Consider the following 54897-nt stretch of genomic DNA (forward strand, 5'->3'; position numbering starts at 1 on the left):
GGAATAGTTAATCAAATTATTTTCCAAAGTTTAAATTATGATGAAATAAATTTTTTTCCTCAGTTTATTAAAACAATGGTTTTATCACGTAGCAAAAAGCTACAGACTCTCCGAATACTTAACATTCAGCATTGTAAGCTCAATAGGCTGGAGAGAAAGAGAGAAGTTCTTCCAACCATACCAGATATGGTTGCTAACAGAAATGGAAGACCATCAAGTTAGTCAAGCTATAGTCCCAAATGAAGAAGTCAACATGCAGGGTAATCAGTACCCTAAATATAGAACAATACACAATCAAGTGCGGAGTTCAACTAAAGCAAGTTCGGAAGAAGTCAGACAAAGTAATTTGCTTAAGCTGACAGATGGAAGAAGAATCTTTGCCACACATATGGCAAGGAGTTATCAGCCAACTCCTGAACAACAGAAGGAGGCAAAAGAGTTGTTGGCTACCATGGCCACAGATGTTACTCAACTAGACATCCCAATAATGACGACACATGAAATTGAAGAATTAGCTTATTTACAGTGCCCAGAAGAAGCCAATTCCAGCTCAAATCAGAGTTTGGGATTAGATGACGTAGGCTATCACAATCTGGAAAACGCTATGGAAGCATAGTGGGCCCACACAGCACTACCGGCAGAAACTACAATGGATAAAAAATCTACAGTCGTTTCGAAGGCGGTAGAGTTTGTAGATATTTATCAAGAAGTTTGTAGAGTGTATTATGTGTCACTTTAACCTAACCATGGTTGGTGACCTGATAAATTGTAACCCTAGTTAGGATACTTTTTGTAACCATAGTTAGTTAATTAGAGTTACTTTTGTAAACTAGAGTTAGTTTTCAAGTGTATTTATAGACCTCACTTTGTAAGATGTGGATCATCGATCCCTTACCATTCTCAGCTTCCCTTTAATGATTGGACATGATTGATTACAAAAGCACATGTGATAAAATTAAGTCTAAATCTACAATTGATTTAAGATGTAAGAGTCATGGAGGTAAATTGAAATAAGCCCAAAATCATAATTATACGGAACAAAAAAAGAGAGAGAATAATAGAGGAGGGACTATGACAACATGAAAAACGAACAGAGCAAAGTAAATTGGCAAAGCTATATCAAGAAAATAAAAGAAGTTCAAAATCCAGTTTTGTGAGTGGCTTCGCCAATGGATAATAGTCATCATCCCCATCGACTCCACCAAATTCAAATGTTTTGCACTTATGTGTCATCTTTTTCCTATTGGCCTATTCCATACCACCACTACCTAGCATTTTGCCCTCATTGTCTTCGAAAAAAGATGTAATACATGTTCTTTGCCCATTGCATAATTCAATGCATTCATTCTCTCCTAACACCATCTCTATTATATCTTCTCCTTCTATCTTTTCTCTAAAAACTCGACCTCGCAAAATTCATAATCAAACCCCATCTCCTTTGTTACCTAGGCCTCGAGCAGGTCCCAAAAAAAGTAAGAACCGAGATCGAACCTGATAAGTTTGGTTTAGCTCGAGTCGGGCATTTTTAGAACTTGAAGAAGATCACAAGTGAACCATTCGGTTCAGTTCGGGTTTCCATTTCTCACCCCAGAGTGACTTTGTATATCAAGCCATAGTTTTTAAGTAAGGACCCATGTAAAATTTATTTCACTATCTTATTTCAAAATAAAAATAAATAAATGAAGTAGCAATTTTGCCATAACTTTTCCACTGTAAGAGTGCCAAGCCTACCTCACGTAGACAAATTGTAGATATAACTACCACTTTTGACGGTTAAAACAACCGTTTACCAAAATTATTAAAAAATTAATTAATATTAAAAATTATGCCAAACGATGATTTAAGTATCCAATAAATTTTCATCCCTTTTCGTTTTCTTTACCGTGTAGTCCGGTAATTATTTTAGACGTGTAGTGTAGTGAGTCATTGATTGGAGAGTGTGGTAGCACATTACAATGTATGGTACACAATGTGACCCTTGGATTCGACTCAACCCTAGTTGGGTCCGCAGTGAAAGCAAAGTAAAAGACTAAAAAGTCGACGTCCGGAGAGCCTAAATCACCTTTCTCCATTATGCAAGTTTTGGAATACCCATCATTGCGGTCTCCCCTCCTTAAATTTGCCAGAAAAGGCAAAAAAACCACCTCAGATTTTCACACCAAAGAAAATCTACCGCTCTTTTACCCGCTTCCCACGCGCCAATGCACGCCACCCCGCACTCCAATCCACGCGTCCACCCCACGCGCCACTCCTCGTCTCGGGCTGGCTGCCCTTTCTTCGCATTGAAGACACCGTACGTGAGCCCAGTAAACGATGACGTTGTGACGCTCCAGCCCTGAACCGTCCCGGCCTTACATGTTACCCTCGCTTATCGTGCACGTCACAGTTGCTTAATCACCGTAGAGAGCCTTTACTTTAGCTTTTCGTGACCATCAACGGCGGAGAATGAAGGTACAGATGAGGCCGCAGAGGCAGGGAATCAGGTCCCGGATTTCCTTGATTTGGCGCAACATAGCTCAGACAGGAGAACAAAAGATCAGAGTAATAAACCATCTGATTCATCAAAAATTTATTGTCTGCCCCTCAAACCCAACACTGTTTACTACTGAAGTCTCTCTGTCTCTGCTTCTTGGGTTTGGTTTTTTTCTTCTAGCTCCTTCTCTCTTCTACACTTGAAGCGAAAATCTTCGTGCAAATCAACGAGGAAAACTCGCAGGTGGCCGGCGGGGACGAGGCAGATGCAACCGGCACCTGGCGAAAGTGGAGGAGAAGTGACTCGCGGAGGTGGAGGACTCGGCCGGTTCTGCTCGGCCCCGGCGTCATGGTTGGAAGCGCTGCTTGAGGACGAAGAAGAGGACCCCTTGAAGCCCACCCAGTGCCTCACCGACCTTCTTGCCGATAACTGCGAGGGGCCCAGTTCGACGGCAGTGGGGTTCGGTTCGGATACGACGGCGGATCCAGCTGCGGCGTTTCTCAGACAGAACAGCTCTCCGGCCGACTTTGTCGGGAATTCGAGTGATGGGTCCGAAGGGTATTTCTCCGGGTTCGGGATTCCGACCAGCCTCGACTATGTCGCGAACCCGAATTTCAGTAATGTTTCTTCTTCTTCGGCTAATAAGCGGGTTAGGGATGTGGTGAGTAAATTTTGAATCTTCATTTTTTGAAATGATTTTTTTTTTTTTTTTGGGTTAATTTAATATTTAATGGTCAATTTTTTCGGTGTAGAAAATGGAGGAAGGTGGATTCGAGGAGTCAGGGACTCTGAGGGTTAGGGCAAAGCGAGGTTGTGCTACTCATCCAAGGAGTATTGCTGAAAGGGTGTGATTCCTAGTCTTCCTTGTACACATTGTACTGATTGCTATAGAAAATAAGAAAAACATGGAATGTTTCTGTTTTTAGTCATAAACAACTACCTAGTTGAGTTAATATATTGGTTTATTCTGTTCTAGACTTTAATTTCATGGGTTAACTATAGGTCAGGAGGACTCGAATTAGTGACCGGATAAGGAAGCTTCAGGAGCTTGTACCCAACATGGATAAGGTTAGAGCTTCCAACTGGTGCACTTTCTGAACTGCAATTTCTATACATATCAATACCATATAATAGGACCAGTAAGGTAATTTATTTTGAAATACCATTTGCTGTAGCACTATTGTTTGAAAAATCAAGTTTGGCTAGTAATATATGTGGAGCTGCTGTATGATCAAACTAATATTATGCATAGGAATATCCTACTTTCTGTTGGACAAATGATGATGGCAATCCTATGATGACTTTAAGTTCTTCAGCACCTGTATATCAGTCGGCAACATCATATTTTCATGGATAGTTTAGATTAATCTGTAGTGAGTGAGATAATGAGCAGTTCATATATAATCTAGCTAACAGCATATGTCGAACTTCTTCACCTTTTTAACTTGTAAGAAATGAGCTAGGGAAGGCATAATGTAAAAGGAAGAAGGAAATTTAGGGAATTCACATCTAAACCTTTGTTCTAAACTCTCGATCAGCAAGGTCAAAAAGCTTTGATGCACTGAACTAGTAAGTGATTATTTAGTTTCAACAATTGGAGTAGTGATTATTTACATCTTTCAAGCTTTATAGGCGGTTTAATACTGCAAGTAATTATACTTTCTACAATCAATCTTTATCCATATGGTAAGATGCTGGGACTTCAATATTACTTATAAAACACTACTTTATCAAGATCTTAATTCATTTTTACATCCATCTCCCAATAGATAGGTGGACCACTTCTTTACTGTTCTTGTATTCGGTTCTACTTCATGTACATAAATTGTTATTGTGAACATGAACTCCCTATTTTTTTTTTTTATTAATCAGTCTTGAAATTTCTTGCCATATTTTGACTCTAGCATTTGTAAACTATCTTGAGAGTCTGTAAAAGAAGAAACTAGCGGATTGTTGGAATAATATTAAACTTTCTAAATTTGTAGTAAACTTTCATGAGCCTGATTAAGCAGACGATAGCTTACATTGTTTGGTATGGGGCTTTTATTTTTGTTCCTTGCAGCAAACTAATACCGCAGATATGTTAGATGAGGCAGTGGAGTATGTGAAGTTTCTTCAGAAGCAGATTCAGGTATAATACACATTGACCTTCTTCAAGAAACCTCCCAATATGTCTGTTTCTTGAGGAAACTGGAAGGAATTGAAAGTAAAGACTACATAAACTATGTGAAGTTGGCTTTCTTGAAAGTACAACACCTGTCTCATTCATATGCACCTCACCTCACCTACGTACTGACATATTTATAATGTTGCAGGAACTCTCAGAGCATCAACGCAGGTGCAAATGCATCGCTAAAGAATAACTAGAGGTACCTCAGAATGCCACCTACTGTTTAGTGTAATTATTAGATTTTTTTTAAAATTTCAGCCAAGGTTTGTCATGATGGTGCTATGTTGATTAGAATTACCCTGTATTTTTGAGATACTCTATATTCTAAGTTGCATTCTTCTCCAATATATAGATGTAAGAATGCCATACCTAGAATCAATGATTACGCACTTAGCCGCTTCCTTTTGAAAAATTCTATTAGTATTTATTTTGTTCCATCAAAAAGGAACTGGAGTATTGTTATAGCTGTAAAATTATGCAACAGTTCTCATATTTTAACATGCCTTCAATCAATTTTCCCAATATCTTATTTCCACATCGATATCTCATATGTGAATATATAGATTGACAAGTTTCAGTGCGCATAGTAAGCTACATATTAAATAAAAGATTTTGTGAAATTTTCAGACATTTCAGTTACCGTCTAGCATGATGATATTGTTTTCGATGTCTGTGTTGTCATGGCAATTGAGGAGGATTTCAAGTGAGAGAATCAACTTTATGTGCTTGATGATTGTTTTGAATAAAAATAAAAGACAATCTGCTGGGTTTCACTGTTATGCACCAAATTTTATAAGCAAGAAATATTAGAATGAAATTTTTTTTATTGGTACACCTTGTAGCAGTGATATGTGTGAGGCTAGCAATTAATAGCAGTAAATCCCAAGTTCAAATCCTTGCATTTTCAACCTCTTAAAGTCTTAATTTATGTTGATTGTGATCGCTCTAGTCGGCAATGGCGACCACACGACGGAGAGGTAGAATATAGGCTATTGGATAATCAGGAAAGGTGGTGAGCTAAATAATTTTATCATTTTTATACAATTTTGCTGTGGCATGTCCACTACAGTATAATTTGAGCCAATTGTGCTGGGAAGTTAAAACTACATGTATAAATGGATTGCGGTATTGTTCTCTATAAGCAAGTGTTTAAGTAACATGTCTATCTAAGTCAATGTTTCTTATCCTACACCATACTAGTAATGGGCATTATCTACATAAGTGATAACATTGCAACACGAGAAGAAAAAGGAAGTTAAATATGGATGCTGCTTGTTCATGTTTGGAGTTTGAGGGTTTTCAGCATCTTCTGTCAAATTGTTGGTGATATGAGTTTTGTCAAGTTGTTGGTGATATGAGTTTGACTATATCTAATGTGAAAACTTTGTTCGGTTATCCAGATTCCTTTTCAAAAGATTTTGAGCTTAATTAATTCGAAGTGAGAGAAGCCTTTTTTTGTATCTGATTCTATAATTTCAGAGGAACTCTATATGAAAGCCTATCATATGTGAAGTTAATTTGGAATGCAGTAAGTTATTTGATAATTCTCTCTTGTTGAGGTATATTAAATTACATAAAGTTAATTTGGAGTGCATTAATATGATTTGGAGATTTTTTGTGGTAACTCTATTAATTTGATTTAACATATGCCTGATATGTGCTACCCAATGGTGTCAGAAAGGTGAGCTTTTGTGCCATTTGAAGGTTCTCTGATGCATAATTTGTTGCATTGCTGATTTTAGATGATTTTGCTTTATTTAGTCCTAGAAGTTGCTGACACCTTATATATACATATATAGATCTTGGGTAGAGAGCATCGGTAGTATTTTTCATAGAATTTTGGTATTGTCTGGGTAGCGGAACACAAGGTCATTCCTTGCTTGCCAAATTTGTCGGCATGAGAGAAAAGCTGTAGACAGAATATCTGAGGGGAAGACGTTGAGATTCCCTTGGTGGTAGCTATTGTTGCAGCATCATTAAGCTAGAATTGATGGCAGATGAGCGGTTTTCAGTGCATCTTCATACTTTTATGGCAAAGAGGAAAAGTTTGAACATGACAGTGCTCCTAGTATGTCAGTTTCTTAATCAAAGCCTTCCTTCCGTTGCTTGACATTATATGGTTCAAGTTGGAGGTTTTGTAAGAACAAAATAGAACATATTAACTGAAGAATGACTGGACAAATTGTTTTTGTGATGTAAATTTGGCCTCACCTAAGCTAAATTAGGTTGGCTTTTTGTTTAGGCTTCTAGGGTGAGCCTCAAAACATAGGATTGGGGTTTGATGGCAAACCTATACCTTGTTGTTGGTGTTGAAACACGAAGTACATTAAATAGAATGGTAAGAGGTTCTCTATTGCTTATGGTTGAAAATTTAAGGAACCAGATGAAAAACGCGGACCTAAAAGGCTCAAAATGGTGACAATCAAACACTCTTCACACGCAACAATGATGCTTCTGTTTTGCAGTGACTGTTCGAGTTTATTGTTTCGGAGTTTATTGTTAGAGTTGAAGTCTTCCTGCAACTAGGGCCTAGGAGGTACTGAAATTTCATTGATGAAGGATTAGGTGCCTATCCATTATGCTCTACTTTGTAGAAAAGACTTTTTGAGTTTCCCGATCAGTGTCTCGGTAACCATCAATGGCATCATCACCTCACTGAATTTCCTTTTGAAACGACTGTTTGAAGTGCATAGCAGCATAATGCCAAAATGTGTTCTGCCGAATACACGCAAACCAATCTTTGGTGTATAGCATTGATTGGCATGCTGGGATAACGCCGATAACCTATGGTAAATTCGAGCCTTTGTTTTAGTTCTTGTATCTCGTAGCTGTTACTATAAACTTTTCCCTGCATTTTTATGCATCTATTGATTCTATTCCATATTTCTGCATCTGAAAGTACATCAAACCGCAGATTGCTCCATCCAATGCTCACAAAGAAACCACCAGTCACTATTACCCTGTCAGAACACTAGTAGTCCACACCTAAAGCTAGATTGGGGTTTTAAGCTTCAAAATCTAGAATTGGGGTTTGGGGGTAAACTTATACCATTAAAGTTTGGCATGTAGTAGGTTGTGGTTGAAAACGCTGTACTCGTTAGAGGAAATGGATGCTTTGTTTGTTGAGTAATGCGATGTCGTGATTGTAATCTATCCTCCAATTTTATATTTATGCGTGTGGATGTGGGTTCGATCCTCAGCAAAGCCAATTAATAGAAGGAACTTTCTTATTAAAATTTAAATGGAGGTGAGACTCACCCAACCCAACCTTTCCAAGTAGAGTTTAATGAGTCCACCAAGTGTCAACACCTAAATTGATTGGGGTGACATGTTATCGCCACATCAAAAATGTATTCCATGTCAGCAGGTTAACAATCTCTTTGGACGGTAGATTGACGTTGGACCTATTGGATCAGTCTACGAGAATATAATACCAAAAGATCGAGTTCAATGAATTTTAGGTCTTCTTAGAGCAAGTTCACCCGTTGGGTCACCGGGTCACCTACTATTCATTGCTTTTTAGTGTATATTTTCATTCTCTAGGTCACGAAATACACTGTGCCCGTGACCCAGGGCACGAAATACACTGTGCTCGTGACCCAGAGGGTGAAATTAACACTAAAAAGCAGTGAATAGTGGGTGACTTGGTGACCCAACAGGTGAACTTGCTCTTATAAGGTAATTGGTAATCCGCCCTTATGAAACATCAGTGGGCCGTGTTTGGCACACACGATTAGATTGGAGAGGATGTATGACTGGAATAGATTAGATTGGGAATGGATTGGCTAAATCTCATCTTGTGTTTAGCACTTCAGCACAAGATTGGACAGGAGACGTGATTTATCTGATATATATCCTAGGGCTGGCTTTGGCACGGTTACCATGTTTTTTGGGCTGAGCCGTCTACCGACCGAAACCTGTCGGTATGCTCAAACTCAATACCACTACCGTGCCAAAACAAGTCGGTACCGAAGCTTTCGGTTACCGACTTTTCGGTCGGTTTAGTTTCGGTTCAGGCCCAACCGAAATAGATGAATGGGCCCAATACTAATTGATATTTTTCAGCCCAATTATTCATTCTAGCCTGTTTTAAGCCCATTTTTTCTGGGCAGTTTTTACCAAATACTTAATACTCAACTCTCTGCAATTTTCTGAATAAATACCTCTTCATCAAAGTCTATTCCTCACTTTCTTATGAAGATGTGAGTTCTAGACTTGATGTTTTTCTCTTAGCTTTTCTCCTATAGTTAATAATGTTCCAGTTCTACATTACAATTTACAAGTTCACAAATCATATGTCACTGATTTCTAAGTCTAAACTATTTAAATATTTACCTATTTGAAGTTAGGAACTATAAATATTCAAAGGAACAAAAATCTGCTAGTGATTTGATGATTCTTATCACTTAACAAAAAAAACACAGCAGCTATATCTTTGAATTGGAGGTCTGCAGCATCCAAATCTTCAAGTAGCGGTTGTTGTAGAAGAGTTTGCACCTCCCAAACTCAGTGCAGCAGTTCCTTCAAAGTAAAAACCACAAAAAGAATAAAAACAGCAAAGTCAATATAGTAACAAGTTGATGAAAATATAAAAATATGCAAAGTTAATATTTTCAAATTATTAACTTTCTGCAAGCAAGTCATTTACACATAATCACAGTTCAAATAATCAAAACACAACCAAGCACATACAAGTTTGCTTACCTAATCAAAGATCTCGATCTTCTCTATGCTTGTACACAAACTGATTTGCAATGACCAGCGATAATCGTTGACAGTAAGTTACATTCGTGTTGGCAGCACATGGTATACAAGTTAGATTCAGGTAAAAAGCACAAATGATACAGATCCCAGTTGAACTAAATAAGCAAGCTGGAAGTGATTGTTTGATTATATACACAGAACAATAAGCAAGCATATAATCAAGTCATAGTAAATGTTGAAGATTTATATCTCAGTGTCTAATGAGACACATGAACGACCCAGAAAGCATCAAAATTCTAGTAAGTGAACTAGTACTCCACAACAACAATTCACGAAAAATGAAACAGACTAATTGAGACATCGGAGAAGATTACTTACTTCACTCTATCAAAGTTCAGACCCATTTGTTTCCCACCATCTTGGCCTGTACAAAATCACTTAGTAGATTACCTTTTTATCATACAAATTAGACAAGACTAAAAGTAGATAGATAATAGATTTTACCTAATTCGTTGTGCTCTGAACCACCAGCTGAACACCATATAAGCCTCTGAACAACCGCTTCAACCAAGCAACTAACCTAGGTTTTCGAAAGATTTGGGGATTTCGAAAATCAAAGGATATCTAGGCTGAAATCTATGTTGTTGAGCTTCGCATCTTGCTTAGATTGTGTTTTTGGGACTGGATTTGCAAAGATCTTTGTATAATTGGGGCTAGAATCAAAAAATTGGGGCTGGGTTCTGAGCGAAAGAGTATGGAGTCCAGAGAGAGAGAGGGAGAGAGAGAGAGAGAGAGAGCGCGCGGCTGTTTCTTTCGGGAATGAGGTCTGAGCCTCTCAACCCCTTAGGTTTTCCCACTCTCCACTCAGATCCAACGATTGTGATTAATTGCTGCTAGAGATGAACGGCTCATATCATCCTATTAATAACAATTATTAAAAAATTATAAGAACCTATTTCGGTCGGTTCGGTAATACCGAACCTCTCTAATTTGCAGTACCACTACCGAGCCGTGAACATATGTTCGGTACGGCAGTACCGTACCATAGCTTCGGTAACCAAATCTCTCGGCGCCGACTGCAACGGTTCGGCTGGTTTGCTGCTGGTTTCGGCAGGTTTGGTATTTCAAGCCAGCCCTAATATTATATCCAATAAAATCTAATTAAATAAAATTTCAAAATTTAAATATTAAACTTTCCCTTACCCTGGAACTGACTCCCAAATCAGGGGAAAAAAAAACAAAAAAAATGAAAAAGAAGAAGAAGAGAGAGACAGATCAGTTGTAGATGAAATTTGTTGACATCTGAATGCAAATTTTGTCAAAATCAAATTTGGATGTGAAACGAGTAATCTACGTTGCAAGGTAGATTGATTGATTCAGGAGACTGGAGCAAGTTGCAGTGGCGGTGATCGGAAATCTCAGCAATTGAGAAGTCTATGGAAAACATACCAGAAAAAGAATAGAATAGAATAGAAGAAGATAGAGGATGAGGAATTGATGACTGCGATGAGGTAGAAGATGGAGGTTTGGAAGTTGAAGACAACGATGGTGGCTGAGGTTGAGGATGATGACGAGCTCTTCTACGGTGGTTGCAGTTCTTAGGAAATAAAAAAGAGAAGAGACAAAGAGAGGGAAAAAAAAAAGAGAGAAGGTTTGTTGCTCTTACCAGATATATTTTATCTTACCATTTTAACCAGATTGGATATCCCAACCTGACAAGATTAATTTAATCAGGTTACATGTTATCTGGGTCGCCAAACATACTAATATACCAGATAGTATATAAATATTACAATCCAATACCTATACCCTGTTAAACAAACGCGGCCCAGGTTTCCATCGCTTTAGATTGTAATCATTGAGGTTAGAACTATGGAGTCTGAACAAATGAAAAAATAATTGAAAAATTTATTATCATTCGAAACATGAGATTTGAAGTGTTCACAAAATTGATCAATATAAGAATCTAATAGATAGACACAAAATAGTTAGTCGGTGTAATATATGTAAAATATGAGGTTCCAAGAAATTTACATATTCGAAATTGCAAGCTCGAGTCTTGATTATTGGAACATGCAGTTCTTAAAATTGCATATTAATTATTAAACATGAGGCTGACAAATTGTATAAAATTACACATAGAAATATATGTAAATTGGATCCACTATATATAGGCGACGTTGATTTGGCTTAAAGGATGTTGCACAATTAACATGGTCCTAAGGTTTGTGCATAGTAACACAACAAAGGTTCTCGATATGATTATATATCTCTAATAAATGATTGGGTCGGAACTATAGAACTCTGAAATCACTATGGTGTTAGAAGGAAGAAGGAAAAAAAAATAGTAAAAGATGTTATATGTATAACTAAAGAGAGACAAAAGAAAGAGAACAAAGGATGGTGGGAAAGAAACAAGGTTAATCTATATTAGAGAAAAATTTCTCTGTACTTATACCCTAGCTGTCTCCGTCTGTGGCTCTAGGAACTTTGATACTTTCTGTCGACAATATTGTTGAAACCTTTGTTCTCCCTTAACCTACCTCTTCTTTCTCTCATCCCATTTCCTTCTCCCCATCTGTTTGATTTTGGTCGAGGAGTTTTTCTTTGTTTCATGACTATATAGGCTTCTTAGGCCTTTGCCATAGTTTCTACTTGGTGTTCTAATTCTCACAAATATGATCAGTCAAATAGAACAAGGTTGAGAGAATGAATTTTCTGATAATCTATTCATCTCACAGTGGAGGTATATAAAAAGGTTTACAGGAATACAATTGACTTACGTCTCTATTATCTACCACACACAGAAAAGGTAAGTACTAACTATGATATAATTACAATATACTCTATTCCTAATGTTAAGCTATGACTCACGCTAACACTCCCCCTCAAGTTGGCGCATACACATCAACCATGCCCAACTTGCTTAGTGAGTCATAAAACACTTTCCTGGAAACTCCTTTAGTAAGTATATCTGCAAGTTGCTCTTCAGTTGGAACAAAAGGAAAGCTAATAATTTTGGCATCTAGCTTCTCCTTTATAAAGTGACGATCAACCTCCACATGCTTAGTACGATCATGTTGTACTGGATTCTGTGATATGTCAATGGCTGCCTTGTTGTCACAATACAACTGCATAGTACTTTTGAGTTTGAAACCCAGATCACGTAACAGATTCCTCAGCCATAACAATTCACACACTCCGTGAGCCATACCTCTATACTTAGCCTCAGCACTAGATCGTGCCACAACTTTCTGTTTCTTACTCTTCCATGTAACCAAATTACCTCCCACAAAGGTAAAGTAACCTGATGTCGACCTTCTGTCGGTAATATTTCCAGCCCAATCTGCATCTGTAAAGCCACAAATCTCAAGGATGTTGTTGTGTTTAGAAAACAATACTCCCCTTCCTGGAGCTGACTTCAGATACTTTAAAATTCTCATAACAGCATCCATGTGACTCTCACTCGGGTTATGCATGAACTGACTCACCACACTCACTGCATATGCAACATCTGGTCTAGTATGAGCCAAATAAATCAAGCGCCCAACTAACCTCTGATAGCGAGCTCGATCAGTAGGTACCTGATCTGGATACTCAGCCAAACAATGATTCTGCTCAATAGGAGTATCAATAGGTCTGCAATCCAACAAACCTGTCTCTGTTAGCAAGTCAAGAACATACTTCCTCTGGCACAAGTAGATCCCTTCTCTCCCCCTGGCTACCTCAATTCCTAAGAAGTACTTAAGTTCACCCAAGTCCTTCATCTCAAATTCAGAGGCTAGCTGTCTCTGTAGTCTATCCATCTCAACAGTATCATTGCCTGTGATTACCATATCATCCACATAAATAATTAGAGCTGTTACCTTCCCTTGTTGATGCTTGAGGAACAAGGTATGATCTGAGTTGCTCTGTTTGTAACCAACCTTCCGCATGAACTGTGAAAATCTCCCAAACCAAGCACGAGGCGACTGTTTGAGACCATACAAAGACTTTCTCAATTTGCATACAAAATCACCAGGAGAAGAAACTACATACCCAGGTGGAAGGCTCATGTAAACTTCCTCAGTTAACTCACCATGAAGAAATGCATTCTTGACATCAAACTGTCGGAGCGGCCAGTTTAAACTAGCAGCAAACGAGAGCAGAACCGGAATAGTGTTCATCTTGGCAACAGGAGCAAACGTTTCATCGTAGTCTATACCATACGTCTGAGTAAACCCCTTTGCTACAAGGCGTGCTTTGTACCGATTCACTGATCCATCTGCATTATGTTTCACGGTAAACACCCAACGACAACCTACAGCCTTCCTGCCTTGTGGTGGAGGCACAAGTTGCCAAGTATTGTTCTTCTGCAACGCCTCCATCTCTTCCTCCATTGCCTTCCTCCACTTTGGATCCCCCAATGCATCCTGCACTCTGTTAGGTACTGATACAGCAGATATTTGATTCACAAATGATTCATATGACTTAGACAACCTCCTAGTGGACATATAATTGGCTACTGGGTACTTTGATTTGGCAGTAAGAGTAGGTTCATATGTTTTAGCTGATTGACCTCGAGTGGTCCTATTTGGTAACACATATTGCTCAACATTAGACTCACTACTGCTAGTACCAGTGGGTGGACATACCTCAAATGGGTGATCTTCAGTACCAGGAAGTTGTGGGTTAGGGGTAGAAGTGATGGCAGGAGGGGCAGTTGCGTCTTCAACTTCATTTTCAGTAGTTTCAGTGATTGAAACTGGTGTTTGGATGTCTGCAACTTCTGCTTCTGGAGGTGACGAGCTGATGGTCTCAACTGGATCCGTCAAAATACCTTCTGCCTGTATGACTTCTTCTCCTTCTTCTGATTCCTCCCCCTCTCCATGATACAGCTCTTCAAAAAATGAATTCTCCCCCTGAAGAGCTGTATCTGAAGAGGAAAAATAACTCATGTCTTCAAAGAAAGTAACATCCATAGTGACATAGTACTTTCTGGTAGGTGGATGATAGCACTTGTACCCTTTCTGATAACCTCCGTAGCCAACAAACACACACTTTAGTGCCCGAGCATCCAACTTAGACCTCTGGTTTTTAGGAACATGGACAAAAGCAACACAACCAAAGACACGAGCTGGAAGATTATGAAATGAAGGTAAGGAGACATGAGATGCAAGAACCTCAAAGGGAATTTTTCCCTGAAGGACACTAGATGGAAGACGATTGATAAGATGGGAGGAAGCATATACAGCATCACCCCAAAGATACTTAGGCATATGAGCACTGAAAAGAAGGGCACGAGCCATATTAAGTAAATGACGGTTTTTCCGTTCGGACACTCCATTTTGTTCTGGTGTTTGTGGACATGTAGTTTGGTGAACAATCCCATGGGTTTTAAAAAACTCTTGGAAAACATGATTAACATATTCTCCCCCATTGTCCGAACGAAGAACTTTAATGGTGCTATGATATTGGGTTTGAACAAGGGTGCGAAATGTTTGAAAAGCTGGAAATACTTTATCTTTGGTTTTAAGAAGAGCAACCCATGACAATCTCGTACAATCATCAATAAACAACACAAAATATCTCATACCCGATACAGTAGGCTCTCTAGAAGGTCCCCAAACATCAGAATGAATCAATTCAAAAGGAATAACACTCTTAGTAGAAATACTAGGAGAATAAGTAGCACGATGACTTTTGGCCAAAACACATGTTTCACAATGTAAGACAGACTCATCCACACCAATAAACAAAGTAGGCATGGTTTTTCGCATGAGACTAAAAGAGGGATGCCCTAAACGGCGATGCCATAACCAAATTTCACTTAGCTTATTAGAACTCGAAGTCAAAGCAGCGCGGGACTGTGCACCTGGTTTCTCCCCTGCGTATGTCTGATCCAGATGGAACAACCTGCCCCTCAGATACCCCCGACCAATTACCTCCCTGGTGAGAAGATCCTGAAAAATCACATACATAGGATAAAAAGTTACGGAGCACTAAGACTCAGTATTCAACTGAGGAACTGATATCAGATGATGAGACAAGTCAGGCACATATAAGACATTATGAAGTTCTAAAGTAGGAGTAATACGAACTGACCCAGACCCTAACACAGGAAAAGCCTCACCATTGGCATTGGTTACATAGGACATTGGTGGGGAAGACAATTCAGTAAAATATGATTTATCATAAGTCATATGATCGGAGGCACCAGAATCAATAATCCATGTATCAGAACCAACAAAGTGAGAAACCTTTAAAACCATACCAATCTTACCACGACCAGCTATAGAGGCTGTAGGATGATAACCTTTCGTTTTAGGGTATCCGTTCAGTTTCCAGCCTTGTGGGACAGAAACCTCAACCTTCTGGACCTCATGGATCTTGGAACTCTGACCGTCATTGTCACCACCACCCATTGCAATAATACAATTGCAAAAAACACACAAATCCCAAAGTATGCAGCGGAAATAAAAAGAACAGAAGGCTCCAAAAATAATAACATATATTTTTTTTTTTTTGGTTTTTTTTTTTGGAGACCTATGGGAGTTGACTGGGCTGATGGGTTGACCGAGTTAGGCTGACTCAGTTGACCAAATTGACTGTGGACGGCGAACTGAAGGGACGGCGAAGCAACACGAGATGGAGCGACGCGATCCGAAGGATGAGGACGGCGATCTTCACAGATGAAGCCGACGATCTGGGTGCTTTGCGGTGTCGCCGGGAACTGACGAACCTTGTTCTGAAAAGATGACGGCGATCGGACGGGACCTCGAACTGGTGCGGCGCACCTTGTGTATGCCTCGCCTTGTAGCACGGGTCGGGTCGCCTTGACTGCAGAAGATGTCGACGCCGATCTGGACCAAGAGAGGGACGATTCTGGGCTGGTAACCAAGAACGACGCCGGGCCGGTGATCCAGAGAGGATGGGGCCGATCTGGATTGATGAGCGGAGCGGCAGCGGTCTCGAGCAGAAGACGAAGCCGACTCAGTAAGAGGAGCGACGGCGGTCTTGAAGACGAGGCCGACTGGATTAGAGGAGGAACGGCGGCCTTGGGCTGAAGGCGAAGCCAATCGTCACTGTGAGATGATGCAGTTGACGGAGAAGAAGGATGACGTCTTCCAACAGTTGGAGAACAACGTCGTCTAACCCACAGAAGGTTCCAAGTCAACTGTCTTCCTTGTATTGAGAGAAGACTGAAGAAAAAGACAAAGTCCTTTGCGGATCTTTGCTCTGATACCAAGTCAAATAGAACAAGGTTGAGAGAATGAATTTTCTGATAATCTATTCATCTCATAGTGGAGGTATATAAAAAGGTTTACAGGAATACAATTGACTTACGTCTCTATTATCTACCACACACAGAAAAGGTAAGTACTAACTATGATATAATTACAATATACTCTATTCCTAATGTTAAGCTATGACTCACGCTAACATGATCATCTTCATCGATGTTTTTGGCCTCACTCTCCTCCAAAGTCTTACTTCTTGCACCAAGGATGAATCTGATGGTTTTATTGGTTGCGTTGCTGACATTGATGCTCTTCTGTTGTGATGTTGTGGGTTGATGTTGTTAGCTTTCATTCCTTTCAACGCTTGGCACACACTTTTTGGGGTGAGTTGGTTAAGGGAGGCAGTGCACGTCCTCTTGGGCCGCAAGAGGTAGATTGTTGGCAGCGACTCTTTGAAAGTGGCTACAGGTTCTGAATGGTAGCGATTGTTAGGGTTTCTTTTTGGGCCTAGGTCAGGTTTGGGTTGTGGACTGGTTTTTGGTATAGTGCTTTCGATGCTGAGCCTACAATTTTTTTCTTCTATTTAAATACCGCATCCCATGCAGGATAACACTAATCCCTTATTGAATCAACAATTCGGATGTTCAGTGCTACCCTACGGAGTGCTTTATTGGATAGCCTGGATGAGGAAACTCATCAGAAGTTTTGATGTAGTTATGGTATAGGGTTGGTTATTTTTATTTTGCTACTATGTTAATTTTTTCTATGTTTATAAGCGGTTAGGCATATGTAAGTGTAGTAATGTGGGGAATTTCTTTTTATAATAAATTACATATAAGTTATTGACAAAAAATGACTTAACAAATAGATCCATTAAAGATTGAATTAAATATATAAGAACTAAATCTTACAAATAAGGACAATGTGCTCTCCACTTGCCACATGTCATGATTTAATTTACTTTTTTACCCTTAACTACATCTTTTGACTTCTAATTCCTTTACAAGGATTAAATCTTACAAATAAAGACAATCTGCTCTCCACTTGCCACATGTCATGGGTTAATTTACTTTTTTACCCTTAACTACTTCTTTTGACTTCTAATTCCTTTACCCCATTTTTTTTAGAATAATCCTTTTATCCTACTTTTTTTTTTCTTGAGAATAATCCTTTTACGTTACTTTTTTTTTTTTTAGAACAATCCGTTTATGTTACTTTTTTTTTTTGGAATAATCTGTTTATATTATTATTATTATTTTTTTCTTTTAGAACAATCCGTTTATGTTTTTTTTTTTTTAGAATAATCCCTTTATGTTACTTCAAAAAACCTCATTCTCCTACTACTCTCATCTCATTGCCTAATTCTGCTACTGCACTCGTCCAATCGTGCAACTGCAGTCGCTGCACTCATACTCGTCCAGTTCTGCTCCTGCACTTGTACTCGTGTTGTGCTACTGCACTCGTGATCGCCTAATCCTGCTACTGCACTCATACTTGTCCAGTTCTGCTACTGCACTCATCATCGCCTAACCCTGCTACTGCACTCATACTTGTCCAGTTCTGCTACTGCACTCGTCATCGCCTAATCCTGATACTGCACTCGTTGTACTCATACTCATCAAGTTCTTGCTGCACTCATACTCGTCCAATTATGCTAGTGCACTTCTACTCGTGTTCTGCTACTGCACTCATCATCGCCTAATCCTGCTACTGCAGTCGTCCAATCTAGCTACTGCTACTGCACTCGTCCAATCCTGCTACTGCATTCGCTGCACTCATAATCATATTGCACTTGTATTGGCAATATGATTGTTTCTGGTCTTTGCCTTTGTTTCTTGCTCCATTGTTCTCTTCTTCTTCCTCCTCCTCTACTTTATTGTCCTCTTCTCCCTTGTCTTGTTCCTTCTCATCTTCTTCCTCCTCTTCTTCATCCTCCTCTTCTTCCCTTTCTTGTTCCACTTTTTTCTGCTTTTGTCTCTTTACTGTTGTGCTTGGAAACTTTTTCCTACGTGCCGAAGCTTTTCTTCTCACCGATTTTGTTGTGCCATCTCCCTTTTACACCTATACATAGTAGCAGATAAAATCATTAACATAAACAATAAACTATAAAGTTGCAGATCATTTCAATTTGAACAGTAGCAGATCAAATCATATTATGTATGCAATGCACCTTAGATATATAGTACCTATGGTTCTTATTTAAACACATCTGCTTGTTTGAACTTTATTTACCTACCTTGATCACATTCACATGGTTTCACCTTCTATATATACCATATCCTAGCTTCTCTGGAAAAATCACCGCATCAATTGATAACCAAAGACGTACAGAAAGTAATGAAATTTTATAGAAACTGAGATAGAAGCTCACATAGCTTACGTGGTATACTTGGAGCCATGTAAGAACTATATTGCGTTTGTAACAATCTTCCCATAACAACATTAATGTCAATCGGTCATTCAAATATTGAAAGCACAAGATCATGATGTTCTAGATGTAATGCAGAAATAAGCACCAAAACAGAGTCGAACTGAGACTAGCTCATATAAAAAATTATCTCTGTTACTATAAAATATATTTTTCCAATCTGTCTCATACAATGTACTAACCCAAGCCATGTAAAATCATGTGCTACTCAAACTCTCAGTACCAGACAAAGTTTTGAATTGCAAAGGAAACAATAGACTCAGTGGTAACAGCTCCAAATAAGCACAAACACACAGCATCATCAAAATTCCTCCAACTCTTTCACGTCGTTAATGCGGTAATGTATATAACAAACTAATCCAAACCAAGCATTTACTCCAATTTTTCCAAGCTAGTGACTGTGAAGTTGCTTCGAAAATGACAGACAGAATTCTAAATCTCCCTACTCACTATCAACTATGATATTCCGATATTCAAGCTCAATAATCCACAATACCAGATGTTGAGAAACAAATCAAATTTGAAGATTAAAGCCAAAGGATGACGAACCTGAGCAAGATCTAGTTTGGGCAAATTGGTGCCCTGAAAGGAAGCGACGGCCTCAGCTCCGCTGATCCTGCCATCTCCGTCCAAATCCGCTCTCCTAAGGTAAGCCATTTGTCTCCGATTTCACACGGATCACATCCAAAACCCCAAACCGAATCAAATATGGTTTGAATCTCAAGCGACAATGGTGAATCGAATTGTGCCTGTGAGGGATCGAGGGAGAGAGGGATCCGTCAAAATTGAAGAAAACCTTACGTTGCTACTGCGTTGGATCTGTCGGTGGAGATTTTAGGGTTTCTGATTGCGTTTTGCATTTTGGGATTTTTTGGTTGTTGTGTATTATGTCAATGGCATGCGCGTAAATTGTGATGAAAACTGAGCAATTTGGTCATTTTCCATTAACATTTGGAGCCAGGCCTGTTTTATTAGGTTTTGGGCCTGGGCTTGTGTCCTTATTTGTATAAAACTATTTGAAGGTGGGTTTTCTGTGTTTATATCTTTGGTCTGGTGCTACTGTGTAATTTTCTATTCTTTTTATGAGCCATTATAAGGCAGGTTTCTTTATAATGCTACCACATTATTAATGAAATTATCGGTTCTACTAAAAAAGGGTAAATTTCATTTTTTCTCTCTAATCTTTACACCTTAAATCACTTGTGCCCTTACACTTTCAATTTCATCAAGGTAAAACAAAAGAACATTACTGAAGTAATTTCAATATGTAGGCGATTAAGCATTATATGAACTCTTAGTCTTGTTAAGAAAAAAAAATGTTTGAACTTAGGTATCACATTGCCTTAGGTCCTCAAGTATTTATTCCTTACGTTTCAGAAGGAAGGGTCATTTTGGTTTAATTTTCACACCTGGCTGGATGATGATCACTACATTTGCCTTTAGTAAGTAGAGTTGGAGGATCCATAAGTTGTATAATCCTACAATTGTTGGATCATAATTCATATATATATATATATATATGCCCTAAAACATATAAATTACTTGTTCTAAAAGTCCAATTTAGTATTGACTAATCTAATTCCATGTTTTGTAGAAAATCTTAACGAGGAGAAAAACGTGAAATCCAGGCGAATTTTTCATGCACCACCACTTTTGGCGGCATAAGTACTTCGTGAAGCATTCTCAGAAAAATAGGAGTTTAAATGGAGCAACGAAGGCATTAACCATAAAGTACATATGCTAAGGATGCAGTGTGATCATTCCTTTAGCCAGAAATTACAAGGGAAGTCCACAAAAATCGTTGTGCAAAACAGTTGCTGCAAAGCAGAAAACTGTAGTTTAGAATCAGCTTTTCGAGAACAGTTTTGGAGAGCTTTTCTTGCAACCTTCCAAGTAAACTCTTGTAGAAAGGTCTAGCATTCCTTAGAGACATGATGTTTTAGTACAACATGAGCCCAAGAGCTGGTCAGAAACGTCATCAAGGCAGGGGGAATTGATGCTCAAATTAGGTTTCACGAGAAGGCAGAAACTATCAACTTTTCATTAAGCTTTTTGGTGACTTACTTGGAGTTTTTCTCAAAGGGTGTTGATCATTCTAGAAGACATTATTTTGTAGAGTAATGTAGGAGTCGAGAACCATCCAGAAGCATGGCAATAGCAAGTCAAACCTAGTCCAAGAAGGAAACGTCAGGAGCAGAGAATGAATCATAGTCAAATAAGGGTAACTTGGGCGAAAATCCTTTTTGGATGGCTTGGCTGTGCCTTTTTGGAAGGTTTATGATGCTGAAATTATCAAGGAGAGTCCTAGAAGAATCCTACAAGATTATGACAAGATTAATCCATCATATTATCTTTTGGATAATAGGCACCCCTATGCATACTTTCTCTCCCATGCTTGTCACCTTGACTTTGGTGACCCAAAACTACTCCAACACTCTTCATTTTATGCTTCTCATGCACAATAAAGAGAGCTAGCTGCTTCTCTCTTCTCCCTTAGCCATAATTTTCTACTCTACTATCTTTAATAGCTCATTATTACTTTCCTCTTTTTACTCCATCTCTTCCACACCCTTTTTCCTTGTTTTTGGGATCTATTACCACTCTCATACTCCACCTCCATGCTTCTTATAATGCTTGTGCTTCTCCATTTTGCTTCCATTCACCATTTTCACACCTCTACCTCCATTTATTTAAGTATATCTTCTCACAAGGAAGAAAAAAATCACCCATACCACCCATTACATCTCTTTTCTTCACCATCTTCACCACAAAATCTCCATGTCCACCTCCCAAAATCCAAACTCATACTATCCATACTATTCTATCTCCTCCATCACCACCACCACTACTACATCATTTCTTCATTCTCTTTTCTATCACCATCTACTCCACCGATGCACACAATACATAATACAAGATTCACTATATTTTATCATCAAATCTTCAAGAGTAAGAAGAAGAGGGAATCACCACCACCACCACCACCACCAAGACGTGAGCTTGGGGACCATCTGACATAGCACTAAGCCAACTTTGTCCCTTTTACTCTAGATTATATTTTGGTGTTTAATTTGATTATGAAGTTAGTATATGTAGTTATGAGTGAGTAGTACTTTTTTGGGGCTAGGGTTGAAAGCCCTAGCCAATCTTGTATGGATTGGTGTTATAATATGATGTGATGCAATTTTCTTTAACATGTCTTCATGCTAGCTCAAGAGTTGAATGCATATGCTTAGACTTTACCACTTTGAGTATGTGTGTTTGCCATGATATAATGTTTAGAAATTAGTAACCTTTGAATGTTAACGCATGAAAGCACACTAAGTGTGCATGTGGGGGTTGTTGATAGGAGCATTTTAATGCGATGTTTTAATGGTTATTTCCTCATATTTTACTTAGTTATTTCCTTAAATAAATCAATTTTACTAAAGTTTCTATTTTTAGGTACCAATGAGCAAATGGAGAAGAAATGAGTTTAAAGGCAAATGAGAAGCAAGGGAACGTTGAGAATGACAAAGGTAAGGCATAAGAGATGCAGAAATGAGCTGAAATGAAGAAATGGAGTATTCCTGGTCCAACCAGGAATTCTTGGTCCAACTAGGAATCCCAGGTAAACCAGGAATCCTGGATCAACTAGGAAACATGTTCGGAGAAATGAAGAAAAATGCCGAAAAATACAGAGTCCTAGTTGGACTAGGAAACCTATTCCTGCCAAGAAAATGAATCCTAATGACACAAGCAGTCCTAGTTGAACTAGAAAAGTAAAAGAAGATTCCGGAAGGTTCAAGAACATTTCATGTGAAGAGTCCTTGTTTGACTGGGAGTCCTGAAGACATAAGGAATCCTGATGGGGCTAGGAAACCTGAAAAGACGCATGAAAGATTTCTGATTTGATTTGCATGTGCAACACAGTCAACTTCGACAGAGCATTGAGAGAAGCTCAGAAAGAACTAGATGATGATCTTTATATTGATGGAAAGCCTCAAATGTCTGGTTTCCAGATATTTTTACGGCTTATCAATATCATTTTTCTAGAAGAAGTTATGGCCGATTTAGTACAGGAAGGTCAAGCTGGGCGTGAATCGGACTTTTGATGGGAATTTCTGTTTTGAGGTCCAAATCACATCGGGAATCCCTGGCCAAATTATGCTTCATATTTCAGATAATATTGCATATGTGACGTCCTAGAGGCTTCCAGAAGGGTTTGGCATCATCCTTGGAGAGTTTTAAGGGATTACAACATGCAGAAAAGATGGAAACAAGTTCAGATACGTTGCTTGTTGCTCACACCTCTATTTGGACAAATTTTAGGAGATAAAATCAGAAAATATTCATTTCAATTCGGTAAAGATTATCTTCCTAGAATCAAGGTGCAATTTTGAAGGCTTCTTATTGGTTGGATGACACAAGAACGCTGACGTGGATTTATCTGATTGGTTGGAGCTGTGTGGATCAATCAGATAATTCCTAGAAATTAAAAGAAGGATCCAGAAGGCTTGAACATCCCATATATATATAGATGCATCATTGGGATGTTTTCATTCACCAATTCTTTCATTCTTTTCACACACCAAAAATCAATTCCATTATCTAGTCTTCATAGTCTGCGTTATCAACCAAGGAGGAGGAGAAGCCATGCAATACATCAAACCATCCACCCTTGTGTCATCCCTAGAAGATTGCTTGCTTTCAAAGATCTTCAAGTTCTTCGTCTAAAGGCTTTGTCATTCATCTTTCATGGTGTATTTCATCTTTTTCTTTTGTTTTCATTGTTTGATTTCGTAAACTATGAATTCTAGTTAACATGACGTTAAGGGCAAAATTTAAAGCCCGTCTCTATGCTTTGAAATAAAGTTGCAATTTGTTTGTGCTAATTTCTATGTTGCTTATGTGAGATTGCTTGATTGATTTTGGATTACAGAAAACTTTTGCATGTTTATGTTCTTTGGTGGCCAGCTTAGGATATATGCATGTAATTAGAGCTAGATTTAGGTAAAGAATTCACCTAATAGTTTTGTAAACCTATTTCATAAGTAGTAAAGGCTTTGGACAAAAGTCGAAATCAATTAAGGAGGATTGCAAATAGATGAACTTTTTCATACCAGGTTGTGCACTTTGGTTGACATCATTTCTTTATTCTTCATGCGTTGAATGTGTTCTTGATTAGCTAGCTTTTTAGACTATGATTGCATGTTCAATAGGATTAATTTAGGTACTTTCACTTAGATTAAATATTCAAAGAAAGTAAAATATGGGAAATCGTTTGCTTATTAACGTTTCACATGGTCAACTTCTTTCTCATGACATAGAAGATCAACTATAGGATTTGTGATTGGATTTCATTCATATGATTGTGGTTTTGATCTTTGTTCCTTGCGTTCCACCCCTTGTATATGTATTTTATATTTTTATTTTTGTTTCATTTATTTTTTTTATTACAAAATCCTAAAATCCCCTCTCTTTACGTTAACTTGTATATATCTTCATTCTTTGTTTTATTTTTGTAAATAATATTTTATACTTATATTAATTCTTTATTTGTTTATGCAATTATAGGTGTACCCTTAATCTCCGACTAGAACGATCCCTACTTATTCTATACTGACGACTACATTTTACAAGGTTAAATTACGCGCTTGCTTATAGAGTAAGTTCACCCGTAGTCAAGAAATGTCGAGAATTCGACCAGTCAAGTTACTGTTCACTGCCACTGGACATGGGTTTGCACCCGATTTTTTTCTTGACCAGCCATGACTGTTCATTGATTTTTACTGTTCACTTTTTTTTTCTTTCTTTCTTTCTTTCTCCTTTTTAAAATTAAAATATATTTGATGCTAATAATGGAGATTTATGAATAATTAATGTCATAATTATGTAATTTTCTTTTTTCTCTAATATTTTTGGTGGACAAATTATGAGCCACTAACAATTTATCTTGAAATGAGTGAAGGCACCACCGACAATTTTTCATGAAATGAGTTAAGGCACCACCGACAATTTTCCTTGAAATGAGTGAAAGCACCACTGACAATTTTTCATGAAATGAGTTAAGGCACCACCGACAATTTTCCTTAAAATGAGTGAAGGCATCACTGACAATTTTTCATGAAATGAGTGAAGGCACCACCGACAATTTTCATAAATATGAGTGAAAGCACCACCGACAATTTTTTTGAAACGCTTGAAATAACCACCGACATCTTTGAACGGACCAGATCATTTGTATACTATTCAATCTAACGGTTATTGTTGATGTAATCTTATCTAAGATTTCAGATCAGATTACGTCGAACCAAGAGTGGACACGTGTCCTCAAAGTCTGATAACGTTTTATGTGATAATTGTAAATAAATAGAGCAAGAGGTAGCACACCATTCACACACAAGCTGATATTCACAAATCTCCTTTTTCATATCTCCAGATCCAACACATTTCCTCTCCTTCCCTCATTTCAATGAAGAGATTGTTCGCTAAGTATCGACAATCTTTAGATGAAGATCATGAAGAGATGTGTACAACTAATGCTATTGTGGTAGCAGCAGTCGCTGAAGCTGAAGCTTCCTCCGGATCACGACGACGGGGTTCTCAACCGGGACGTGCACCGAATAAGGAGCGATTTAGAGAATCAAGAGGGAAAAACATGATGGAAGATTACTTTGTGGAGCGTCCAGTTTTCAGTGAAGAGGTATTCCGGACACGGTACAGGATGAGTCACAATGTTTTCAACCGCATCTCTAGTGACCTTTGTTGCTATAACCAGTACTTTGTCCAGAAATCAGATGCTACTAAGAAAGTCGGACTGCTTCCCCAGCAGAAGTTGACATGTTCCTTAAGAATGCTTGCTTATGGTGCCGGGGCAGATCAATGCGCTGAGTATTGTCGGTTGGCGAAATCTACCTCCATTGAGGCTCTGAAACGATTTACAAGAGGAATCGTTAATCTGTACTCGGCAGAATACCTCCAGGCTCCTATGCCGGCAGACCTCAGAAGACTTCTCGCCAAAGCTGAGAGAAAAGGCTTTCTTGGGATGATTGGAAGCATCGACTGCATGCACTGGCAATGGAAGAATTGCCCAACAGGTTGGGCTGGAGAATACATTGGTCGAAAACGTGTGCCCACTATCATCCTCGAAGCAGTCGCTTCTTATGACACATGGATATGGCATGCCTTTTTTGGAATGCCTAGATCATGCAACGACCTCAACGTGCTTGCTAAGTCCCCGTTGTTTGAAGAGCTGACTGCTGGTCGAGCCCCTCAAATCCAAATTCAAGTGAATAACAGGATTCACAATTTAGGCTACTATCTCGCTGATGGTATCTATCCGCAATGGGCGACTTTCGTGAAATCAATTCCAAGGCCTACACGACCCAAGGATCTGAAGTTTTCTGAGGCTCAAGAGGGGTACAGGAAGGATGTGGAAAGATGTTTCGGCATTTTACAGTCGCGCTTTAGTATTGTTCGAGGAGTGGATCGTGGCTGGGATAAAGAAGACCTTCGATACATCATGCTGACTTGTATTATATTACACAACATGATAATCGAGGATGAAAGACCAGATGACAGCGATGACGATTTAGAGTCCGATGAAGAAGAGGATAACAATATGAGGCCCAGGTTGGCCCAAGTTTGGGAAGGACCGACCGGTGATGACTTTGATCCTGTTGGTAGAGATGGTTATTACTTCAATGGATTCATGGATTGATATTATGCCATTAGAAGTACAAACAGTCACTCAAACCTTCAAGAAGATCTGATAGAGCATTTCTGGAACTTTCAAGGCAACATGGAGATCTAGATCATAATATAGGTTTTTTGGAATAATTGGCTAATATCTATGTTTTGTTATGTTTGTGTGCTTTGAATTTGGCTTGTATTATGTTTTGGAGAGTTGGTGTGCTTTTAATTTGGCTAATGTCTATGTTTTTTATGTCAATGTGAAAGGTGAATTTGGCTTGTATTATGTTTATTATGTGCTATGATTTTGAATATAAGGTGTGTGCTTTAATAAGGGGAATTTTCAAATACAACTTTTATTTCATAAAATTTATGCTTACATAAATGAAAAACTAGGAATAAAAACAATACAATTACACAAATTGCATAATCACCTAATTATTAAAATCATGATCCTCATCCTCTCTAGGAATCCAATTTGTGTTTGAAGCATCATTAGGGTTAGGGTTGGTGGAATCACCCGTAGAGAAAGGTGAAAATTGTAGTTGTGTAGGATATCCCCCGGGGTAAGGTGGTTGCGGATAATATCCACCGGGGTAAGGGGTTGTGGGAATCCACCGGTGAAGGGAGGTGGTGGGAATCCACAGGTGAAGGGAGGTTGTGGAAATCCATCGGGGCAAGGTGGTTGTGGGTATGCACCGGGTTAAGGTGGTTGTGGGTATGCACCGGGGTAAGGAGGTTGTGGGTATGCACCACCAAAATTTGGTTGTGGGAATGCACCACCAAAATTGGGTTGCGGATAGTATCCACCCATAGAAGCCACCCATAGAAGGTGACGTCTGCTCGCCAAGATCTTCTTTCTCTGCTATCTTCTTTTGCTTTCTTGACCAATAACGCTTTTTATTTGGTGTCATTTGACTTGTATCAATCTCCATAATACGCTTTTCCCTCTTTTTATTTCGCTCTTCCCTCTCTTTAATTCGCTCTTCCCTCTCTTGTAATAGGAGTTGCTCTTTTTGAATTTCGATTTGCAAGAGGATACATGCTCGTTGATTTTCCTCTTGGAGACTTCGAGCGAATTCCTCATCGAGTTTTTTCTTGCCCACGGTTGCCTCTATTTGGTTGTTCGCTATACTCTCGAGTGTGGTTGACAAAGGACTTTGATCTTTCGTTGCCTTCTTTCCTTTTCGAATTGCTTCTTTCGCAGCCTTCCTTCCTTGAGGCCTCACATTAGGATTTGCAGTTTCACCTGCAATTACCTCATCTACATCCATGTCCAAGTTGATGGGGGAATTTTCAGCAATTGGTTGTGTGTGCATATGTTGACTTCCTACATTTGATGTTCCTCCGGATGTATGGCTAGGGATTTCTTTAAATTGTTCAAAGCCCTCCACAACAACGTAACTATCAAAACTCTGAAAATTGTGTCTTCTTTTCTTCCCTTTTCTCTTCATCCCGGCATGCCACAATTTATGTGCTTCATCTTGCTACGTAATTAAAAAATAAAATAAAAAATGCAATTAGTACAAATATAAACGCTATTATGAAGGGTCATCTATTATAAAGGTCATAATTTTAGTAAAAAAGTATCTAGCCGTTTTACAATAAAAATCAATAGGGGAAATTACTAGGCCCCCCATGTACTTTGGGTGCGTCGATAGTTTAGTCCCTAACATTTTAATTTTAACAGATAACTCCCCAAACATTCAAATTTCACACAATTTGATCCAAATGACCATTTTACCCCTCAGTTCCTTTTTTTTTTTATATAATTCTTCTCTCTCTTTTTTATTTTTCTGCTTCTCTCTCACTCTCTCTCTCGGCTCAGAAAGACGGCTCTGCTCTCTCTCCTCGGAACTTGATCGCCTCTATGTCATAAGCCCTGGCTGCCTCCTCCTCCGTCTAGAACGTCCCGAGCCAAACCCGAACCACGCGACGCTGGTCACAAATCTCCGCCGCCCATTTTCTCCCTGGTCTCTGCTGCACTCCCCTGTACTTCCAGTTTCAACTACATTCATTGAGATCAAAATCACAGGTTCACCTTCAAGCTAACATAGCATGCATCATTCAGCACTAGCCAAATAAGATAATATTGCAACAATTTCAACACCACCAACTCGCACTACATGTCACCCCTTTCACTTCCCCCATTCCTTCAGCAACTGAAAGCCAGTCACAAAAATTAAATCCCACAACCAAAATCAAATGCAAAAACAACAACCCACGATCAAACAATCCCAAAATCCCTAAATTACTAAACCCAGAGGGAAAAAAAATCACAAATTAAGACAGATAGAGCAAGAAATCAAAAACAGCATATACCATTTTCTCCATAACCACAGGATTGGGCGACCCATCAAGAAATTTCTGCTAGGACTGAGCCAAGACCTCTTCGCTTGTTGAACTTCGCGCTTGTTCTTCCTGACCCGGATTCATCGGGCCAACCCTCAAATCCCCAATTCCACATAATCAACTTCCCTTCTCGCTCCAAATCTAATTCAGTTGATAATTCATCCATGAATTCATAAATCAAAATCGAAATCGAAATCAAGTCTTACCTGCAAAACCAAACAGATCAAACTGAATCCTCTTTTCTCTCTGTTTGCAGAAGCCAGATGTCTGTCTCTCATCTCTCTCTCTGCATGCTCTCCTTTATCTTCAAGGACCACGTCGCCGCCGCCAAGGCTTCCGCGGCTCCATCCTTGCCGCCCAAGACCGCGTTGCAGTGCCGTCATAAGATGAAGAAGCTCCGCAAGCGGTACCGTGCTGAGAAGCAGCGGGCTTCTAGGTACCCGGGTCGGTCTTCCTCCTCGTCGTGGGCTTTGTTTCATCTCATGGATGACATGGAGTCCGACCCGGATCGGGGATTAGATATATAATGGTGGTGAGTTTGGAGGTGGGTTTTCGTTAAAGGCTCTTAATTTGATGAAATTCGATGGAAATGGAGGGTGGAATGGTCGGATTGGCGGCGAGACGACGAGGGAGGCTCAGGTGAGTTGGCGAGAAGAGAGAGAGAGAGAGAGAGAGAGAGGGGAGAGCAGAGCTCTCGTTTTGAGCCGAGAGAAAAGCAAAAAAAATAACAAAAAGAGAGAGAGAAGAAATATATATATATAAAAAAAAAAAAAGTGAGGGATAAAATGGTCATTTTGGACCAAATTGTGTGAAATTTGAATGTTTGGGGAGTTATCTGTTAAAATTAAAATGTTAGGGACTAAACTGTCGACACACCCAGAGTATAGGGTGTGAATAGTAATTTCCCCAAATCAATAAGTACAAATATAAACATTGTTGTAATTACATCATTATTTATCAACTAATTATTTTAATTATAACGAAAAAAAATTACGACAATTAAAATGATATTATAATTACATTATTTATCAAGACATATTTTACTATAATGTATTAACATTAAATGATTTCTCAACAAATATAAAGGTCATAATTTTAATAAGAAAGTATCTCACCGTTTTACAATAAAAATCAATAAGTACAAATATAAACATTGTTGTAATTACATCATTATTTATCAACTAATTATTTTAATTATAACGAAAAACAATTACTACAATTAAAACGATATTATAATTACTACATTATTTATCAAGACATATTTTACTATAATGTATCAACAAATTAAATGATTTATCAACAAATACATACCTCATCAACCACATTCGAACCGCTCTTGTACCAATTTTTCGCTTGCCTTAATGCACAATGCCACTCAAAGAATTCAACCTTCAAAATTTTCCACCTTCCCTGCAAAGAAGAAGCTGTTCGGCTCTGGGGCCAATTTGCGTCAAAGTGTCACTTCACGCGCATCCATAGGTCGTTTTTTTTTTTTTTTTTTTTCTGATTTGTGCCCACAGCCGGATCTTGGCTTACAATTTTCCAAGACTTGCACAATTGAACATCTTCCTCATCCGTCCATCTCCTTTTGTCTTGGATATTATCATCTTCACTTTGATCTCCCACGCATATGGCCACTGGACGTGTGTTTCCCCTTTGTTCAGCCATATTGGATATAAATAAATTTGGAATATGAGAGCTATATGAAGAGGAGGAAGCACAAAATTGGGTTACTATGAAAGATAATTTTTTTGGTGTGAGATGTAAAATAAATGGTAGGTATTTATAGAGAAATGTTTAGAATATTTTTAAATTTTTTTTGTTACTGTTTATTAACGTTACAAACATATATATACATGTTAATTGTAAGCCGTAGGATTGGCCATTTAATTGAAATGAAGGGGTGGGATTAATTGACCGTTAGGCCCAGATTTCAAATAGGACCAACGGCTATCTTCCACGTGGCAGGCCTGCCCACTCTCTCTGTCACTACGCGACAAGCGACTGGCTTCACGCCTAGAGACTTTGCGGCGCCACGCGTCGTCAAGCTGTTGTTCACTTTCCTTCCTCGGCGCGTCATCGTTTGCTGAGATAGTGATCACGTCAGCCACGATCAGGCCTGGGCCGAGCTGGCATGTGGGCTTGGTCGGTCATGGAAATAGTCATGGACTTGACTATTTTCTTGGCTATAGTCAAGAAGGGGAAGGAGTTTCCCGGTCAAGCTTCCACCACTGGAGCTGCATAAATCCCACAGTCGGTCACCACATCAGCTTTGTCTTGACTATGACCAGTCAAGTTCACACCGGTGGACTTGCTCTTAGCGTATCAGTTGTGAATTACAATAACTTAGAGATAAGCTTGGTTAGTTTGCATAATTTCTTCATTTCCAAACTTTATGCACTTAGGGTAATGCACTAGATACCTAACCGGATTGAAATGCAAGACTTAAGTAGTTAAGTACTACACTCGAGAGGGGTTGCTTGATATCACAAAAGGAGCATGTCCCTTGTCATACCCGAGAGGGATGTAAGGAGAGAAATTGGTTAATTAATTTAGCATCATTCATATTTAAATGCATCAATACTTGCAAGGGAGGTTAGTGGTAGACAATCTCAATCCTATCTTTCATCCATTTGATCACTAGTTTAGTTTAGAGTAATTTAGTTTACATTTGAGTATCTAGTTGTTTTCAATTCAAAACTATATTCAAAAAATCGAAATCAAATTACTACTCCATCTTGCACATACTCACCATGAGCTTAGATTTTCTTGTGATTCTAGGTTCGTGATTGAACATTTGCATATTCTAGCTCTCCTTAGGTTCACACCCTAGTTAGTGAAAGGAATCCAATCCTCGTGTCGACAACATTTCTTAAATCCCTATACCATTAATTGTACCCCTTATACTTGAAGGTGGCTATTTGACTAACAACAGTGAGTCATAGAATCAGAGGCAACCTTATTATCCTAGGAGTCTAAAATCTCTAGGGAATACATAGTAGATTCGAACTAGGTTATGATATTGAGGGTAGAGCCCCGTTGCCAAATCCTAGGGTAAAGATTGAGACTGGAAGGGTATGTCTCATGCTCGTCACCATTGGCAGCTCCGCCACCATAAGAAGCATTAATAAGTTTAGGTAGCTAAGTTTGAAGAATAAAGAGGAGGTTTGCTTCAGCCCTAAGCCATCAATAATCCAAGCAAATCTCTTCACCTATTTGATAGGAGCATATTTATGTGACATTATTATTATTTAACCCTATGCTTTTCTTTGTTAGTTTATATTATTTTTAGATAATTTATTTGTTTTTGTGTTTATTGGGTTTTCGAAGCAAATTAGGGAAAGAAGGCTTAAAGAAGGAAAGTGCGTGGCAGGATTTTCAATAGATTATGACTTTTCTTTGAAGAAAAGAGTTAGAGGTCTACAAGGGAACAAAGTAGAAGAGTTTTAAGACAAAATAAAAGGTTTTAGAAGTCACAATCAGGGTCTACAACGCACAAGAGAAGGAAGAAACCATTCAAGCAACTCGAGGAGAAGAAGTAAAGTTTGGAGCCTAGAAACGATCGATCGCTGGAATCTGGAGATCAATCGTTTGCTTGTTTTCCATCTTTTTGATTCTTTCTTCTTTCCAAAACTCATGTATTTCTTTCGTGTGTTTTCTAAGATGATGAGTAGCTAATTTTCTTTTAGTTAGGGGCTGCTTTTAGCCCTAGACATGGTGTAAAAATGATATTGGTGTTTATTTAATATGTGGAAAGAAGCCATGGGTGGGATTGTACGTGGAACTTGGTGCTAGAATCTGTGGTCCCTAGGGTGCCTATGGTTGCATGGCCGGGTTACTCAACAGTGTTTTTTTGTTCTTTGGTAATAGCTTGAATTCCTCGAAAATTCCTGTAGAATAGAGTAGCTTAACGAGGATCCTAAAACTATAAGATAGGATGGACGGATTGTTTTTGGGATTCGGTCTCAGCAAAGCTGAATTATGTTGGCTTTCACTTGTTTAGGCTTCTGGGGTGAGCCTTAAACATGGTTTGGGCATTGTTGGCAAACATATATACCACTAAACCATGGCATGTATTAGGTACTGAAACATTAAATAAAAATGGTAGATCAGCATTGTTTGTGGTTGAAAATTTATGGAAGCAAATGAAAAACGGGGACCTAAAAGTTGGCCCAGAATGGTGACAGTCAAACACTCTTCCACGCAAAATTGATGCTTCAGTTTTTCATTGATCGACTGAATGAGTTCATGTTTTTTTTTTTTTTAAAATTAACCTTTTACTTTGTGAAAGCCGACACTGTTCCTAAGAGAAAAGGGAGAAGAAAATAGTGGCCGGGAATCCGGGATAACATTTGCAGCACTGTGGTCTGAGCCCAAGGAGTAAATTTTGTGAGCATTTGTTCAGTTCTTGTATCCTTGCTCTTAACTATAAACTTTCCCGAGAAATCTTCAGTGTTTGATTCTACTTTGTTTATCTGAAAGTAAATCAATCCCTATCACTCTCCAGACCTGGCCCTCACCTTAGCTAGATTATATTGGGGCTTGTTTCCCTTGTTTAGGCTACTCTCTTGATCGAGTTCTAAAATCTTAGATCAGGATTTGGCGGAACAAAACTAACTTTTCTTAGAATTTTTTATTTTGATTATGTTGGTTTCAGTCATCAGGGTGTCAGTTTATCAAACTTAAAATTTCAATTAGTCTTTGATCGGTTCATTAATCATCAAAATTAAATGGTCGCTCTATCATTAAATATTAACATATAGTAAGTTGTAATTATGGTTGAAAACACGACATAATTACAATTTACTATGTGGACATGTGGTTGTGGTTGAAAACACGACATATAAAGAAATTAGAGGGCTTAAAGAAATTAGAGGGCTTATTTTTGTTGAGTAATGCCAAGTCCAACTTCTTTTGAGAGTTTGAATTGTTGGTGAGGAACCTCCTCTAGTGTTGGAAAGTTGTTGATGGAAAATAGTGGCAAACTGTGAAGGCTCTGTTTTGCTCTTGAATTGAAACTAGTTGTGTTTGTGCCTTACATGATGGCTCTGCTTGATGCATCCCTTTCACTGCTGATGGAAGCTTATACCCATCACCAGAATCATCACTGCCACTGAAATTCTCATCCGATGGCGTCGCCCTGTTCCAACTAAACTTAATTTTCCCAGCAATCTATTTGGTTTCAATGTCTTTTTTTCATTTAAAATTGGAACCAGACTCCAGATTGCTCCAACCAATATGTAAACCAACTCTGAGGTTCACAAAGTCACCATGTATCCAATCACTATTACCACCTTTATTCAGTAACAGCCAGTTTTGGCACAATGACTAATCCTAAATTCCATTTGCAACGGAACTTGCAACCTAAAATGTTATGTATTGCACAACCAATTCATATTCTTTCTATTCATGCTCATCATCTAGAATTACATATACATTACGTTCAAAAACAGAAAATCTAAAATCACATTGACATTCCTATTCATACACACAATTAGAGAAAGAGAGACAAATCATTCAATGGCGTTAACAAAGTTGGCCAGAGCTCTTCTGGAGGAACCAAGCTCTCCCACAGCACCCAAAGCCATCTCCCCAATTTTCAAACTCCTCTCTCTGAGCTCTCTTCCCTTTTCCGACTCCATCAACTCTCTAACTCTTCTCTCCACTTCATCCCCAGTCACGAACCCATCTTCCTTTCTCTGCTCCACATCAATAGCCATTTTCATGTCATTCACCAGAACACTCCTGTTCAGATGCTGCTCTGCATAGAGCGGCCACGCCACCATTGGCACCCCGGCTATCACCGATTCTAGCACCGAGTTCCACCCACAGTGAGTCACGAACCCGCCCACGGCTACCTTCTTCAGTACCAGCACCTGCGGCGCCCACGACTTCACCACCAGGCCCCTGTCTTTAGTCCTCTCCACGAAGCCTTCCGGCAAAAGAGCTTCCAAACTGAAATCATCCACGCCATGACTCTGTTTGGTGTTGTCAACAGGTGGCTTTTTCACCACCCATAAGAACCTCTGACCGCTCCTCTCCAACCCACTGGCAATTTCTCTCACTTGGGCTTCCGAGAATGACCCCATGCTTCCGAAACAGAGATACACCACGCTCCTACTCGGCTGCTTATCGAGCCATAACAGACATTCCTCCTCCGAATGTGCAGAGCCGGATGCCTTTTCTTCATCGATCAAAGGTCCGATATAATAGACAGGAGGAGTGGGCGCATCAGGAACACATCGACCTTCAGAAATGGCCTTAATCGCCGCTGGAGTCTCGAGCTCTTCAAAAGTGTTGGCTATGATTCCATCTGATAGAGCAAGATGAGAGCAGAAGTAGACCATGTCCAAATAAGCCGGATCATTCCGATCGAGCATCGGCTCAGGCATGTGGACAGCACGCAACGGAGCCCCCAATCCCGGAAACTCAAACACAGTGTCGGTCATATCCTTGAAACTTTCGTTCACTCGTGCATGGATCGTCGGTAAATATAAGAAAGCCCCGAGAGCCGCCGCGCCCGAAGTGAAAAAATAGAAAGTTGGGATGTTGAGCTCCTTGGCTATGGCCATCGCGGAGGCGCAGAACAGGTCGATGATAAACGCCCGAACTCGAAACGTTTTGGAGAGTTCTTGTAGCGCACGGCGGACGTTGGGGTCGTTCTGACGAACGAAATCGAACAACACGGCGGGCAGGCTACGAGTTTGGCCATGGTGGTTAGTTGGGGCGGCGCGTGGGAAGCGGAGGAAGGAAATGGATGGATGGGACTGGGTGATGCGGTCGATGTAGGCGGGGATGCTCGGTGTGTCGATAATGCTTCCGGTGGCGTAGAGCACGGTGACCGAGAATTTGTGGGAGTAGTGCTTGAGGATCAGCTTGCCTAGCTCCACCATGGAGATGAGGTGCCCCATTCCTGGAGCAGCATAGAAGACTATGGTGTCTGCCATTTTACTGTGTCTCAACTCTGAAGGTTCGAGGATTGTTTAGTTATAGATCAGGTAGGACAAGTTACGTGGAGGACTTTGGTACCGCTTTGTTTAGTTATAGATCATGGACGACGAGTTAGGTGGAGGACTTTGGTATTTAAGTTAGGACAAGTTATGATAATGGAATTTATGGAGCACTTATACTGGATTTCATTATCTTCTGAAAATGGAGGAAAGAGACAAGGGAGATCATTAAAGATAATCACCGATTAATAATAAGGTATCAGAATTTCTTACAAGTGACTTGGCTAATATGAAATTATTACGATTTTTTAGTGTAGTTTTTGACATTTTGTTTTTGTTAAACAACAATTAGCGTGGCTCGTGGCGCATAGCGCATTATTGTATCGATATTGTCCTAACTTATTCACTCGTAGGTGTTAGATTTTAACACAAAATACTTCAGTATAATTGAGTGTAAGTCACCCACTTATAAGTCATATTATCTGTTTTTACGATGATCAATCAGAATCTTTCCGATGATCAATTTAAGGAAAACAAATCGGGCCCATGATAATTGGAGACGTGATTGAAGAGAGACCCGCTCTGATACCATGTTAAACAGTGACAAGCGTGGCCCGTGATCCACCATTGTACTAATATTGACCCAATTTAACCACCCAATAAGCAATAGATGTTTGGTTTTAACACAAAATGCCTTTGTACAACTGGGTGTGAGCCACCCACTTATAAATTATATTATCTTTTATAACTTTTTTAATGTGGGATCTTTTCTTTCCAACATTTTTAGGTCATGGGAGGAAATCTCCTGTCTCCGATATTCTATCTTCTTTTATGTCTCTCATATAACTGAATCCGAACACAACCAAAATCACCAATATAGAACAAAATAGAAAATCGACTCACCTCATAAATAGTTGAATCGAAAAGAAGGTCAAAACTCTTTTGGACAAAACTATAACGGTGAGCAGATTGAATCGAATCCAAAGCCAAAATCGTCCTAATTTTGTTTTCTCAACGAGTATGGCTCTGTGTTTTTGAGCTGGGAAGAAGTCTTTCATCCTACTTCTTCTTTTTCTTTTTCTTTTTTTTATTAGATTTTTATTGTAGAAATTATAGATTTATGTAGAGTTAACAAAGTTAGAGGGTTGTTAGCTTAGTGGGAACGGAATGACAGATGTCAGCATACTAATGGAGGGATAGGGAAGAAGATAGGATATTGAGGACAGAGGATTTGGTCATTGAGCCTATTTTTAGAAATTATAGATTTATGTAGAATTAACAAAGTTAAAGGGCTGTTAGCTTAGTTGGAGCAGAATGATAGATGTAAGCATAGTAATGGAGGGATAGGGAAGGAGACAAGATATTGAGGACAGAGGATTTGAAAGCCTTGGGCCATTGACCCTCTTTTGTTAAAAAAAAAAAAAAAAAATGGTTTACCAACTAATGGAATGCTTGAAATAACATGCAAACAAAAAAAATAGTGGATTAGAGAATTGATAGATCAAGTAAACGTACTTCGATACAGAGGTAGACTAATTCGTTACAGAGGTAAAGTACAATCTCAAATAACCCTACGAGTGCATGGTGTTGAAACCTAGTTGATTATAGCACCAGAAACATACACAGACTGGGAGATAAAAGCACACCTTATTGAATTGAGACTTTGGCTTATAAATACGCCAATTACAACTTGAATCAAGGAAGAAACAACCCACGTTATACACTCCTAAGAACGTGGTTACTTGGAAAGACTAAATCAAACTAAAACACCTAGTCCCTAAAGACTAGGACTTATTAACAGAAATCAGTAAAACAGTCAAACATTAAATCTTAAGCTCCAATATTTCCTCCCTTAAACTGCATTGCGTCAAGCAATCAGTTTACTCTCCAGGCATTCTGCACAGTCCAAGCAAGCTTCTGAATTTTCCAAAGTCATCGAACTTCAACGGCTTCGTCATGACATCAGCTACTTGATTCTTCGAGCTGCAATAAACTAACTTCACCACACCATCTTTGCAAAGGTCACGAAGGAAGTGATATCTGACATCTATGTGTTTGCACCTTCGATGCATGACCGGATTTTTTGACAACTTTATGGAAGAACTGTTGTCGCAAAAAATCATTGTGGACTTACTCTGATTGCAGTCAAGTCTTTCAAGAACTCGTCTCATCCATATACATTGACATGCACAGTAAGCTGCCGAAATGAATTCAGCTTCCATAGTGGATAATGTGACCACTAGTTGCTTCTTAGATGACCACGCCACTGCACCATTGCTCATCATGAAAACATAACCAGATGTACTCTTGCAATCATAAAAGTCACCGGCATAATCGCTATCCGAAAAAGCTACCAACTCTTCACCATTAACAGCATCACAACTATAGCAAATGCCTAATTCCACAGTGCCTTTTATGTACCTCAGAACCCTTTTAATGGCTTGCATATGCGACTCCTTTGGATTCTCCATAAATCTGCTTACTAGGCTCACAACAAACATGAGATCTGGTCTCGTCACAGTCAAGTACAACAAACTACCAACCATCTGTTTGTATCGTGTAGCATCCGCACGCACCCCTCCTTCATCCTTCGAAAGTTTAGAGCCTGGAACAATAGGATTTAGCACAGAGTTAGAGTTGCTCATACCAAACTTTTCTATGACTTCCTGCGCATACTTTCTTTGACTCAAATAGATTCCCTTGCTGTTTTGCACGACCTCCACACCTAGGAAGTACTTCATCTTCCCTAAATCTGTCATCTCGAACTTCGACATCATCGATGCTTTAAATTCTTCAAACATCTTAGTATCACTTCCTGTAAATATCAAGTCATCGACATATACGCTTACTATCAACATCTTACCCTCTCCTTGTGACTTCACGAACAGTGTATGCTCATTTGGGCACCGTTCAAAACCTTCCCTGATAAAATATGCCTCGATCCTGCTAAACTAAGCTCTAGGGGCTTGTTTTAGCCCGTAGAGTGCTTTCTTCAGTTTATAGACTCTATGCTCCTTCCCTTTCTTCTCGTACCCTTGAGGCTGCTCAACAAATATGTCTTCTTCTAACTCACCGTGCAAGAATGCACTCTTCACGTCAAGCTGATACACACACCACTTTCTTTGAGCTGCCAAGGCCAAGATCATCCTTATTGTGTCCCATCTCGCCACAGGAGCAAAAACTTCACCATAATCCACACCATGCTGCTGCGCGTAGCCTTTTGCTACTAAGCGAGCTTTGAATTTGTCCACTTCTCCTCGTTCATTCAGCTTCGTTTTGAAAATCCATTTCACCCCTATCTTTCTTGCTCCCTGAGGTAGGTCTGCAAGCTCCCAAGTGCCATTCTTTTCGATAGCTCTAATCTCATTATCCATGGCCTATCTCCACTTCAAGCTCTTGCTTGCCTCTTCAAATGTGGTTGGATCTTCACCTGATGCATAGAGAACCATGTTGAGAGCTTCCTCATTCTCAGACAATCCCTCACCTGTGACATAGTCCTCCATCCAAACAGGGAATCTTCTGTTTCTAGCTTGAGTTAACTCAAGTGAGGCCGCTTGAGGAGGTGAGCTTGCCGGAGTTGCTGCACTGCTTGAACTCGTACTTGGTACCTCATATGCATTCCCTTCATGTGTCGGCACCATAGCTTCTTCTTCTTGTTCATTTTGTTCTTCATCCAGCTCCTCTTCCTCATTGTCAATTACTATATCTTCGTCACCCCACTCTAATGGCACACATTTTGTCTCTTCTGCACTTTCACTCCAATTCCATCCCTCAGTTTCTTCAAAGACTACATCACGGCTCACCACTATCTTCTTTGTAACTGGATTGTACAATCTGTAGCCCTTGGTCTCTTCACTCACACCAAGCAAAACACACTTGAAACTCTTCGGATCCAGCTTCGTTCTCTTCTCATCCGAGATATGCACATTTGCAATGCATCCAAACACTCGAAAGTACTCCACAGATGGTTTAACACCGCACCAAGCCTCTTGAGGTGTGCAATCTTTTACTGCTGCAGCTGGGCTTCTGTTGAGAATATGTACACACCAATTAATAGCTTCTGGCCAAAACTCATTAGGAACTTTCTTCTCCGATAACATGCTTCTTACTAAATTCATGATGCTCCTGTTTTTCCTTTCAGCAACTCCGTTTTGCTGAGGAGTGTAGGCAGCAGTAAGTTGCCTCTTGATACCATTTGCAATGCAAAAATCATTGAATTCTTTGGAAGTAAACTCTCCCCCTCTATCTGTTCTTAAACAACATATCAAAGCACCGGACTCCCTTTCCACAATACTCTTAAATCTTTTAAACATGCTAAAAGCCTCTGATTTCTTGGACAAGAAATAAACCCAACACTTCCTACTGAGGTCATCAATAAAAGTAATCAAGTACCTCTTTCCACTGTTTGATTCCGGATTCACAGGGCCACATAAGTCTGCGTGAACTAGCTGTAGCTGCTTAGTTGCTCTCCAATGACTCTTCTTAGGAATGGTATCCCTGTGTTGCTTCCCTATTAAGCAATCGGAGCACACTTTTGTAGGAGCTTTGAGGAATGGTAACCCTTTCACCATCTTTTTGTAGTGCAAAGTTCTCAGACCTTTGTAGTTGAGGTGACCAAATCTGTGATGCCACAACTGAGTCTCATTCTCACAGGTTGCCTGGAAACAGGTTGACTCTTTCGGTGACACAGCTGCTAGCATTACAAACATGCGGTTTGCAGTCATTGAAGACTCCACAATCAGCCCTCTTGAAGGATGAAATATCTTACACATGTTGTTTTGGATGAGAATTGCAAGACCCTTTTCTTGTAGCTGCCCCACACTCAACAAATTATTCTTTAATTCCGGAATATAGAACACCCCACTGACTACTTGAACAATGCCTTCAACACTCAATCTGACAGTACCCTTCTCCATCACATTCATTCTAGTATTGTTTCCTAGTTTCACAGTTTGCCTAAAACCTTCATCCAAATCAGAAAACCAAACCCTATCTCCAGTCATATGATTACTACAACCAGAATCTAAAAACCATACCTCCTCTCTTCTTGCGTCTTGCATCTCAACATAGGCCATGAGAAGCATCTCCTCGCTCTCATCCAATTCAGCATAGTTAGCAGCTTTCTCCCATTCCGGACATTCATACTGAAAATGTCCCAACTTATGGCATTTATAACATTCGACAATAGCTTTGTTGAGTCTCCCTCGACCTCTTCCTCTACCTCGAAAGCCTCCACTTGTTCTACCTCTGCCTCCGAGTCTATCATCCTCCCTTGCTCCAAATCTTCGTCTACTGGTGACTTTCAGAGCGTGTTCTTCTTCGTTGTGACCTCTCATCCTTTGCTCATGGACTAGGAGGCTGCTTTGTAATTCATCAAGAGTCAGTGTTTCAAGATTATTAGACTCCTCGATGGAACATACCACGTAATCGAATTTTGAGACCATTGATCTCAAAATCTTCTCAGTGATAGTGTTCTCTTGCATCGTCTCACCGCAGGCCTTCATCTTGTTTGCTATGGCTAGTGTGCGTGCAAAGTAGGCATTGACTGTCTCTCCTTCCTTCATGTGAAGGACCTCAAAATCTCTGCATAACGCTTGCAGTTGCGCTCTCTTCACTCTTGTTGAACCTTGGAACTTCTGTCTCATTGAGTCCCAAATTTGTTTCCCTGTATCCGTATTCAGAATGGTGTCAAGGACTTCTCGATCAATTGCTTGATATAAGAAGTTTTTGATTTTCAGATCCTTCAAGGTTTGCTCTTCGATCGTTTTGCGCTGTTCTGCTGTTGGTACTGCTCCAGCTGCCACCATCAAAATCCCATTCTCAATGAGATCCCAATATTCCTTTGAACGAAGGAAATTCTTCATCAGCTTTGCCCAATGGTCATAGTGACCATCAAACTTTGGAATGGAAGGGGTTACAAACCTTCCATTACTGCTCTCTGCCATCTCTCTACTTCTTTCTCTTCTCACACTGTTTCTCCCTCACTCTAACTCTCACGATCAGGCCCCTGAGATGGGGCTCTGATACCACTGTTGAAACCTAGTTGATTATAGCACCAGAAACATACACAGACTGGGAGATAAAAGCACACCTTATTGAATTGAGACTTTGGCTTATAAATACGCCAATTACAACTTGAATCAAGGAAGAAACAACCCACGTTATACACTCCTAAGAACGTGGTTACTTGGAAAGACTAAATCAAACTAAAACACCTAGTCCCTAAAGACTAGGACTTATTAATAGAAATCAGTAAAACAGTCAAACATTAAATCTTAAGCTCCAATACATGGAACATGTCTACCTGTGAATCAAATAATTATATTTGATGTATCGATATATTAATGTACTGTGGACAAATCCAAATAGAGATATACTAGTTTGATACAGAGGAACATTGATGCAAAAACTACTTTCGACGTTTAATACCCCTTGTTTCTAGTGGGAATATTGGCCCATAAAAATTAGCGGTTTCTATCTTCCACTTACTCACTTTGGTATACTAATACAAAAAAAGAAAAAAATAAAAAAAAAACAACTTCTAACTATTCGGTATTGATCGATTATTTATGTTTCTTGTTTTATTAAAATTAATCATTCTATCATCGAGCGATGATGCATTTTTTCTTCCATCCGATTGTATTGCAACATTATTATTGGAGCATATGCCAAGAGTTCACAAAAGAGAAATTTTATACATACACCCCTATATACTTAATACACACCTCTTAAATTTTTTGTTCAAATTTTTTCCCCAAACTTCCTCTTATGCCCTCTTTATTTTACTTAATACACACTCCTTAAATCCATCATCTTCTTCCTTCTGCCAAATCGAACCCAAGCAAGCTGCTCCTTAATCTTGCACCCTATTTCTCACGGTCTCACCTCTATGACCCATACACCATCCTCCAAATGAAATCAAATCGAAGGAAATTGGCAAGCAAACGAAACTTAGCAAACAATCAATGGAGACAAAGTGAGAGAAGATTTTTTTTTTAATATTATTTTCCCATTCAATTAACCTCCAAGATTTTCAATCGTACCATAGAAAGTTGAAATCACCAGAAAGCTTGCAGACCGTAGACCACTTGGAGTCCTAAATATTTAGAGAAAATCAAAAGCTTAATATTTGTTAATGCTCGGATCCGTGGGGATCTAATTAACGATAAGTAAAGAGAGAGAGAGAGAGTGACACGAGATGTATAGTGGTTCGTCTCCTGCCTTAGCGGGAAACTACGTCCACTTGAATGTGTACTAGTGTGTCGAGCCTTGCGGCTTAACAAGATTGCAAGAGATGTAATGAGATTGAGATGGAATGAATCGTGTTTAAGTGGGAGGAGAGTTCCTTTTATAGGTGAAGGAATGCTCTTCCTTTACATGGTTTTCGATGTGGGACAAGCAACCACACAATTCTAGCTAGTCCAAGAAGCATGTAGAAAGCCATGTTGTGGAGGCATCTTGGCAAGGGCAGGAACGTGGCTTCCCGGCGACGGATTTGCCTCTTCCGGATACCGTGGCGTAGCTTGAACATAGGGCTACACGATGGATGTCGCGGTTGGGCCTTGCCATGTCTCGTGGATGTCCCAAAGTGGGTGTTACTTATGCTTGGTGATGTAGAGAACTAGCTTGCTAGTGTAGGTATAAACAAGTCCCCGAAGTCCCCGAGTAAGAGTAGCTTCTTGGTTGGGGAGTTCAAATCATGAATTCATCAAGCATAAGTAATATCCGAGAGGCGCACGGCCCCTACAAGTCCCCGAGCTCCGCAAGCAAGAAGGGACTCGCTATCCTGTATCACAAAAGACAAAAATTCGTATATGTAGTTACATCGAAGGTGCACTAATGTATGAAGTGCATGAGATAATGGGGTGTCGCCCTGCCGCATGGCGGTAGGTCGTAGACCATAGACTTGTGGAGCCCGGAGGCTAGACCATATGTAAGAAAACGTGAAAAAGTGTGGTGCCCGGAGGCTAAACCATATGTATGAAGCATTGTGAACCGAGAGCGTAACCAAAGCATGTTGGATAAGTGGAGCGAGTTAGGTGTTCGAGCAAGTTGGGTGTAGGCGCTGTATGAGCGTGCAGGGCGTAGCCCAAGCGAGTCGCGGCCATGCTTTGATACCCAAGCGAGTCGTAACCGTTTCGCAAGCGTTTTTCCGAGCATGTTTAATTGAGCTATAAGTGTCACAAGGTTCTAGATGAATGTCACATGAAAGTGAATTTAAGCATGTATGTGTGTAGCGTGTACTTGTAGGAAAGTTGCTAATAACATGTTGTGGGCATGCTTAAGGGTTATAGAGACATGTATAGTCATGGCATCGGCGGTAGCTCAAGTTGCAAGAGTGTAAAGATAAGAGGAAGGCACTTATCTTGGGCCGGTTTGCAGGCTAGCGGAGTTGGCCAAGCATGACGCTCCATTGCTCCGGCGGAGTTTCTTTGTAGAGAGATGATGATTTCACTACTTGCGGAGGTAATTGGTGATTATATCTCCTTGAAACAAAATAGGTGATTAGTACATGGGTATGTAAAATTAACACTAGTATTTTGTATATGTACATTTTGCATATGTACTTCGATAGAATTATAAGCAAAGTGTACAAGCAAATGTAGTGCTTGATGACAAATATCATGCATATATGTCTGTGTGCCGCGAATGTGAAATCCAATATGGCAGTGAAATGTGAAATCAATATTTTCGATAAGCCCTGGAACCTATGTATGAGACAATGTAGTGCAAGCATTAAATGCGATATTTTGGGCTTTTGAGATAATCATTAATCAAGACAAGCATGTGTAGTTGGCATAAGCAAATAAGTGAAGTGTGAAGTAGCCTTATGCATGTGTGAGTTGACTGATGAATATGCCTAATTAAGTAACATGGCAGAGAGACCATGCAAGTGGCATAGCAATTCAAATCAATTACACGTGTGGTATAGCTCTTGCACAAGTACATGGTTTTGTGTCATGAATTAGAGCATAGTAGATCACGTGTATAAAGGCAAGCATAATAGGTGTGTGGTTGTGGGTCTTTTAACAAAAGCGTAGCCGACAGCGTGCACATGCCAGTACACCCCAGACTTCGAACAAGTAGTCGCGCAGTCAACGACTCAATGTAAAGCAGTAATTAAGAATAGCAGGATATTTATATCCGTATGAACAATTATGCTATCTCATACTGCAGATATGTTCGAAGAGCAGTAACCACAGAGACATTCAAAGCGTTGAGTTTTTATTAACTGGAGCCAAATGTCAATTGAAGACACTTATCTGGATTTGGAGATTGCTTGATAGAAGCTGTGTCAGTGGCCGGATGTGAAGATCGTTTGGTGTCCAGATCCTCTCCATGGGTGTCCAGATCAAGTGGAGGCTGCCCAGCGGTGAAGCTCAGCGGAGCTTTGGCCGGCGGAGGAGGCTTGGCGGAGGTTGGCCGGCTGAACTGGGGTGCAGCGGTGCGCCGCCGCTGAGGATAGCTAGCGGAAGGCCCGTTGGTGGACTGGGTTGTCGCTGACGGAGCACTGGGCTTTGCTCGCAGGCGGAAGAGAAGCTTGTCAGCGGAAGAGCTTGTCAGCTGATGTGGAGCTTGTCAGCGGAAGAGAAGCTTGGCGGAGGCATGAGTTCGGCGGAGCTGGGGTGCAGCGGACCTGGAGCTCGGCGGAGCGGAGGATGGTGGAGACGTGACTGGACTGGAATTTGTTCGATGATAATCATCGAATGGCAACGATGCCGCCATCACCTAGGTGCTTGGGGGTCAGCGGTGTACAGTCCGGCGGTGGAGCTGCTCGGTCAGCGGTGCTCGTCCATGCAGTCCTGGTCAGCGGTGCTCTTGCGATGCCGGAGCTTTGAGGAGGAATTTTGCCGTTGATGATTGGTTAACGGAGCATGGCCGAAATAGAGGCCGCTGGTGACCGGCGGAGCGGAGTACTGTGCTCACTTGGAGGTTGACGGTGACTCGACGCTAGCAGCTGATGGTGCTCTGGCGGAGCAGTTGAGCGGAGCCCGCGGAGCTTTGCCGCTTGTGGTACTGAGCGGATTCTTGGCTGCTGGTGGTGCAACGTAGCGGGAGTTGCTGCCTGGCGGTGTCGGCTTGAGGACTTGGTTCTGTCAAATAACTCTCAGCAGAGAAGATGGTTCTCAGCGGAGACTTGGTGGGTAAGGCTACGTGATGCAGTTCCTGGCAGTGTACAGTCCAACGGAGGTGCTGATGGTGACTGAAGAATGCTAGTGTCCAAAGTGGACCTCTGGGTGTCCAGAGAAGATTTGCACCAATTTATTTTATTTTTTTATATTTTTTTTTTGCAGTTGGCGTTGATCAAGTGAATAGTTCAGCGTTGACCTTTTTTGAGTTGGGCGTTGACCAAAAGTTGATCAAGCCTTGATGGGCGTTGACTTTGCCTACGAGCGTTGACCAGCCATGTTGGGCGTTGACCGGCCCCAATTTGATGTTGAATGAGCGTCGACTCGACATTTTCGGGTCAAAGTTCGTGGTAGGTGACGAAGCCTTTGTGTTGGCTTCCCACAGACGGCGCCAATGTTAATGCTTGGATCCGTGGGGATCTAATTAACGATAAGTAAAGAGAGAGAGAGAGAGTGACACGAGATGTATAGTGGTTCGTCTCCCGCCTTAGCGGGAAACTACGTCCACTTGAATGTGTACTAGTGTGTCAAGCCTTGCGGCCTAACAAGATTGCAAGAGATGTAATGAGATTGAGATGGAATGAATCGTGTTTAAGTGGGAGGAGAGTTCCTTTTATAGGTGAAGGAATGCTCTTCCTTTACATGGTTTTCGATGTGGGACAAGCAACCACACAATTCTAGCTAGTCCAAGAAGCATGTAGAAAGCCATGTTGTGGAGGCATCTTGGCAAGGGCGGGAACGTGGCTTCCCGGCGACGGATTTGCCTCTTCCGGATACCGTGGCGTAGCTTGAACATAGGGCTACACGATGGATGTCGCGGTTGGGCATGTCTCGTGGATGTCCCAAAGTGGGTGTTACTTATGCTTGGTGATGTAGAGAACTAGCTTGCTAGTGTAGGTATAAACAATATTCATATTTGAATTTGTTACTGCAACGGTTCAACCAATCAAATCCATGAAAAAAACTTGAATAGAGTATGAGAAGTTTGTTGAGTGTATGGATAAATTAGTTGTCTTCTTATTGAATGAAGGATCTTGGTTGTCCTAATCATCTCCAGTTCTAAGTCAAAGTTTTCATTTTTCTTCATTTTGTTTTTGGTTTTTTATAGTTTTTGTTTTGTTCATCTTTATCAAAAGGGGTAAAAATGTATTAATTTTTTTTTTAAATGGGTGTGTGCATAAAGTAATTTGGTATATGTGTCAATAAAAATTTCTCCTCACAAAAATCTTGTAATTATTTATTCGGAGTAATTTGATGGATGTATGTGTAGTTTATTTTTTGTGTTTTTTTTTTCCTTACAATTTTTTTATTATCAATTTTTAGGGAAAATCATGAAAACAAAATTTGGGGTGGTTTGAATAGGTTAATTTTTTGCCCTAACAATTGAGTTATCATTTTTCCCTTTCTTTTCTAGGTAACTGAAAGGACCCATCCCGATATTCACCTAGAAATCGGAGGTGATCTTACGGGCCGCTCACCGTTAGGAGAAATGCTACCAAAAATTTAACAAAATAAGGCAGACTACATAAAACCTATAAAAGTAAAAAGTGCCAACATTTCCAAAATACTGAAATACAACATCAAGAGTTTTCACAGAATAACAATTCCCACATCAAATAGTACAACAGAATCTCAGTCTCCCAAAATTAAGAGGTAACAAATATCCTACAGAAATGACCAAATGGTAATCAAAGCATTCTAGACAAGTAACTGAAATAGACAAGCCGGAATAACAAGTAACCTACTGACAAACTTTGGAGTAGTGAACACTATGCCTCGAACTTTTGGTACATCCGATCTCAACTAATCTGCAGACTGGGGAAAGTAAAACAGAAAGACCCTGGAAAGAATATTTGTAAAATTTAGCATGAGTGGACAGAATAAAACAAAATAAAATAATTTAATGATTTCCAAAATTTCTCTATTTCTAAAAACATGAATCAAACAAAAGATGGCATTGAAATGAAATAAACGAGTTGATACCAAAACATATAAACTAGAAATAAATGAAGCCCTGGAAAAATTTATTGATCTTAGGTGAGATCGTTCGAAATAACTTTTACGATCTCAGTAATAAATAAAGGTGCTCGAGATTATTTTTCAGAATTTTATTTTCATTAGGCGAAATCCTTGATTTAAGAGTGTGATAAAAGTACAAGACACGACTAGTTCGTTGTAATTTTTGGGGGAATTTTAGACACCTTAACTCTATATTATGAACTTCCCAAGTTTTGGAAATATGGAAATTCATTTAATAAAAAGAAATTGCCCTAATGAATTCTAGGCCATTGGATTAACCACCGCTAGATCTGGGCCGTTGGATTAAACTCAAATTCGGTTATAAATAGAGGCAGATTGTATCTGACGACCTAGAATTCTCGAGAAGGTTTCAGAATGCACGATCCTCTTTGGCGACCCGACTACCCGCGACGACGACCCGGTTGTTTCTCCTCTTTCCGGCGATGGCATAGCCGCGCACCGGTCACGTTCGACGCTTCTCCTCGTCGTGGTTGCTCCTCTGATCACGGATCATCCATGCATGGATAGGGGAGAGAGAATGGAAGCTTGAAAAATTTGGGTCTTTGACGGATTCCGACATTTTCTGGCGACTCCGGCTATTACCGGCAACATTTGAGGTGACGAAATCCTTCTGCTATTCATTCTCTACACGCTGGTATAACTTGTTTTTGGACTGGATTGAGTTTTGATTGAGTTGCTCATTTGGGTGTTATCGGCCTTCACTGAGGTTACTGTTCACGGTGACATTAATGGGCTTCCTCGTTCAATTTCGACGGTGGTTCTCATTCTAGAGTAGGCCTGGCAACTTGCGGGTACCGTGTGAGTTTTTGTGATGCCCCGGAAATTCGTATTTATTTTTCTGAGGATTTTCCGGAATTTAAATTGTGGGTATCGGACGGTTTCGTGGCTCGTGGATGGAGCAGAAGTGTTTCGGGCGAATAATTATTCAGGAAGCGTCGCTTTAGGGGGGCGCAAGAGTTGACTTTTTATTCGTTGAGATTCTCAGAAAACTTCCTTCATGAAAGTGGTAGAGCGCGTAGATACGAGTTCGTGGACATATGGAATGCGAGAATCGGAGTTCGTATGAAGAAGTTATGGGCTTCGGAAAAAATTTCCATTTTGGTATATATGGGATTTTTCCGGAAAATATCAGAAAAATCTGAGTTTCCATTTTGGGAAACTTTTCTCTCTCTTCGGTCCGACCCCGGTTCGCCCCCTTACCTTCGCCGGCATCGTTCTTCCTCCTCCGGCCACCGTTTGCTGCTCTCCTCAGCCCCCTATGCACGTCTGTGGTGGTGATTCGTCGTGGGAAGCACCGTAGACGGCGCTACAAGGCCGGGAAATTTGGCTACGGGGATGCTTCGAACCTAGATCGGAACTTCTGATTCCGGCCACATTTGCCGGTGATTCTTGAGGGCTTTTGGAGCCCATAAGACGTTGATGCTTCTCCCAAAGCAGCTTGGGACGATTTCACTTGTGGAGGACGAATCGAAGCTTTGAAATTCTAGGGTTCATCGAATTTCAGATGTAGCGAGGTAAATTCCTGTGGTGACCCGAGAGAGGGGTCCCACAGCGCCGCAATCCCGTGCCAATGAGAAACCGACATGTCACGAATGATATCCCGATAACTCATCAACCCGAAATCGCAAGGCCTTTTGGGTATAAATTGTTGGTTTACAAAACACTTTCTTGGACAAGTCGTTCTAGCAACCAAGCAACACATTTTCAAAAGCGGAATTTGAAATGGGCTAAAAGTTTAGGGCTTGCAAACGGAGCCCAATTTGGAAAATAAAACAAATCACTAAGTAACTACAAGCTTGGGAGACGCGCCCCAGGGTTACGGGTCTCCAAGAATATTTATTTTTGTAAATGAATAGGAAATAAATAAAAAGTAAATCAACAAGCTACTTCAAAATATGATAAGGGACCAAAACCCTCTTTTAACAAAGTCAAAGAGAATTGCGCCAAGCCGAGCCATGTGCCTCCTCTGTATGCTCCTCGACCACATACTCGAAACCTGCACACTGTTGTAGGGGTGAGCTTTCGTCCTCGCATGCCCAGTAGGGGCCGACCCAACCATGCTAGGTTTGAAAATAATAATAATATACTTGAAAATATTTACTACCTAATATTGTGCACGTTTATCGAAAATACTTTAAAAAGAGGCAACCACAATTCAGAGTAACTGGTCTCTTACCGTCATTCTCTTCTAGACTAGAAGCCAATTCGTCATTGCTGCAATCCAGCTCCAACAATTGTTTTGGACACCTAACAGATACAATAAGATCAACAATCCATCTCTTAACCAAATTCGTTCCGAAAGAGAGTTCTTGAACCCTTACCATTTCTTAATAGAAATGGAACTGACCCAGCAGCTTCTCTCCTTTCCAAAACCTCCAAAACGCATACTCCAAAATCCTCACAGGTCTCAAATTAAGGAATAGAGTTAGGGTTTTCAATCTAGACCAAACCAGAAGCTCCAGCTAAAAGGGGAATCACGAAATTACCTAATCAAGAAGTCTTGATGATTTCCGGCGACCGTGAGCGACGGAGCAATGGTGGTCCACGCGCCTGCGGCGGCCCGTGAGGCGCATGCAAGAGTTCTGGGCGGAACCAGAGATCGGAACCATAGGGTTCCGGCGAACAAGAACACGTTGACTCCATTTATGGTGGTGGGTTGGCTCAATCGTGGCTGGAAGTTGGAGATCGGAGGCAAGCAATGACGGGACTCTGATGTGAGGTGCGTTCGGTGGTCTTCCGGCATCAGACGATGCAAAGGCTTCGGGTTTTGGACGAGTGGCTTGTTCTGAATCAATTTGTGGTGGCGATGAGTGGAGAAAGTGATCGGAGCTAGCCTTTCCGTCTAGGCATGGTGGCGGGAACTGTGGTGGTTGGATGCGGTAGCTGGAAGCAGTGCTTGCCGGTAATTCTTGTTGGGTTTAGGTCGGAATTGGGTCCTGGTTCGACAGATGGTGGCGATGATGTGAGGTGGTGACCGGAAGCTGGGTTTCCCGGCGATGGCAGAGAGAAGGAGAGTGGAAGAGAGAGGTCGGGGTCGATGCATGGAGTCGATCTCTTATGGGTTTAGGTCGGATTGAGGTGGTGCTTCGATTGGTGGTAGCGGTGATGTGAGGCGGTGGCCGGAAGATGTGGTTCCGGCGATGGCAGAGGGAGAGGACGAGAGAGTGAGGTCGGGGAAAGAGAGAAGAGAGGTACGGCCGAGAGGGGAAGAGAGAGTTTTTGAGATTTTGGGGTTTCACTAACCCATTTATTCAAAGCCCATGCGAAAAGTCCATTTTGCCCTAGCGACAAATTACGAAACTCTTCTAGCTAATTGCTTTCGGTTTTGGGTTCGTAGCTTTTCTTTTACTCGTTTTTCGTCGGAAACTCCCTAAGTTATTTCTCGACTTCTTCCTAGGCCCAAAACTCGGTTTCGTAAAAACTCAAAAGCCAAAACTTTGTCACAACTCAACTTATCATTTTCGAAACTTCAACAAGGCATTGCCTCAATAAACTTCTGTGACCTTCTAGGCCCAAATGAAGGAATCTCGGCCCGAACTTAGTTCGAATAGCCCAATTAGTAGTCTCGACACCAAATTAATCTCCAAAGTCACTTCCTTCACTTCAATCACCTTGCGGAAAAATCTTATTGGCGAAAAATTACCTTAAAAAATTAAACGAAAATCATCGGGGGCTCACAATTCCGGCCAAACAGCTATGATTTAGACTTTGTCTTAGTTATGAAAGTTTAAATTGGAGTTGAGATGAAGAACTTTGGTGTTGGGAGTTTTGTCAAATTCCGACTTTGGTCCGGCGGCGGTGCCGCCACTGTGGTGGTGTTTTCCGGCGGTTTCCGGCCACCTCAGGGATAGTTTCTATTTCTGAGTTCGATCTACTCGTCGATACAAGCATTTCGATATATTGTTTGTAATTTTTGGAGATCGTATGAGCATGTTAGGGTTTTTACGGTTTCGGACAGTTTGATGTTTCGATCCATGAGGATTCGAGCGTCCGATCGACTTGTTGTTTCGGCATATCGATCATAGGTGTATTCTGGAGACATTGGGTGGTCTCGGATGTGGTTTCGCCTCGATTGGCGTCACTTTGGGGATTTTAGTTCAAAACAGGGGTTTCAGACTTAAATCGTTTGTGAATTGTTACTAAGTGGAAACCGATTGTGATTAGGTACTTGACGAAGTATTCTTGGACGATCCTTTTGTGGATTAGCTGCTTTATTCTGTATTGAAGACGCAGCAGGAGTTTCGAGGTGAGTAATCTCACGATGTTCATTCATGAACGGGTTTACCATATTGTCTTGGAGTTATGGGATTAACTATGACTATAGTGGTATTAGTGGCATTCCTGAGTGGATGATCATGTATATATATATTTGAGTGATATATATATATATATGTATTGGTGGAATCTGTGTGATGAGTTGGATGATTGCTATCTAGGTGATGACTGATGAAATTGTGTATTGAGTTGTGATTGTAGGATATCATGTGTTGAGATACCATGGGTCTAGTATGACTATCTTAAGTGAGATTTAAGATATGGTAGCTTGTGTAGGAATATCTTTGTGATGAATCGAAGACATCAGTATGATGAATCTTCGTGATGATTGTCATGTAAAGCTTGTGTATGAATATCTGTGTAGCTTGTGTAGGGATATTTGTGTGATGATTGCTATCTGTGTGATGACTAGCAATGAATCTATGTGATGACCAGCGATATCTGTGTGATGATTAGTTGGATGATCGCTATCTGTGTGATGACCGGTGATATCTGTGTGATGAATATGTGTGATGATCGCTATCTGTGTGATGACCGACGATATCTGTGTGATGATTAGTTGGATGATCGCTATCTGTGTGATGACCGGTGATATCTGTGTGATGAATATGTGTGATGATCGCTATCTGTGTGATGACCGACGATATCTGTGTGATGATTAGTTGGATGATCGTTATCTGTGTGATGACCGACGATATCTGTGTGATGAATATGCGTGATGATCGCTCTCTGTGTGATGACTGGTGATATCTGTGTGATGATTAGTTGGATGATCGCTATCTGTGTGATGATCAGTAGGATGATGGCTATCTGTGTGATGATCAGTATGATGACAGCTCGGTAGCGGAGTTGAATTGTTATTAAGTTAACAAAGATCGAGAGGATTGCTGTGATGGTCGGGGCTACCTACAGAAGTCAGAGTGTGAGATTACGATGAGTACTATGATTTGAATTGCATGACTTAGTGTGACCTCCTGAACTAAATTATATGCAGGGGTTACCATGAATTGTTTTGCTTGTTTTGAATTGTGATTGCCTTGTTTTCTTCTTGATTTGATTGATTGATGGTTTGATTTATTTTGAAGACCATAGTGGTGACAATTGTGCTCTGTGTGAGGATAGGCAGGTGATTCATTGTTTTCACCTTGATGTCATGATGATGACAAGGTTTCCTGCAGGAAGGAAATGAGTGTGATCCTTGTGACTCACTGTTGTGCATCAAGGGATTTTCAAACATTCTCTAAGGAGGTTTTGTTTGACGGGGAATTTGTGTAATAAAATGCTACGTTGAGAATCTGAGCATGTAGTTTAGTCACGAGTTGACCTACGTAAGCATGAGATGGAAGAGTGAAGCAGATAGCTGTAGGTGTGAGATGTATGCTTATCGTTGTTTAGGTTGGGGTGACTTAAGAAATGTGTTTTGCTTTGTGGTTTTGAGTTTACTCATACCGGCTTGCAAAAACTTACCGGGTTTGTTGTGTGGCAACCCGGTACACCATTCCAACTGTGTAGGGGTTATTTCTTGCAGGTTAGGATAATCGGGGCTGAAGTTAAGGTGGCGCCTTTGCAGCTTAACGGTAGGAAGCCATTTTTGTGACTTTACAGTTGATAAGGACTTCTGTTGTGTAGTTAGCTCTGAGGAGCATTTATGATTTATTTTGTTGTTGACAATTTAATTCATAAGCTCATGTATTATGTGACTCTGTGGAGCGAGTAAATATTGAAATTGTGGGTTCAGGGCATCAATATGTACTTGGGTTAAAAGGGAATAAGTTTCTAAGTATTTTGTATTGATGGCTGAACGTTCACGCATATATAATTATGGGGTTATATATCGATTTTTATTGTGTATAAAATCAGGGACGTGACAGTTTTTAACGGGCCGACACGGTAACATAATATTGTGTTTGATCCTGTTCTAGATTATGAGCAATATTGATAGCAACCATGTTATTATTGGATTGGATAATTTGTTTTTCTCTAACAATTACCAAGTCGATCATTTCATTAACAGTTGAAGACTTGAGCAAAAAGCTTATGAATTCCATGTCCAGTAGCTCTCCATTCAACCTCTATATTGGATCCAGAAACTCCAGTTGTTTTAGCTTCCAGAAGATGCCAAATTTCCCCTTTGAATATCCGGTATCTTGAGGTAGACCATTTGAGAAGGCTTCTAGCTTTAAGTGAGTAGGAAAAATTAGTATTGCTGTGCCTGAGAAAAATACGCAAGTTACTCTGATATGATAACATAAAGCAACCTCTAGGTGTAGGTCACATGGCTTATGCATGCATTGAATAACAATTACCACCCCATAAACTTTCTTTGGTTATATGTGTGAGATATATCATATCCCAACAAGTCTTTTATGTCTCTTCTTATGCAATTCATAACTTCTAATAGACAATTTGGCCTGAATAGGAGGAACTTTTCTATAGATCGTGATCAATTAATTCTAAGAGATGAAAAATTCTTTTGCAGAT

General features: G+C 40.1%; 4 protein-coding genes across 5 annotated transcripts; 2 read left to right on the forward strand and 2 right to left on the reverse strand.

The window, feature by feature from the left end:
• The first annotated feature begins 2537 nt into the window (after window positions 1–2537).
• LOC112175131 (transcription factor bHLH80) lies at window positions 2538–5178 on the forward strand. 2 transcript variants are annotated; one of them, XR_005802558.1, is made up of 5 exons: window positions 2538–3134; window positions 3226–3318; window positions 3476–3617; window positions 4536–4604; window positions 4789–5178. XR_005802558.1 is itself a non-coding variant. In XM_024312799.2 (5 exons), exons 1-5 carry the CDS (start codon window positions 2739–2741, stop codon window positions 4834–4836), a joined length of 672 nt encoding a protein of 223 aa, XP_024168567.1. In that variant the 5' UTR covers window positions 2547–2738; the 3' UTR covers window positions 4837–5178. The 2 variants fall into 2 exon arrangements, 1 of the variants encoding a protein (XP_024168567.1); XM_024312799.2 differs by having other exon boundaries at window positions 2547–3134; window positions 3476–3541.
• A 13114-nt stretch (window positions 5179–18292) lies between these two features.
• Window positions 18293–19652, reverse strand: LOC112178111 (glutamic acid-rich protein-like). Its single transcript, XM_024316315.1, has 2 exons — window positions 19545–19652; window positions 18293–18619 (listed from the first exon to the last, which is right to left on the reverse strand). The coding sequence occupies exons 1-2, from the start codon at window positions 19650–19652 to the stop codon at window positions 18293–18295; spliced, it is 435 nt and encodes a 144-aa protein (XP_024172083.1).
• A 5797-nt stretch (window positions 19653–25449) lies between these two features.
• On the forward strand, window positions 25450–26697 carry LOC112178112. Its single transcript, XM_024316316.1, has one exon. The coding sequence runs from the start codon at window positions 25450–25452 to the stop codon at window positions 26695–26697; it is 1248 nt and encodes a 415-aa protein (XP_024172084.1).
• A 7701-nt stretch (window positions 26698–34398) lies between these two features.
• On the reverse strand, window positions 34399–36054 carry LOC112180056 (UDP-glycosyltransferase 88F3). The gene has a single exon (XM_024318556.2). It carries the CDS (start codon window positions 35966–35968, stop codon window positions 34535–34537), a length of 1434 nt encoding a protein of 477 aa, XP_024174324.1. The 5' UTR covers window positions 35969–36054; the 3' UTR covers window positions 34399–34534.
• Between the last annotated feature and the right edge of the window lie 18843 nt (window positions 36055–54897).

This window comes from Rosa chinensis, chromosome 7 (assembly GCF_002994745.2).
Source record: "Rosa chinensis cultivar Old Blush chromosome 7, RchiOBHm-V2, whole genome shotgun sequence".
NCBI classification, from domain to species: domain Eukaryota; kingdom Viridiplantae; phylum Streptophyta; class Magnoliopsida; order Rosales; family Rosaceae; genus Rosa; species Rosa chinensis.

Coding starts and splice junctions, on each gene's coding strand:
- LOC112175131 (XM_024312799.2), top strand. CDS start 2,739: ATGCAACCGGCACCTGGCGAAAGTGGAGGAGAAGTGACTCGCGGAGGT. Junction 3,135..3,225: donor ATAAGCGGGTTAGGGATGTG/GTGAGTAAATTT, acceptor TTTTCGGTGTAG/AAAATGGAGGAAGGTGGATT. Junction 3,319..3,475: donor CAAGGAGTATTGCTGAAAGG/GTGTGATTCCTA, acceptor GGTTAACTATAG/GTCAGGAGGACTCGAATTAG.
- LOC112178111 (XM_024316315.1), bottom strand. CDS start 19,652: ATGGCTTACCTTAGGAGAGCGGATTTGGACGGAGATGGCAGGATCAGC. Junction 18,620..19,544: donor CCAAACTAGATCTTGCTCAG/GTTCGTCATCCT, acceptor TAGGTGTAAAAG/GGAGATGGCACAACAAAATC.
- LOC112178112 (XM_024316316.1), top strand. CDS start 25,450: ATGAAGAGATTGTTCGCTAAGTATCGACAATCTTTAGATGAAGATCAT.
- LOC112180056 (XM_024318556.2), bottom strand. CDS start 35,968: ATGGCAGACACCATAGTCTTCTATGCTGCTCCAGGAATGGGGCACCTC.